The sequence below is a fragment of the Oncorhynchus gorbuscha genome, linkage group LG04 (assembly GCF_021184085.1).
Source record: "Oncorhynchus gorbuscha isolate QuinsamMale2020 ecotype Even-year linkage group LG04, OgorEven_v1.0, whole genome shotgun sequence".
Lineage (NCBI taxonomy): Eukaryota > Metazoa > Chordata > Actinopteri > Salmoniformes > Salmonidae > Oncorhynchus > Oncorhynchus gorbuscha.
In genome coordinates this window covers 11593784-11665872 of record NC_060176.1, presented here as the reverse complement: position 1 = coordinate 11665872, position 72089 = coordinate 11593784, and the positions used below count along the sequence as shown (strand labels likewise).

Sequence of the window (72089 nt, the reverse complement as noted above, 5' to 3'; positions counted from 1 at the left end):
AGCTACTCCCTTTGCAACAAGATGGCTGCATGGTGCTTTGTTTTCATCGCAATTTAATTTCCATTACATTTATATTATGTTTGGGATATTTCAGTAGTTTTGATACATCCACATACTAGTACTCCATTAAGGGGGATGTGGTCTTAATTAAAGAAAAAAAAGGTAATTACTAATGGTGGTTTTTATTACCTACCTAGAATGAGCTCTAGAGACCATAATAAGGGCTACAGCCTATCAGATCTGCGCCAGCCGACACCTACATATCGGTTGTTTTGTCGGTGTCTGAGGTGGAACTTCTTTAGAGCTGTCAAGTCGACAAAGCGGCTCCTTGCGTCAGTTTATCGTGGACAAAACCAACCAACTAACTTCATAATCCCACTTTATAATTAGAAGTTCATGCAGCCGCGTTACAAGTTCAAACACTCGAATGCGTGATGTTTTATTGCCTGATAGGCTATGATTCCACCCATCCAAATTAACATTAAATAATGCATTAGCATATACATTCTATTGGCGTTTTGAACGCCAAGGTAAACGGGGATACTAAGGAAGGGAGTGATTTGTGACACAACAGCAGCCACTCACTTATTTGTCAGTTCAAAACGTAGTGACACCTCCAACAACAGTTGTCATGCAGATGTCAGCCATCGCGGGTTTACACTAGATTTGATTGAAACGAGGTCTAAGTTATAGTGAAATCAGTTAAACCACAAGAACTATAACCACTGGATTTTATTTAATCAAATGCTAATCAATTGTTGTCTTAGAGATCTGTCATGTCGAGAGTAACTTCACACTGAAAACCTTGTATTTCATTCTGAACGTTCTTTCCATCAGGATTCAACGTCAATCACTTAGACATTGCTCCACGCTATGCCAGTATCCTTATGGGCATATCCAATGGTGTGGGCACCCTGTCTGGCATGGTATGCCCATTGATCGTAGGTGCCATGACCAAAAACAAGGTAAGACATTCTGTTACCCTTGGAAAGTCCATAAAACATTATGGTTAAACGTAGATTCATTATCGGATAGAACTACAATTCTCTGTGACTTTGTATAAAACACTTTATATTCCATCTGTCCACATGAAGACTCGAGAAGAGTGGCAGTGGGTGTTCCTCATCGCTGCTCTGGTTCACTACGGGGGAGTCATCTTCTATGGCATCTTTGCCTCTGGAGAGAAGCAGCCGTGGGCCGACCCAGAGCTGACCAGCGATGAGAAGTGTGGCTTCATCGATGAGGATGAGCTGGCAGAGGAGACGGGCGACATCACCCAGAGTTACGGTGCCCTGGGCGGCGGTCCGGCCAAAACGTATGGTGCCACTACGCAGAACGGGGGCTGGGCTGACAGCTGGGATAAGAAGGAGGAGTTTGTCCAGGAAGAGGCAGAGGGAGGGCCGTATGGCTACAGGCAGGACCAGGACTACTCCTAGAGACAGCAGACACAATGACCATCAAACGGTAAACTTATTTTGTATTGTTTACCAGTTTAGACGAAACAAGTCAAAAACCAAACAAAAAAGATAACAATCCATTGTTGTATGTTTGCACAAATTCAAATCATTATTTCAAAATATAAAATTAGTTCAAAACAGGATTTTATTGTGCAAATAAAAATATTACTATAGAGATGTAACACATATCAAATTGGCAGATCTATTTGTAAACGTAATATGCATATAAATTATAGATATATTTATTTGGAGTGCAATTGTGTGTAAGTGTGAACCATTTCCACCTCATCAATCTGAGCTTCTTCATTCTGGAGAAGCCTGTTATGTACGATCAGACAAGATTTAACTGGCTTCCTGGATCATCATGCCTAACTGGTTCCTATTACAACTCCTCATGAGCCAGCCATTGCAGTGTAAAAGAAACATGTCACTGTAAAAAAGGGGACTTAACCAGGAATGAGACTGTATGTCTTAGGTTGTACAGTATCTCTTCTGAATGCACTGAAAGTAGTGTGTCCTTTTAATGCACAATGTCATTTTCTTTTCTTATTATTATTTGTTTGTAAAACTGTGTCTTTAACACAAAAAGGCATAAAAATACAATAAAGTTTTGAAGAACGACATAACACTTTCGCCAGCTGATGTAAAAGTCTTAAGATGCATGAAAGAAAAAAAATGACGAAGCGTTGCGTGTTTACTGTGCCATTTTGAGAGCTTGGGACTGTACAGTTCTATCTGCATTTTCTTTCAAAATGGAGTTAGTAACATAGCCTTGTTCTGTTCAATGTTCTCTACCTATATACCCCAATTCAAGTTGAGTTAAGTTCAAAAGAATACAAGATAAAAATAGCTGACACCATTCAAACCAATGAGGGTTTGGAACTTTGAAGCCAATTATCTCAGAATCATCTTCTTGCAGATAGAACCTTATAGTCCCAAGCTCTCTATTTCATGCCTATAACAATGTTACATCTGTTGTTAAAAGTGTACGTTTGGAGGTTACAAACATTCATAACTCAGTTATGTAATTATTATGAACATTGTCAGTTTTATTGTCTGGTCAATTCAAATCATTTCAAGGCATTTCAATGAGCTTTGTTGTTGTTTAAAGGTAAATGTTTGTCTGAGGTGACTAAAGAAAAATAACTATGATGTATAAGAGCACATGGACAATATAACCAAATGCTGCCCGGCACTATCAAGGGCCTGTGCAATGCAGAGAAAGACCAGCCAGCCGATCCAGAAGTAGCCAATCAGTATATCTACTGTACAGACAGTCCGTCAGCAGGAGATATGTTTTGCTAATGAAAAGGAAACATTTTTAGACTGGGATAGTGACCCAGATAGACAATGTTGTTAAATAAAACTATACCTTACCAGTCCAGGAGGACAATTAGCCAAGTTGGGGATTGAGATTCATATTACATATACTTGTAAAAACATTGGAGCATTACTGAATAAAAAACATGACAGTATAGCTGTTACTGCCTATGTCACATTGAACGTTTACCATTCCTTAAAGAGTAGGTAGACAATCAAAAGAGCAGCAAGACATGATTTAGCCAGTGTGTATAGAGTGGGAATGACCAGTGTAGAGATACTGGGTTCCAGTCAATGATTTATATATACACTAGATGACTGACAGGGGCCTTGTTTAGAAACCGCCGTGCCTCCATCTTGGCACTCCCCAACATTGTAAATAAATATTTTGGAAGCTATAAAAATGCATTTATTAATGTACACATTTGTTTTTGCCATGTTTATTCTATTACAGAAACTGAATGCATACTGTTAAATGATATTATGTGAGCTAAACATTCCAAAAAATACATGTAAAATGTTTTCCTTAAAAGTACAAGTTACTGTCCCATTACAAAAAACAACAACACTTAAATACATGTAATTTTGTCCTATAAACATTTAATTGTAATACTATAGAATTCCATTAATTCCAATGGAGGACTGCTCCTACTGGGAAGTGCCAATATGGCTGACCGGTGGCTTCAAAGCCTTTCATTGGCCAGTAGATAGCATCAGCAATCCAGGGTTTATATACATCATTGGTTTCAGTAGTATGTCAGGGACCTAAACCTGCTTTTCACTGTCTGTCTGTGGAGACCAAAAGTCAGCACTTCGCAATGTATTTATGGAAATGTATTTATGCATGGAACAAAGCCGTAGTCTGAATGTTCTTACTTTTTATTTCTTTCACAAAATGTATTTTGTCTCTCAAACTGTTACTAATGTGTCAATTTCTTTGCACAATTTACCAAAGGTAACGTGTCAAGCTGGGTTTGAACAGGAGGGCTATATACTAAAGGAATTGCTGGACATTGCAGTGAAGGCCTCTGTAGGCCTCTCCAGGTGGCGCTAACCATACTCAGTGTACAAAGCAATAAATCCATGGTAACAGTTGTTGTCAACCATTGAAAAATGTAAAACACTAGCATATGTAACTAGAGCGTTACTTTTACGTTTCAAGTCGTGTTTATTGTGATATCAAATATAGAAAAGAACAAACACAAGTACTTGTAAAAATATAAAACCTATGTAGTTAGAGTCCTCCACACAGCTCTTTGACATGCTGATAATGCAGGGAGTTTGTGAGGGGACTGCTCACCAGAAGAGAATGATACCCTGGGCCAGTCCTGTGACATGGATGATGTCCTTCTCCATATCTCTATGGTTCCACTCCTGTTGGTGTCTGCGCATCCGTTGTTCTGTACAGTTTCCAGTGGTCGTTTTGGAGGGTGTGCTATTGTTCAGTTTTTTCTCTCTCTCTAAACCCTGTTGGTTTGATTGATGTGTGTTCTGTCAGTGGCTGGACCCCTATTGCCCCCTTAACCATCTGTCTCTAACCACCTAAACCCCTTTCATTGTTGCAATATTCAATGAAGTGAAGATTGTCTGTAAAGGTGATCTAACATTTACAGAAATGGTAGATGTATAACATGAAGTAACGGTACCTTTTCCTGTTTTGTGCCTCTGAGTGAAGTTACAGTGTGATTCTATGGCTTATTTTGCTGTGTCAATGGAGAGATTTGTTGATGTCAAAATGAAATGCTCTATATATCCATTTGATAAAAAAACAAATGAACAAAACATAACTTGTGTCTGTATTTGTGTGAACACATCCACAATCGTACAGCTCAATCAGTGATGTCTGTATAGGCAGATGAAGAAGCCTGGCTTTAAGTCCAATTGCTGTATTTATGATTCCAAGGGGAAAAGTGCCTAATGTGTCTGACTACTAACATTGGTATAATGGTCCTTCAGAGTTACAAGCTTGGACAAGAGCACCCTCTCTCCCAGAAAATGTGCTTTGTGGTATACCTTGCATGATGTCTGCGCACGACCAGAGTCCGTCTTGCACTAAGCTTACAGGACATGGTGACCCCTCTCTACCAAAGGACCCTTCCTCCCTCTCTATTCTCCTTCTTTGACTTGTAGTGAAATCAATGGACCAGTCCCTCGTGCTCAGCCGAACCTATTGACTGTTCTAACCTCTTAATGGAGATGGGAGGGAGGAGCAGCACTTACAGGGCTATTTGGAAGAACTGCTCGATTCAGAGAGACCCTTGGGACTGAAGCCCCTCATGGAGGGAGACCCACAACACTCTTTATGAAACAGGCCCGGGAAATATTTACTCATGTTTGCAACATTCAGCACTAAACTGGGACACCGAGTTTATATATATATATTTTTTACAGATTGTTAAATCGATAGATTGAGTGATTGTTAAAAGGTTGCTGTGAAGACCAGCATGATTTCTAAGAGTGGTTGCTTAGAAGGCACAGATGAATTGTTGAGGGCTTCTCCTCTTGCATTCACTGCTAATTGATACCAACAGTCAGTAAAAAGATGACCTTCAATTCAAATAAGTATTGGCAGAAACTGAAAGGTTACAGTCTCTGTTAGAATTCCCTGTGTCTCAGCATATGTCTGGGCATTAACAGAGAATCCTGTCACCCTGTCATGCCAATTGAATTAGCTACCTTCCATTCGCCAACTAATTTCCAACTGAAGAGATGGCTAACTCCCTATTCAACTTTATTAACTGTGATTAATTCATTACATGTCCCTTCCCTTAAACACTACAAAGGTAAAACTATGTGTTAGCATTCTGCTATTGTCCTGGCTTTGTTTACATTTAGTAGATAAACTCATTCCAAATAGAATAGGCCTGGGCCTCCAGAATGGAGCAGCGGTCTAAGGCCCTGCACTACAGACCCAGGTTCAATCCCGGGCTCGATCACAATCCAGGTTAGGGGAGGGTTTGGCCAGGGTGCTTTACTTGGCTGATCACGCTCTTGTGACTCCTTGTGGCAGGCCAGATGCCCGCAGGCTGACCTCAGTCGTCAGTTGAACAGTGTTTCCTCTGACTTGACACATTGGTGTAGCTGACTTCCGGGTTGAACAGGCAGGTGTTAAGAAGCACGGCTTGGCGGGTCATGTTTCGGAAGACGCATGACTCAACTTTCACCTCCCGAGCACATTGGGGAGTTGCAGTGATGAGACAAGCTCAAAATTGTGGAGAAAAAGGGGGTAATTTTTACATTTTTATAATCAACAAAATAAATTTCCCTATAGTTCGGTAGCTGTCAATACGTAGTTCTGTCACATTTTCAAGCTGCCACCAAACTGCCACCTTTAAATCAAATATATCTTCAGCTGCAACTCAATAGCATTTAACACCCGATGAAAGGTACCAGTACACAGGGACAGGACTAGAGAGCCCTGGAGAAAACCAAACTGCGACCTTTAAATCAAATATATCTTCAGCTGCTGCTCAACAGCATTTAACACCCGATGAAAGGTACCAGTACACAGGGACAGGACTAGAGAGCCCTGGAGAAAACCAAACTGCGACCTTTAAATCAAATATATCTTCAGCTGCTGCTCAACAGCATTCAACACCCGATGAAAGGTACCAGTACAGAGGGACAGGACTAGAGAGTTTTTTCTACACTAGTGACGTCGTATTTCCTTGTTTCTCTGCTAAACAGCAGGATGTTTGCAGAAGTCATGGGGGCGGAGCTCCTTTGCTGATTGATGGCACCTGGATCAGCAGAGGATAAACAATCAAGGGGGAGGGAGCGTGTAGACACAGACACCCTGCAATTACACCATGAGCCATGTCCTGGCTCAGCCCATTGCTTTCATTAATTTGACAGGCTCGATAAATGTGTCACCAGCCCCTTAAATTATATTTTCTCCCAGCCAACCAGCCAGAACGGTCACGGTTCTCATCTCATAGCAAACAGGGGAACTGACCCATAACCCTCTGTGTGACCATCAACCCATCTATTATAACTACAGTGTCTATCCCTATTCTGTCCTATATGAGTATTAAGGCAAGAGAGCAAAATGGAAGTGTCTATGTAAGTGTGTGTGTGTGTGTGTGTGTGTGTGTGTGTGTGTGTGTGTGTGTGTGTGTGTGTGTGTGTGTGTGTGTGTGTGTGTGTGTGTGTGTGTGTGTGTGTGTGTGTGTGTGTGTGTGTGTGTGTGTGTGTGTGTGTGTGTGTGTGTGTGTGTGTGTGTGTGTGTGTATTTACATGTATGCATTATGCAAGTGTGTGTGTGTGGTGTTAGTGCATATCAGAGGGTGTAGTTACATAACAGAGTGTATGTCCATATGCTCAGTGGTTTAAAGATGACTGCTCATCTGTGGGTGGGGGGCAGGTGATATAGCGACCCCGGGGGACCATGAGGGGAGGCTATGTGATGCCAAAATCACTCTTTGATGACTGGGGCAGCACTGGGGCCCATGAGACCCTCTGGGCTTTATAAATAACACCCTGTTCTCCACATACAGCCTCCAAGATACATGGAGGAGCTACTGAAATCATTGTCCCAGGACACAACACCCCCAGAGACGATAATGTGAAGCACACCTATCGTGCATTTCAGCATCTCTGTGCATAAAACACCGAACGAATGAATGAACTGTCGGTTGTAAAGCGCAATGAAGAGTACAACCCACATAGCCCAACCCCCTCTCCAATAGACCACTGCTACAGATTTCATCTATAATTTGGAGGTTTCATTACATTGGTGCAATAACACACGAAGCTAGCGACTGATTTTTTATTGAATGAACTCTGTCGTTTGGATTACAGACTGGAACAATAGAATGTAGAATCTTATTAGTGTAATGTCCCGGTTTCCTCTAGCATCCCTAGACGAGAAATATGATTCCACTCTCATATCGCATGTCCTCTCCCCAGCCATCTTCAGTCATGAAAAGCCACGGGACTTTTTCACAGTGTTACATGAATGATTATAGTAAGACAGGATGTGTATTTGGCAGGGGAGAGGCCTGGATTGGCTGGGTGAGAACCCGCCTCTGACTCTGGCAACGTGATAGAGAGTGGAGGGGATTGGCACGTGTTGCTGAATTGCATCACCCCAGCTGGTAGGTGTTGGCCCCCCCTCGTCTGTGTGAGATATGAGATGCGCGTCACAGGTAAGAAACAGAGGGAAAGTCTCTGGGGCGTGGCACGATAATGGTTAGAGGGCTGAAGACATACGCACTCCGCTTCGCCTAGCTTCCTCTCAGGTCAAACTGTACAAGACCTACCTACACAAGCACAAACACAAGCATACAAACAAACACATGCACACACACACGCACGCAGACAAATGGACAGGTGCTCTCCTCTCTCTGCTCAAAGAACTGACCTCTGTGCTTAGTTTTCCATTAGTAATATTGTTGCACACAATACTGTCTCTCGTACTGTTTTCAGAATGTCAGTGAACGCAATCTTCAAAGGATATGCCAGTGTTTGTAGTGCAGCCCTGCATCTAGAGTAGCATCAAAGGAGATGTTTACAGGATAGAATAGAACATAGAAGGGAAATGTTTATCAAGAGGAAAGGTAAAAGTGAGAATGAATATGAATATGTCGCACTATATTCTCATAAGAGGATTCAAGGACATGGGTTCGGCGTTAGAAGCATTCATTTTTCAGAATGAGACACAGCGGGTTTGGGAATATGGATTTTGGGATGTTTTTCAGTGTGAGAGATGATCCTGACTTATAAATGAAATCACATTCAAATGCACCACAAAATAAAAAGGAGAGGATGCATCGGACGATTAGAAAATGAAAATATTTTTCTACGATAACATCTGAAAAGCATTCAAAATCTATAAAAGGCAAATGCTTCCTACATCCTTGCATTATTCATGCCAAGGAAATTACCATGTGGTAGCATGTTACAGAAGACGGGATGGAAGACAAAAACCTGCATGTACAACCAATGCATGTCAGAAAAGCACCAAAGTCTCTGAGTGATGGAGATAGCATAATGATCTGTTTCAGCACTGGACAGCTCCACTGCCACCAGCCTGCCCAAAAAAATGCCAACTGAGGAATGGAAGGGAAAAAACAGATGTGTGTAGGGGATGGAGAATGACAAGGAAAGTAGACGGAGTAGAAAGTGTGAGACATGGGAAGGGGGGTTTCAATTGATGGAGCTTAGGCACGTGTGTGTAGGGGGGGGTCTACTGCCAAGAGTTTCTCATTCAGCCCTGCATGCCTCTCAGCCTCTCAGTAGCTCTTCACCAGATGGGAGGTAGGGAGGGGTGGAGGGTCGTGAGGGTAGGGGGGCTCTCCTGAACCCCAAGCATTAGGCCTCCCTTTGTCCTCTTGGCTGTCACCGATGGCAGCGCAGTGGGGTAACACAGGCAGGCACATTGCAAATCTCATTAAAAAGTGAGAGGAGTGGCTGAAGGAGGCTTTAGGAGGCTTTCTAATAACAATACATGGGGAAAGCTTGCATATTGGATTCAATCACAAACATCTGCCCCCACTGTAACTCACTCTATCTACAAAAGGTCTTCAATAACCTCAGATACTTTAAGGACATTTGTTATGAAACGAAGAAAGCATCACAATGTTATAGACATTTTACAAAACTGCCGTATTTTACCATGACAAACACAAAACAAGACTGTCTGTGACTTGTGTTACACATCACCAGCATTGTAAGTCAACCAGTTGTACAGGGCCACATAGAATTATCTTCTCTTCCTTTCAAACAAATGTTTTTACTTCTCAACCAACCAACACAACCACCCACACTCACAAATACTGCCCTCCTCCCTGTCCCTGGTCCCCTCCGCCTACCCTAGTCCCTTCCTCCACTTTCTCCCTCTATGCTTTATTGATTTCGTGTTGTCACCACACCTCTCTATCGGATTTCATTAGTCACAGTGAGGTGACACATCAGGTGGAGGGATCTCAGAGAAGGAAGAGGACAACACAGGAGTGACAGTATCACAGTCTCCCATCTTGTTCAGTGTTAAGATGGAGCACAATGTCGTACTTAGGGACTGAATGGTTATATTATACTGTATGATATTGTTTCCACAAACTTGACTGAGTGATGATTTCCAATGTTGTGTGTATGTCTCTGTAAGTGCAGTTGGTCCTCTTTTGAACACTGCTCATTCGTGACGTCACTGACCCTGTAATTGACCGTTTAACACAGTGAATGGGAGATTCAACAACCCTGTCATTTCACTCATTGTAAGATTACACACACACACACACACCAATTGGCCTATCATCTAAACCCTATCAATGTTACAGCCACTCGGATAACCAGATGGATGGCTAGCTCTTTCCTCCTGGCAGATACACTATGTGTTGCCAAAGGATTTGAATTGTCTTCTGTCTTTTCAGCTTCATGATTCCATCTTTCTTGCATTTCTAATGTGAGCGTTTCGGTGCTTTCCAATTTTCACTGGGAGATTCAGTGAGTTTTCTGATCTATGTTCATTAATTTCTTCTGGATTTATATCCAATTTTGTTTGTCTCTCTTCCTCTGTCCTCGGTTTTGAACTCTCTTTCATCTCTCGCTCACTTTCCTTTTTCTGTGTCCTGCTTTTAATGAGCATGGTGTTCACTGCTGGGGCGTACGGTCCCTTTAAGAGCGGGAGGTGTGAGCGCAGACACCTTGTGATGAGTGAGAGGGAACAAACCATAGAAAATGAACACATACAAGGGGAGGCACACGAGAGACAGTGCCTTGACATTTACGGAATAAAGAAATAAGTGCAGTCTGATTCTCTCATAGATAAAGACAGAAAACCCCACAATATAGCATCTTGACACCAAGGCAGAACTATAGAAATCAGCACAGAGTTTGCTAGATAAAGAAGGTGTCAGAGCATAATGTATTGAGTGGGGGACAGAATCAGAAAAGGGTCAAGATGAATGTCAAAATGAGTCAGATTGATATAACATGATAACGTATGACCACTGTCGCTGGATTTCTCTGATTATGTCCATTCCCTGTTCATCTGCCCCCCCCCACCTCTGTTTGTCACTGCATGGTGACTCAGACACTGCAGAACTGCTAGGTCTTACATGGTATGAAATTAGTCACACTGCAACCGGACATTATCTAGTTCTCTTTCTCACACACACACGCACGCACGCACGCACGCACGCACGCACGCACGCACGCACGCACGCACGCACGCACGCACGCACGCACGCACGCACGCACGCACACACACACACACACACACACACACACACACACACACACACACACACACACACACACACACACACACACACACACACACACACACACACACACACACCAAGCATTTAACCTCAGTACTCACTACCAACCTTCCCCTGCAGCTGGCCCGCAAACAGCCTGGTACGGAGAGTGAGCTGGTGTACTTATCAAAGAAACTCCATTACCAGACTGTGCTCCTCCAATGTACCTAGACACCTGAATAAATACACAAACTGATTTTAATGATGCTCTCTTCACACTGCCTTGACCACACATCACACAGGATGAATGCCCAGACTGGCTGAGGCTGTCAATCCACACGCCTCCCCTCAGAGACATCCTGCTCTCTCTCTGTCTCTTTCTCCATTTCTCTCTCTCAAATTGAAAGTCAGCACTGCATGGTTGGTATGTCAGCTGTGAAAAACCGCACAGTCTTTTAAAAGTATTTTCTTTAGTTTAGAATGGCTTCAGCAAGTCAGTCAAGCACAGGCCTTCTATTGAAAATAAAGTGCCTACTGACAACAGACAGAATGTGACCATGAAAGGAAAACTGTTCTGCATATATAGGCCTGAGAAGAATGCTTGACACTCATTGTCATTTAGCTTTCAGTGACATTATGAGCACTCTGGGACAGTTGATGTTGCTTTAACAGCTTTGTGCACAAGCTCTTCAAAGTGCCCTCGCAAATTGATTACTTCAAACATGCACGCTGTTCTCACAGACCTAATGCTTAAGTGTCTTGTTACTGTTGCAGATAAAATCATGTCCCCTGAACGGGTATTGGCAGACATGTCTGTGCTGTTTAGAGAGAAAATGATGGTGGGAGGGGAGATCTAGGGAGGAGAGACAGGAAGGAGGCAGGAGTGGGGAGCAAGGAGGGGGAAGAAGGAGGGATGGGAGAGGGAGAAAGAGCTGGAAATAAGGAGGAGGGAGGAGGGAGGAGGTGTGGTTAGGAAAAGCCTGTTTAGTCCATCTGACTGCTCCCTGAGCAGCGATGCAGCGCCCACATGAAAGTGGGTTGTGTCATATGTGGCTGGCTGTGGCACGACGCCACGTCACACGACCCCTGAAATCTAGCCAACGAGTAGGCCGTCTGGGAGCCAGAAACACAGGGGACCACAGACAACAGACGGAGAGATGGCAGGAGGAGAGGGAAAGAAAGAGGAAGAGAGTGAGAGAGTGACCGAGTGAGTGAGTGAGTGAGAGAGAGAGACAGAGAAACATAGTAAATGGTATGACACAGTGCGAATAATTGAAATTAGGAGTGAGAAATGTATTGAAACAGAAGGCTGTGGCACAGCATACATGCAGTATATGTGTTCCCTTCCCGATTGACTAAGGACAGAAAACAAAGCACATAATAAGGGCGGACAAAAGGGGACTGGGAAGATGCAGAGCAGTCAGTGTTAGTTTGATGTAAAACCAAGTGAATATGTGCCGGTGTCTTTAACGGACCACAACAATACAGGTCTTTCTCTACTTTGTGAGGGAGTCTAGATTTAAACTCAAACCCTGACTCTGTGAGACTCAGTGAGGGTCTGTGTCCCTGTGTGTTGGGATGCTCATCACAAACCCTGACTCAGAGAGGGTCTGTGTCCCTATGTGTTGGGATGCTCATCAGAGCTCCTGGCTCAGAGAGGGTCTGTGTCCCTGTGTGTTGGGATGCTCATCACAAACCCTGACTCAGAGAGGGTCTGTGTCCCTGTGTGTTGGGATGCTCATCAGAGCTCCTGGCTCAGAGAGGGTCTGTGTCCCTGTGTGTTGGGATGCTCATCAGAACTCCTGACTCAGTGTACCTGTGTGTGTCTGTATTAGCTATGGAAGTGCACATCCAGCACATGACTAGGTGTGTATGTGTGCATGTAGAATATTTGTGTGTCCTTGTCTAGTTCTCTTTTTCTATACACCTTTTGTCCATCTTTTCAAAGCTGAGATAGGTTGTCATGGAGACCGGGGCACTTGTGGAAAAGGAAACAGGCAGAAGGGAGAAATCTAGTTGTCATCAGATACTCTGAGATTGTGTGGTCGAGGAGAGAGAGAAAATGAGAGTGAGAGTGAGAGTGAGAGAGTGAGAGCAGGAAGACTGCAACAGCGACAGAGAGTGGTGAAACCACAGGCACAGCTGAAATCCTGCTATCCTTTCTCTGCGCAGGCCAAGTGGCGTAAATGTAGATAAGAGGACAAGTTGAAACCATATGCACATGCACACAAACACCAGTCCTGAGAAGGCTTGGCTGGGACCTTCCCTGGAGCCTGTGGTTGTGTCTGCTCGTCATGACCAGGTTGCCTCCAACATGTTTAAACAGGCTTCCATCATCGGTCATAACTCAGGGACCAGGTGTCTAATCCTTCACCTGACGACAGGGGTTAAGAGACTGAGGAGTGATAATACAGCCATCACAAGCACTCCATCACATGATAATTACATTTCAGTGGCACTCCATTGCTTCCGCGCTCTAAGGATAATCTTGTTAAAACCGAGTGGTCGGCATCCCAGTGACAGAGAGAACAGGCAGCCTCTCTCATACAAAGGCTCATGGAGCAGCCAATGTCTGTCTGAATGAATGAATGAATTTATGCTCAATGTGGAGGAGTAAAGCTTTTGTTGAGTAACCTTGGTGCTGGGGAGCAACAGTCATGCAGCGGTTGGTCCACTCATCTTTTTATCCTTGTATATTTGTGCTGAAAGTCTGGTTAATTTCTGATGAAGAATATACTGAAAAAGGAAAAGCTGAAATGTAACTTGAATTAGATGTGTTGGTTGTATTATAATGTAATGAAATCTAATATTCCACTTGAACGCTACAATGGATAAATGTATTGGAAAGAAATTGCTTAAAATGATTCACCAATATACTTCAATACATCCCCTTTTGTCAGGAAAGGATAATCCAAGCAGAACTGTTTGTATCCTACACAGCATATCATATGATGCTGTCCCTCTAGACATTCTCCTCCCTTTCTCTTGACTAGTATGCTGAGCTGTCTACTAAGTAAGTAACTATATCTCCCCCTGGCGGCTGGTTTAAACACTACAGGATTATGAACATACTATTTACTGTATCTAAAATATCTTACAGATGCTATCGTGAAGAACATATTGTTATATTTGTGCAGAGCTTAATGACTCAATCACCAAAATAATGCCACTGGATAGTTTAGCTTGTCAAATTCCGATCCCTATTGAAATATTTCTCATTTCCAGTCCAAGGCTACCGCTCTCATTTTCCATGTAAGATCAGCATTATACTGTGACAAAGCAGACAGCCAGTGTAATTACTTTACAACTGTACCCTGCAGCTACTGACCTGCCGCCCTGGCAGCCCAGGCTCCAGTAATATCAGGTTCATTTGTCTGGCAGGACTGACACATTATCCGTTAGACATTTTTATGAACATCTCACACCCATTCCTTTGCTGTCTTCGAGTTTGATTGAATTTTCCAGCTCTGGTTAATTAAGAAGAGGACAGCAAGCTGATTAAAAATGAATAAGTTCCTTTGAGAGTCAGAGTGAAAAATAATAAAGTACTTCTTAATTTTTTCTACAACGGCAGACAGAAAATACTTTCTGACTGGCATTTAATATGGCTTTTCCATTGATTGTGTTCAGTATTTAGTGTGTGAAACATTACTAACAAGTTCAGGGGTCCAGTCATCATACACAGGGTGATCTGGAACTACATGCTCAAACAAAAATGTATGATTATTAAAACATATTAATACATTGCACATTTAACTTCTATGGTAAAAATGTTATTACTTGAGCGCAGAATATACCCCGGAAAAGGAGATCTGTCCATTCTAATTTGACAGAGTGATGAAACATTGGTCTATACATAATAGGTGTGAACCCATCTGATGGTGCACGGGTTCTCTTGACCCTGGGGACCAATTTGAGTGGTGCACAGCATAAGGGTTTACTGGATTTCCATCACCCCCCTACACCATATTTGGGGAGACACTAATGGTTCTGGTTGTCTTGGCAACATGTGATGCCATCTGTCAGGGTCCTGCTCAATGATCCATGTAGTGTATCTGAAACATTGTTTTTAAGACCGTCTCTGTTCGGCCTCAGCCATTGTAAAAACAGAGAACCATGAGCTTGTGTTTTGAACAGGGTAGTTTCACTTCCAATAAATGATCCTATAACAACACATCTGAAGCACAAATACTGTAGTAAACATATTACATATTCATCATATTATTTGGGGCGGCAGCGTAGCCTAGTGGTTAGAGCGTTGTACTAACAACCGGAAGGTTGCGAGTTCAAACCCCCGAGCTGACAAGGTACAAATCTGTCGTTCTGCCCCTGAACAGGCAGTTAACCCACTGTTCCCAGGCCGTCATTGAAAATAAGAATATGTTCTTAACTGACTTGCCTGGTTAAATAAAGGTAAAATAAAAAATAAATAAACAGAAGAAAATTGAATTTACTTTGAAGGATTTCACATCGGACATTTTGTCAAAACACATTTTGGAATCCACAATGAACACATGCTGTTTAAAAAAGTGTATTATAGAACATATTTTCTACTGTATAATACAGTAGCAGTACAATGAAAGAACAACAGCAGCCTTCCTGTTCAAGCCTAGTTCCAGACGTTCTACTGTTAATGAATGCTTCTGAGTCATTGTTAAATGGGTTTAACATGCCTTTAACACATTGGCAGGATGGCCAACACACACACACACACACACACACACACACACACACACACACACACACACACACACACACACACACACACACACACACACACACACACACACACACACACACACACACACACACACACACACACACACACACACACACACACACACACACACAGAGAGAGATTGATTCCTCAGTTCACATGAGACGAGTTCCAACTTCAATCTGTCCATCATGAGGGCAGCTTCTTCAAATCTCCCTCAAAAGCAATCCTTCAGATAAACATTTGTTTATGTAAATATGTTTGCTCTCTCTCTCTCTCTCTCTCTCTCTCTCTCTCTCTCTCTCTCTCTCTCTCTCTCTCTCTCTCTCTCTCTCTCTCTCTCTCTCTCATTAACAAGCACACACATACAGGAGTCTGATGGGCTGAATGTTAAGCAGTGCAAATTAGGGAATGGGCTAGTGGCAACTAGGAAGGACTGTGTCTGAGGGGGTTCATGGGCACAAGAGATCTGTCCCCTGGGAAGGAGTGGTGGATCAACCACACCTGTGACCCTATCCTCCTCCTCACAGGGGTTGGCATGTCAGAGCCTCAGCCACACTAGATGGATAGCTGCCCTTAAGCTGCATCCCCCCACCCCTCCCTCTCTTTGACAAAATGTGCAATTACTTCTGCCCCCCCCCTGCTTCAGCACCAATAAACAAGATATTAATGAGCCTGTAACAGGGGCGGGAGAGAGGATGTAATATAGTTGGTTTACCAGCTGATGTCGTCAGGAAACAGGGAGGTGGGAATAGTGGGAGAAAGGTTTGTACTGGGCTAGCATACAGTTGGTACACTCCATAATTGTCATTGGCTACAGACATACCTGTAATATAAATCAATAACTAAACTGTCAAGACTGCTTTATTTTGATGTGTAAACTGAGTTGAGAATTATGGATATACACAATATACACAATATACACAATATATACAAAAGTATGTGGACACCACTTCAAATTAGTGGATTCGGCTATTTCAGCCACACCTGTTGCTGACAGGTGTATAAAATTGAGCACATAGCCATGCAATCTCCATAGACAATCATAACAGTAGAATGGCCATACTGAAGAGCTCAATGACTTTCAAGGTGGCACCGTCATAGGATGCCAACTTTCCAACAAGTCAGTTCATCAAATGTCTGCCCTGCTTGAGCTGCCCCGGTCAACTGTAAGTGGAAATGTCTAAGAGCAACAACGGCTCAGCCGAGAAGTGGTAGGCCACACAAGCTCACAGAACAGGACTGCCGAGTGTTGAAGTGCGTAGCGTTGTCCTCGGTTGCAACACTCACTACCGAGTTCCAAACTGCCTCTGGAAGCAACGTCAGTACAAGAACTGTTCGTCGGGAGCTTCATGAAATGGTTTTCCATAGCCGAGCAGCTGTATATAAGCCTAAGATCACCATGCACAATGCTTGCCATCATTGAATCCTGGAGCAGTGGAAACCTGCTCTCTGGAGAGATGAATCTGATGGACGAATCTGGGTTTGGCGGATGCCAGGAGAACGCTACTTGCCCAAATGCATAGTGCCATAGTTCCAGTAAAGGGGAATCTTAACTCTACAGCATACAATGACATTCTAGACGATTCTGTGCTTCCAACTTTACATTTACATTACATTTAAGTCATTTAGCAGACGCTCTTATCCAGAGCGACTTACAAATTGGTGCATTCACCTTATGACATCCAGTGGAACAGCCACTTTACAAGAGTGCATCTAAATCTTTTAAGGGGGGGGGTAGAAGGATTACTTTATCCTATCCTAGGTATTCCTTAAAGAGGTGGGGTTTCAGGTGTCTCCGGAAGGTGGTGATTGACTCCGCTGTCCTGGCGTCGTGAGGGAGTTTGTTCCACCATTGGGGGGCCAGAGCAGCGAACAGTTTTGACTGGGCTGAGCGGGAACTGTACTTCCTCAGTGGTAGGGAGGCGAGCAGGCCAGAGGTGGATGAACGCAGTGCTCTTGTTTGGGTGTAGGGCCTGATCAGAGCCTGGAGGTACTGAGGTGCCGTTCCCCTCACAGCTCCGTAGGCAAGCACCATGGTCTTGTAGCGGATGCGAGCTTCAACTGGAAGCCAGTGGAGAGAGAGAGGAGCGGGGTGACGTGAGAGAACTTGGGAAGGTTGAACACCAGACGGGCTGTGGCGTTCTGGATGAGTTGTAGGGGTTTAATGGCACAGGCAGGGAGCCCAGCCAACAGCGAGTTGCAGTAATCCAGACGGGAGATGACAAGTGCCTGGATAAGGACCTGCGCCGCTTCCTGTGTGAGGCAGGGTCGTACTCTGCGGATGTTGTAGAGCATGAACCTACAGGAACGGGCCACTGCCTTGATGTTAGTTGAGAACGACAGGGTGTTGTCCAGGATCACGCCAAGGTTTGGGAGGAGGACACAATGGAGTTGTCAACCGTGATGGCGAGATCATGGAACGGGCAGTCCTTCCCCGGGAGGAAGAGCAGCTCCGTCTTGCCGAGGTTCAGCTTGAGGTGGTGATCCGTCATCCACACTGATATGTCTGCCAGACATGCAGAGATGCGATTCGCCACCTGGTCATCAGAAGGGGGAAAGGAGAAGATTAATTGTGTGTCGTCTGCATAGCAATGATAGGAGAGACCATGTGAGGTTATGACAGAGCCAAGTGACTTGGTGTATTGCGAGAATAGGAGAGGGCCTAGAACAGAGCCCCGGGGGACACCAGTGGTGAGAGCGCGTGGTGAGGAGACAGATTCTCGCCACGCCACCTGGTAGGAGCGTCCTGTCAGGTAGGACGCAATCCAAGCGTGGGCCGTGCCGGAGATGCCCAACTCGGAGAGGGTGGAGAGGAGGATCTGATGGTTCACAGTATCGAAGGCAGCCGATAGGTCTAGAAGGATAAGAGCAGAGGAGAGAGAGTTAGCTTTAGCAGTGCGGAGCGCCTCCGTGATACAGAGAAGAGCAGTCTCAGTTGAATGACTAGTCTTGAAACCTGACTGATTTGGATCAAGAAGGTCATTCTGAGAGAGATAGCGGGAGAGCTGGCCAAGGACGGCACGTTCAAGAGTTTTGGAGAGAAAAGAAAGAAGGGATACTGGTCTGTATTTGTTGACATCGGAGGGATCGAGTGTAGGTTTTTTCAGAAGGGGTGCAACTCTCGCTCTCTTGAAGACAGAAGGGACGTAGCCAGCAGTCAGGGATGAGTTGATGAGCGAGGTGAGGTAAGGGAGAAGGTCTCCGGAAATGGTCTGGAGAAGAGAGGAGGGGATGGGGTCAAGCGGGCAGGTTGTTGGGCGGCCGGCCGTCACAAGACGCGAGATTTCATCTGGAGAGAGAGGGGAGAAAGAGGACAGAGCACAGGGTAGGGCAGTGTGAGTAGAACCAGCGGTGTCGTTTGACTTAGCAAACGAGGATCGGATGTCGTCGACCTTCTTTTCAAAATGGTTGACGAAGTCATCTGCAGAGAGGGAGGAGGGGGGAGGAGAATTCAGGAGGGAGGAGAAGGTGGCAAAGAGCTTCCTAGGGTTAGAGGCAGATGCTTGGAATTTAGAGTGGTAGAAAGTGGCTTTAGCAGCAGAGACAGAAGAGGAAAATGTAGAGAGGAGGGAGTGAAAGGATGCCAGGTCCGCAGGGAGGCGAGTTTTCCTCCATTTCCGCTCGGCTGCCCGGAGCCCTGTTCTGTGAGCTCGCAATGAGTCGTCGAGCCACGGAGCGGGAGGGGAGGACCGAGCCGGCCTGGAGGATAGGGGGCATAGAGAGTCAAAGGATGCAGAAAGGGAGGAGAGGAGGGTTGAGGAGGCAGAATCAGGAGATAGGTTGGAGAAGGTTTGAGTAGAGGGAAGAGATGATAGGATGGAAGAGGAGAGAGTAGCGGGGGAGAGAGAGCGAAGGTTGGGACGGCGCGATACCATCCGAGTAGGGGCAGTGTGGGAGGTGTTGGATGAGAGCGAGAGGGAAAAGGATACAAGGTAGTGGTCGGAGACTTGGAGGGGAGTTGCAATGAGGTTAGTGGAAGAACAGCATCTAGTAAAGATGAGGTCGAGCGTATTGCCTGCCTTGTGAGTAGGAGGGGAAGGTGAGAGGGTGAGGTCAAAAGAGGAGAGGAGTGGAAAGAAGGAGGCAGAGAGGAATGAGTCAAAGGTAGACGTTGTGAGGTTAAAGTTGCCCAGAACTGTGAGAGGTGAGCCGTCCTCAGGAAAGGAGCTTATTAAGGCATCAAGCTCATTGATGAACTCTCCGAGGGAACCTGGAGGGCGATAAATGATAAGGATGTTAAGCTTGAAAGGGCTGGTAACTGTGATAGCATGGAATTCAAAAGAGGCGATAGACAGATGGGTAAGGGGAGAAAGAGAGAATGACCACTTGGGAGAGATGAGGATCCCGGTGCCACCACCCCGCTGACCAGAAGCTCTCGGGGTGTGCGAGAACACGTGGGCGGACGAAGAGAGAGCAGTAGGAGTAGCAGTGTTATCTGTGGTGATCCATGTTTCCGTCAGTGCCAAGAAGTCGAGGGACTGGAGGGAGGCATAGGCTGAGATGAACTCTGCCTTGTTGGCCGCAGATCGGCAGTTCCAGAGGCTACCGGAGACCTGGAACTCCACGTGGGTCGTGCGGCAACAGTTGTGGCAACAGTTTGGGGAAGGCCCTTTCCTGTTTCAGCATGACAATGTCACCATGCACAAAGGGAGGTCTATACAGAAATGGTTTGTCAGAAATTGCAGTCGGTGTGAAAGAACTTGACTGGACTGCACAGAGCCCTGACCTCAGCCCCATCGAACACCTTTGGGATGAATTGGAACTCCGACAGCGAGCCAGGCCTAATCGCCCAACATCAGTGCCCGACCTCAAGAATGCTCTTGTGGATGAATGATAGCAAGTCACCGCAGCAATGTTCCAACATCTAGTGGAAAGCCTTCCCAGAAGAGAAGAGGCTGTTATAGCAGGCTGTTATAGCAGCAAAACGGGGAGAAACTCCATATTAATGCCCATGACTTCGGCATGAGATGTTCGACAAGCAGACGTCCACATACTCATGGTCATGTAGTGTATGATCTCATCCCACTTGATGGTTAACAATGATAAACAGTGCCCTCTACCGATGCCATCTGAGTGCATTTCTCCCTGCTCTGCTGAAGAGTTGTTGGCTCCTCTCATACAGGAGTAATATATTTTGTTTAATTATTTGTAAATATTTGTTAATATGAATTATTGTATTTATTTATCAGGGGTGCTGCAGCACCCTCAGCACCCTTACTACCCGCTGCTATGTCCCTGAATCCTATGAGGCCATTTACAAAAAATGTAAAAATCACCATTCATCTGTAAAACACATAGGTAACACTGGATAGGGACTAAATGCCTTTGTTTCTTTTTTACAAAAAAATATATTTTTTAATCAATTTCCACTGTCCAAAATGTGTTGAATTACCTCTTCACTTAGGTAGCAGAGCTGCCACCCATATTGACATGTCAAGATACTGCCTGCACATAAAGTAGTCATAAAGACCACCCACACAAGTAACCCCTGCACGTTTTAATGGCAGATGGAGATGATTAAAGTCTCCGCGGGAAACTTGCTGGTGGAGGACTGACAAAACAGTGGTGCTGAGTGCTCAAAGCAAGAATGTCCAGTACTCACCACGAGACAGGGTAACATTAGCGATGACTAATGTAAGAGTTCTACATTATTTATAGTGGAATCCAGATACAAAATGATAGGAACTGTGACTAATACAAGTCTGCCTTTCCTCTTGTCCCAACGTTGTTGACAGCGGTAACACCTACAGCTTGTAAGATGACACCAGCAGCTTTCACAAGGCGCACAGGGGTGTTTCATTGAGGAGTGGCGGTAGCCTACGTTCTTATTGTACATTTTCCATTTAGCGGACCTGAGAAGATAACCTGTATGTGATGTTTGGTGCTGCTGTGCCGACATCCATACTTATTAAGTTATTAAGTCTCTTTGTTGATTCTTACTGGGGGGATTTATTGAACAGTTTTACTTACTCATTGACACTGTAAGTATTTACTTTATAAAGTATTATTCCTATGCAGAAAGTTGATGAAGATATTCTGAATATTTAATAATGAAGGTCATTGATGAGGATGGTGATGGTGATGGCTGTACATGATTAATAAATAGCCTGTGTTTTTTTGTTTAGTTTGACCACTATCTCCAGTAATTGTATTTTCTACTATTCACCACTAGGCCTACTAGAAAAAACAGTTATTGACTTTGTGACTTGGTATCTAAAAAGGGAAGCTATAGATAAAATGTATGTATTTTACAAAATGCATTAGTTTATCATTGAAATATCAGTGAAATAATGACGATTTCAAGCTGTATGTGATACATCCTAAGTAATAGATGGTAACCCAACAGCTGCATTGCCAAACCTTAATATTCATTTTGAACCTGAATATATAAAAAAACGATATAATATATTTTCATATATAAAAAAATATAATACATTTTTTTAACTTAATAAGTATGGATGTGCCTAAAATTGTACTCAATGAACAGCTTGTGCTGTGGTCACTGTTTATTTGATAAATGTCTCCTAAGAACCATCCATGCTAAAATTCCTTTTTTTCTGTTTGATTATAGTGGCCTACTAAAAAGAATGTCCAGTGGAATTCTAGAGTAAAGCCCCGTTGTTCAAGGTGTATAAACAGCAATGGGCAATTGACCTTACAATCCTATATGCCGGTCTGGGGTTTATTTAGTCTGGAACCAGCTGAGACAGAGCCATGTACCGGGCCTGGAGCCCAGCAAGATGTAGTCTACCTACCCTCCAACCAACCCTTTGAATATCTGTGTTCAGTAGGGTCGCATTACCCCAGTTAAACTGTTTTGATCTGAGACTTGATAATTGGGGACACCAGATCTCTGTTCAAATGCTGTTTCAGAATGGTGTAGCTTCCAGCAATGCTGTTGGACATCAAATTGAAATTGCCCATCTTTTTCTTCTCTAAACTGTTCATTCAAACTGTTTGGAAAACTGATATTTAGATCAGGGGAAGTCTCTGAAAGCATCTATAGACATGTGTTCATAGTTGCCACAAAAAGCCTGCTGGAACTAATTGACCACCGTCAATTAGTTCCACTTGACAGTAGTAAAGGGACTCTAAGTACGTACCACAACACAGTGACAAACACTGCTGTTGGCAATTGATTTGTGTCAGGACAAGCCGTTGTCAGTTTGAGGTCTTTTCTGCTCAAACTCTTGAAGCTTGAAAGGAGGTACTATAATTTCAAGATGAAAACATTCTCTCAGCCTGTTGAAAGGACACTTGTTTACCGGTGCCAGATGTGAGACAGCATCAGAGCTGTCAGACCCATCCCCATGACAGAGCCCAGGTTAGGGCCAGCTCGGGCAAAGGGAACAAGACCATCAATCAGTCTTGTCAATTTCAATTTGAATGGCCCACTTTTGCATTACAGGAACATACTAGACATTCTTAAATTTGATATTACCAGAAGAATTCTAAACTTTTTTCCTAAACTTTTCTTTCCGCAGCCCTGGCTTGTCCTGTAGTAGAGGTGTGAATGTGGCACCTGTGTGTTCTGTTAGAGCGTGAGGCTCCCAGCCCCGGGCCGGTCAGCCTGAAAAACAGTCACATACATGGCAGACATTCCTCCATCTACTCACCTACATTTGAATTTACAAAGCCACCCTACTAAAGTCACTATGACAAACAAAGAGGGACCGTGAGTCTACAAGATCATCAATCTGATCTGTCCATGGTTGAGGGCTTTGTTGGTACATTGACCTACTACTATTTCTATAGGTTGTGTGCTTGCTGCACCATCTAGCCATTCCTCCCCCTTCCTACCTGCCTGGATTCCACACAGCTCCCAGGTCTCCTAGGTGTCTCCCTTAAACTGGGGCTTGTGTTGAGCAAACTATGTAGGCCTTCCTGCCCACCTGAAAAAATACTACAGCCTACTATGGTATAAATACTGTAGTATTGACTGTAGTGTTTTAGCAGACTTTACAGTAGTATTCGTTGTAGTGTATGCTGTGGTATTTACAGTTAACTATAGTACAGTACATTCAGAAAGTATTCAGACCCCTTGACTCTTTCCACATTTTGTTACGTTACAGCCTAAAATTTATTAAATAGTTCCCCCCTCATTAATCTACACACAATACCGAATAATGACAAACCAAAAATTGTTTTTTAGAAATGAGCCACGCTGCACAGCTATTTTCAGGTCTCTCTAGAGATATTTGATTGGGTTCAAGTCCGGGCTCTGGCTGGGCTACTCAAGGACATTCAGAGACTTGTCCCTAAGCCATCCCTGCATTGTCTTGGCTGTTAGCAGTCGTTGTCCTGTTGGACGGTGAACTTTAGCCCCAGTCTGAGGTCATGAGCGCTCTGGAGCAGGATTTCATCTAGGATCTCTCTGTACTTTGCTCCATTTATCTTTCCCTCGATCCTGACTAGTCTTCAAGTCCCTGCCACTGAAAAACATCCCCACAGCATTATTCCGCCACCACCATACTTCACCGTAGGGATGGTGCCAGGTTTTCTCCAGATGTGACGCTTGGAATTCAGCCCAAAGAGTCTTGGTTTCATCAGACCAGAGAATCTAGTTTCTCATGGTCTGAAAGTCCTTTAGGTGCCTTTTGGCAAACTCCAAGCGGGCGGTCATGTGCCTTTTACTGAGGAGTGGCTTCCGTCTACCAATAAAGGCCTGATTGTTGGAGTGCTGCAGCGATGGTTGTCTTTCCTTCTCCACAGAGGAACTCTGGAGCTCTTTCAGAGTGACCATCAAGTTCTTAGTCACCTCCCTGACCAATGCCTTTCTCCCCCGATTGCTCAGTTTGGCTTGGCAGCCAGCTCTAGAAAGAGTCTTGGTAGTTCCAAACTTCTTCCATTTAAGAAGGATGGAGGCCACAGTGTTCCTTCGGACCTTCAATGCTGCAGACATTTTTTGGTACCCTTCCCCAGATCTGTGCGTCAACACAATCCTGTCTCGGAGCTCTACGGACATTTCCTTCGAACTCATGGCTTGGTTTTTGCTCTGACATGCACTGTCAACTTTGAAACCTTATGTAGACAGTTGTATGCCTTTACAAATCATGTCCAATCAATTTAATTTACCACAGGTTGACTCCAATCAAGTTGAAGGATGATCAATTGAAACAGGGTGCACCTGAGCTCAATTTCGAGTCTCATTGCAAAGGGTCTAAATACTTACATATATAAGGTATTTCTGTTGTTTTTAAGTATAAAAAACAGTTTTGCTTTGTCATTATGGAGTATTGTGTGTAGATTGATGTGGGGAAAAATGATTTCATCAATTTTAAAATAAGGTTGTAATTTAACAAAATGTGGAAAAAATCAAGGGGTCTGAATAATCTCTGAAATCACTGCATAAATACTGCAGTAAAAGAGAACTGTAATATGTACTATAGTAATTACTGTAGTGTTTTTGCGGATTGAAGTGTACTGTAGTATTTACTGTGATGTTTTTGAGGACATTACCATAGTATTTACTATAGTGTGTTTGTTTTATTATCTTTGACATAGAAGTGGAGGCTTTCTCCTTTTGGGAAACCTACTAGAGAAATACTGAACGGATAGTTCAGCGCTTATGCTCTTTTCTATAACTTGTAGGGAATACAGTATATGGTCTATACTTTTCATGTATGTTTCTCAATTATGGTTGGGACAAATTGTGATATAGGGAAGGTAATGGGCAGGGTATATGCAAAGTAAATACTGTAGTATTTACTATAGTATTCTATAGTATACTACAAAATTCTATAGTAAGTACTACGCATGATCGAGGGATACTACAGTGTGTAGTATAGTATTCTACAGTATACTACAGTTAATTATAGAATTCAATCGTAAACTAGTATTTTTTCATGTGGGTGCCTATGTGACAACATGACAGCTCCTTTGTCTATATTTGAAGACAATAGGACATTACCTTGAAATTATACTGTTTGTACATGTGTATCCTATCAACAAATGCTATTTTCAGTAGTTAGTGATGGATTCTGTGGGGGTTACATCCCTGTCAGCAGTCAGTATGTTTAACCTTCCAATAGTCTGTGACTTTAAACAGAACTCACATTTTCTTGGCAATTGAAATGAACATCTGAGGTTAAGATGTACATACCACAGAATCTAGGCATCTTATGGTAACACTCCACTCTAGAGTTTGTTGAAGATGACCAGTATATTTTCTTCTGTCTTTCACTGCAACCCCAGTGCATGTGTTCTTTTCTTACCCCTGCAGATTAACTGTGGGGATTACGGGAAGCCAAAGCATGTCTCTGCACGGGGTTGGCCTTTATGATGAATACTTGTCTGGAAAGAGGAGAAATGAGGCATAGAATAGTGCCAGGGGATTGGCTCTTGGCTTTAGATGTTTGTCTATTAAATCCATCCCTGACATCAGTTACACTAACAGTTATGACAAAAGGTTGGTGCGTGTGTGTTCATGTTTGTGGGAAGATTTGTGTGTATGTGGGCTCTGTGTGTGATCTATTGTGTCAGTACATGTATTTTGTATGTTTGTGTGGGTTATTATGTTGCTGTATGTGTATCATCCATGCTTTTGGTTTCCACACTGAAGACCATTACGAGTTACCTGTGCCAAAACCTCCTGCCCGGACCTCCACCAACTCCAGACATTTCCGCTCATGTGGGAGTATGGTGGACAGTCCTCCTACTGTGCTCTGTTGACTCTCAAGGCCCCCCCCCCCCCCGACCTGGCCCACGCTTGGCTCCTGTCTCAGCTGTATGCCTCTGTCCTGGCCCCTGCTCTGGGAGGAGGGTGTGGAGTGCTCCTAGCCCTGGTTAGGGTCAATGAGAGTGTTCCACACCATTCAATTTACTGTCAAATGAACTAGAGGCTAGAGCTTGTTTGAGTTGGGTTGAACTCTTGCTGTAGTAGGTTATTAAAACTTTCAACAGAATGGCTGTCCTGACATATACAACTAGAAATGTACAGAAAATATTGAAACACCAGAGGCTGACAGACAGGTCGATGCCCCTCTGACAAAGAGCTGATTTACAGATAGAAATGTCGCACCACAAATAAGCTCTCCAACTCCCTCCTTTGATGTGACATATTCAAATGTTGCAAATCTAGAAATGTGACAATACAAAATATTTTAAATATGAATTAAATACAACATTAACCGCTTCTTTTCCTCCTGTCCTGCAGGCAAAAGAGGAGGGAACCATGAACAGTCCGGTAGAAACAGAGGACGACCAATACAGTCCAATACATCACACTGGGCTCGGAATATGTTGCCTCCTCAGTCCCAAACAGCACCACGATGGGCCTGGTCTGGAGAGCCCACAGCAGTACACCAAATGGCTCCCCAGCCGCCACGAGGCCAGCCTGCTGCCCATGAGAGAGGACCTGGCTCTCTGGCTCAACATATTTCTAGGTAGGGTGACCGTCACATGATTTTTATGTTGTTACAAAGCACCTGTAACAAACTTGTAACCATCTTGCGGTTTGGGGCTTTTAAAACACTTTTAACAAGGAATGTGTCTGAACTATGACTAAGATAATGTGATGCAATGGTTTCGCTAGATTCTTGTGCAACATAGGCCTATTTTTGTCGTTTCTGAACATCAATACAAATGTCACCCAATGACATTCAGGTTATGCGAGGACATGAAATTGGATCATACTTTTTATATTGGATAAGGGGGATCTTGCTATTAATTGGTGTTCTGAACTGGAAAGGCACACATGAGCCTAAATCCTTGAAATACCCCTGCATGTCTGGTCACTGAAAGGAACCCTGTTAAGATTCCAAGGGAACAATATTGTTGGAAGGAAGTCAGGAAGGGCCTGAACATGTCACAGCCTGTGTGTGTCTGGGTCGGGGAGACGTCTAGATAATATCCATCACTCACACTTAGGGATCGACTTGCAACAATGCAAAGCCACGCATAAGTATTTTCTCGTTCGACAACCAGGAAGTTTGCATGAGAATGAAGTCGTTAATAATAAGGTCCCATTAATAAGGCAAATGTTTCAGTTTAATATGGCATAATAAAAATGCATTACTCCAGATCAACACCCTTATCATTATTCACAAATAATGCCAGAGCAGTATAGTACATCTGTCATCACAGTGAGGGATGACATATAACGCCCTACATGATAAGTATGTAGTCACTATATAGTCACTTTATAGTCACTTATCATGTACAGATCATTTTTTTGAAACAGGGTATAAGTAAATAAAACATTATTATTAGATGTAAAGCACACAGTGATGTAAGACAACTATTTGATGTCAAATGGGCTCCCCTCTCTGTGGCCTGTTTATCATGGTGTTGGTGACTGACGTTTCTCGCCACAGACTCTGGGGTCACGGCTGACAGCCTGATGGACAGGCTGGATAATGGGGTTCTGCTGTGCCAGCTGGCCGAGGAGCTACAGGAGAGGATGATCCAAGCCAGCAATGGCAAGGTAACATACAAACATACATGACCATAGACATCATACATTACATGATCCCAATTAAGAATATCGATCTTTCATCAACTTACTTATGCCATACAGATGTCTATATTTCAGTGGCTCAGTCTTTTTAAAACATTTATTTCACCGTTATTTAACCAGGTAGGCTAGTTGAGAACAAGTTCTCATTTGCAACTGCGACCTGGCCAAGATAAAGCAAAGCAGTTTGACACATACAACAACACAGATTTGCACATGGAATAAACAAACATACAAACAATAATACAGTAGGAAAATAGGCAATAAATATAGGCAATAAAATAGGCAATAAATAGGCCATGGTGGCAAAGTAATTACAATATAGCAAATAAACGCTGGAATGGTAGACTGAGACACTCTGCAATTGAGCCGTCTCTGATGTACGTTTGGTGTATTTTTGTATTATGATGAAACCTAGCCATCACTTGAAAGTAGACAATAAAGGACAGAATGTTTCACTGAGAGTCTCTGGTTTTGAAGTCACCATCTGTGGTTCTCCTCACCCCTTCTCTGCTGCTGCTACTGATACTGACTGAGAACTGCATAATGCAACGCTTCATTGTCATTCTTGAATTGTGTTTACTAGTAACTATTTCCTAAATTTATACCAAAATAACTCAATATTGTTTATAATCTTACACAGAATCTTCCCAAGTGCTGGCTGTTGGAGTTACATTCTATGGTTCACATCTGACTAGACATTTGGAGGGAATTTAATTAAAGGCCCAGTGCTGTCAAAATTATGTTTTACTGTTTTTAGTTTTTAAAATATTGTTCAACAGCTGATAAAACTATCGATGTAAAAAAGTGAAACATTTGATCAGTGTATTTCCTGATAGTTGCTGGTTGAAAATACAATCTACACAGGACACATCACCAGGCGGTTAATTAGTTAAAGGCCCAATGCAGTCAAAAACGTGATTTTCTTGTGTTTATATATATATATATATTTCCACACTATCAGATTGGAATAACACTGTGAAATTGTGAAAATTATGATAATGCCATTTTAGTGTAAGAGCTGTTTTAAAAGACTGCCTGACATTTCAGCCTGTTTTGGTGGGATGGAGTTTTGGCCTGCCTGGTATCATCACCAGGCGGTAAATTAGTTAATAGAGCAATAACAAAGAGAGTTCCAAAACGTCTCTGGCATTAACAGTTAGTTTTCAGTTTGCCCCTCCCCATTCAGACCACTCCCAGACAGTCCTAGCAAAATTCTTGCTTGAGAAATGTTTTTTTTTGCTAAAAAGCTATTTCTGTTTCTTTTGGAAACTGTTTATGGAAACTATTACAGTAAGGAACATAATTGTTATCCAGAAATTATTTGAAATTGATCTAAAAATGGCTGCATTGGGCCTTTAAGAAAATAATTGATGCTAAGAGGATAATGTAGTGGGATTGACCCCAAATTAGCTGTCATTAATAATTATAATGCACTAAGTATACCATGTTATACACTGAGTATTAAAAAAAAACATTTAGAACAGCTGCCCTTTCCATGACTCAGGTGAATCCAGGTGAAAGCTATGATCCCTTATTAATGTCACTTGTTAAATCCACTTCAATCAGTGTAGATGAAGGTGAGAAGGTGAGAAGACAGGATAAAGAAGGATTTTTAAACCTTGAAATAACTGAGACATGGATTGTGTGTGCCATTCAGAGAGTGAATGGGAAACACAAAAAATGTAAGTGCCTTTGATCGGGGTATGGTAGTAGGTGCCAGGCGCACCGGTTTGTGTCAAGAACTGCAACGCTGCTGGGTTTTTCATGCTCAACAGTTTCATGTGTCTATCAAGAATGGTCCACCAGCCTATGGACATTAAGACAACTTTACACAACTGTGGGAAACATTGGAATCAACATGGGCCAGCATCCCTGTGGAACGCTTTTGACACATTGTAGAGTTCACGTCCTGACAAATTGACGCTGTTCTGAGTGCAAAGGGGGGGGGGGGTGCAACTCAAAAGTAGGAAGGGGTCCTTAATGTTTGGTATACTCCATGTATTGAGCTGAATTAGAGTATTGACATTGACTTGGTGATTGTCCCTGGGTATTTTCCCCAGCCCTTCGTCCGCAGGGGGATTAATTGGCGAGCTGATGCTGCTTCTGGCTCTTTCTTTGCCCGGGACAACGCTGCCAACTTCCTCTACTGGTGTCGGAAGATTGGTGTGGATGAGACTTACCTGTTTGAGTCTGAAGGTTTGGGTGAGTGCCTACTTGTTTATTCATTTCCGTCTGGCACTGACAGGACACAAATCTGTCCTTAAACAGCAAATGTCCATCAAGTTGTCTGTCTAAGAGAGAATCTGTAAATCTCTGTCAGAGTCAACCAGATTAACTCATCAACACTGAAATGGTGTGGCTAATTGGCAACAGACCCTACAGTTAGATCATTAACACACTTCTGCCGATTCTAATCTGTTGTAAATCTGTGCTCAGGATGTGCAACGTCCAGAGACTTAGCAGAGATAATCTCATTGAGAAACAGTCCTCATACACTTCCCAAGATGTCTGGTTTTAAAACGTTCCCGACCCCCATCCCATCTCTACTCTCATCCATATACAGTGGGGCAAAAAACTAGTTAGTCAGCCACCAATTGTGCAAGTTCTTCCACTTAAAAAGATGAGAGGCCTTTCATCATGGGTACACTTCAACTATGACAGACAAAATTCATAAAAAAATCCAGAATCACATTGTAGGAGTTGCAGTTGCAAACTGTAGTCTGTCTTTTTTATGGCGGTTTTGGAGCAGTGGCTTCTTCCTTGCTGAGCGGCCTTTCAGTTTATGTCGATATGGGACTCGTTTTACATCTTCACAAGGTCCTTTTCGGTTGTTCTGGGATTGATTAGCACCTTTCGCACCAAAGGACGTTCATCTCTAGGAGACAGAAGGCGTCCCCTTCCTGAGCGGTATGACGGCTGTGTGGTCCCATGGTGTTTATGCTTGCGTACTATTGTTTGTACAGATGAACTTGGTACCTTCAGGTGTTTGGAAATTGCTCCCAAGGATCAACCAGACTTGTGGAGGTCTACAATTATTTGTCTGAGGTCTTGGCTGCTTTCTTTTGATTTCCCCATGATGTCAAGCAAAGAGACACTGAGTTTGAATGCAGGCCTTTAAATACATCCACAGGTAAACCTCCAATTGACTCCAATGATGTCAAATAGCCTATCAGAAGCTTCTGAAGCCATGACATCTTTTTCGGAAATATTCCAAGCTCTTTAAAGGCAGAGTCAACTTAGTGTAACTTCTGACCCACTGGAATTGTGATAGTGAAATAATCTGTCTGTAAACAATTGTTGGAAACATTACTTGTGTCAAGCACAAAGTAGATGTCCTAACCGACTTGCCAAAACTATAGTTTGTTAACAAGAAATGTGTGGAGTGGTTGAAAAACTAGTTTTAATGACTCCAACCTCAGTGTATGCAAACTTCTGACTTCAACTGTATATATACTCTATCATACCCTCTCATCAGACCATGGGAGGCCTCTGGCAGTAGTCTCTGGTTCCTTTCTTGTGCCTGTTCTGGATTAGTAGCCTGTCCCCTGTAGAAAACTGTGCTGTTTCCCGTTCAGTCCTCTTTTCTGTTCTGTAGAAGCATGGCCCCACTGGGAAAACACTCCAGTGTCACCTGTCTTTATCCCCCACTGACTCTCTAGCTTTTATCTGTGACTGTCACTATGAGAACACCAGCCATGCTTCCTCCCTAGCTGTAGAGGATTTAGCGAGTGGATGAGATGGTTTAAAGAGAATGAAAGAGACAGATGTTTAGGTGGAGCTGGAAAGCAGGTCAGCTCACAGTGCTACCTGACTCTGTACCTTGAAAATAGGGATTATATATTTTCTTCTGTGACTTAGATTGTCTTGTCTTAGGATCATGTATCACTCATTCACCTCTGTTTCTGTTTGATGCCTTCAGTACTGTGGAACATGGGAGATTAGTTATAGCATGTTGACCACATTTAGTGATATTAACTGTGTGCGGTATACCTATTCCACCTGGGCATGTTCCTGCATGGGCATGCATGACACTGAGAGAGCTAATGTGTAGGTTTCACTACCATACGCGTCAGTTTGCCCCCTAGTCTGACTAAACTAAACTGACTAAACTGGCTTGCTGGTGAATTTTCTCTCAGAATGATAGGACATGATGACTACTGTATTTTTCCATTTTTATGTTTGACACAGGAATTTTAAAGTCATTCATATTGTATATTTGCATACGTACATAATTGCTTAAATTTTTGTACGTCAATGTACAACTACATGTAAGTGTATACTGTGTATTTCTGGCATTATGTCTGCTCTACTCTATTCCTGCTTTCTCTCCTCCCTCTTCCCTGCTGCATCTCTGATCTCTGGTGTAGTGATGGATTTACAGAATAGAGCAATGACCAGAGCAAAGAGCAAAGGAACTTCATTGCCAATTTCAAAGATCAAAGGTTACCTATGGACACAGTCGGGAGGTGTGTCGAATGTGTTTCACATTTGAACTATAATACCATAACTTTTCCCAATTGTTTGTGTTTTGGTGGTGCATAATTTCCAGGGTAGGCTACTGAGAGAAGTTAAGTTCACTACTCAATATATCCATGATTCCTTTCCCTCCAAAACAAAACCACACCTTCTGTCCCTGTGAAATGAAATGACATGTTTAGAACAAGATATGTTTTGATAAGTATTTGAATCACTTTGAAGAACCTAACTTTGAAGACTACTGATGATTACAGGCATTGAGCGTGCTGTGTTAAGCCTGCATGCCCACGTTTTCTTTACCCACGTGTCTGGTGCCTGCAGGTATTTGAGTTCAGCTTAAAAGGTAGCTGGGCTGGAGAAAAGCATAACCCCTCCTGAGTCCTCACTGATTTTCACCCGTATTCAAAATGCTGCTCTTGTTTTCATTTTCCTCATAGAGAATGTCCTGTTATATCTTTGCAAGCATCTCTTTTGGCAGCTGAATGATACTCATTGTTAATGGGTAGCATGTGTGTGTGGTTCTTGAAATGTAAACACATTGGTTTGATCTCTATTCAACTTTGTCTGTCTGAATCCTCATATTCAAATAGCTTGGTGCAGGATGAAGGATGTTTTTGTGTGTCCTGACATTCTGACAGTCTGTGTGGTTTGTCATGGTTTACATTTACACATTTAGCTGCTGTTCATGTCATCAGGCTTTACACATAAAGATAATACATTAATATGACAGTATTTGTTTAGCCATGACATAAGTTGTGTGTGCTTTATGGGCAGTGCTCCACAAACAGCCTCGGGAGGTGTGTCTCTGTCTTATGGAGCTGGGAAGGATTTCAGCCAGGTGAGTTGTCATGACTCTGTGTACATCATTCACTCAGACTTGCACAACTGCGCTTTTCCCTGTTCATGGAATCTTTATTTACCAACCGTCTAACAGTCATGGTGTCTCACTGACTCGCTTTTAGGTATGGTGTGGAGCCCCCAGGGTTGGTGAAGCTGGAGAGAGAGATAGAGAGGGAGGAGGGAGGGTCTCTCACCCCATCGTCACCTCTGGCCTTCCCCTCACCCACAACTCTTCCCTTGATCTTACCGCTGCTCCGTGCACCTACACCCCCTGCTTCTGTAACCCCACCTCCCAGTCCAAGCCCACCCCCTTCCCCAGCCCCAATAGACCCTACACCTGCAACTTCCATCTCATCCTCGTCAACCACCACTAGCACAACTTCCACTCAAACCTCATCTGTTATCACTGTCACAACCTCCACTCAGACACCTCCCACAACACCAACCACAGATCCTATCTCAGCCCTGAGCCTTATAGAGACCCCGGTCTCCCCATCTCCACCACTGCCGTCACCTCCAACCCAAACCTCACCCTCCCCCTCACCTAAGTCCAAGGCGCGTTGTCCAAGCAAATCATCTGCTAAGAAGACTCCAAGCACATGCAACATGTTGGATGACATTGTAAGTACCTCCTCTCAAATAGGCCTAAAGTAACCATGAATTACCCATCAATATAAGAGAAGTACAGAAGCTAATCAGTGTCATCTTGCCCCACTGACTGTATCGTAGGAAAGATCTTAAGTAGACCTAATATAGCACACCAGACTTCCTCTCCAATTGTTTAGCAAACATTCTTAGCGGTGATAATGCTGGTAGGTATAGCCTACGGGAAGAAGGAGGTTATGTCTTTGCTTGCTTTATCTGAGAGATGTTTTGTGTTTCAGGTGAGAAACATTATCAGGGACACGCCATGCAGCTGCCCCACTAAGTTCCCTGTGGAGAAGCATCCTAAAGGATGCTACCGTGTCGGGGAGAAGATCCTCTATGTACGAGTATGTCAAAACCCCTTCCTTCTCCCTAATTGTAAGGGGTTAATAAACCTCAGGCAGTTGCGTGAAACCATGGAAGTAGATTATATTTATATTGTTCTATACAACAACCACATGAGGAAATATAAGGCATTTAATTAGTTGGTATTGACTTAATACCAACATATTACATTATTTGCATTTTCTTATGTGGTTGTTTTTTAATCAAGTGATATTTAAGAATGTTGATTGACATATATTCAGAATATTGAGCAATGAGGGCGTGTTTGCTGCAATAAGTGGGAATCTGTAGAGAAGGACTTGTTCCAGGCAAAGCCCCATGGGATACAGGGTTGCTTGGCAACAGTAGGCTGAGTTCTGATGGGAAAAAGGTATTATTAAAACATGCCCAGGTTTGTAATACTTGATTTGTCCTAATATGTATTGAATGTCTTACAAATAAATTATTGTATATTATTTTGTTTAACAAAAAGTGAAATCTTAGCTATAATGTCAAATGAACATTTATACTTGATTGAGTAAAATGTGCATTTTGCCTTTAGTTGCTCCATATCTAATATATTCTGAAATGGACTATTCAATTCCATAGTTAATTTATGAACAATTGGATGGGGTCGCACTCTATGGGCTCAATGAACCAGAAATGCACAAATTGCTTCCTCAGTGGAAGTGTTCCCGATATGGCCTTGACTGACACTGTAGCATCGTCTGTCTGCTGTCCACACTGAGCTGACAGACCAAACCGTATGTTGTTTCTCATCTTTTGGGGACAAATGGTCACCAACAGAAGACCGTTTTAATGCTCAGTTAATGTTATTGAAATCCATTGGCTTAGAATGTGTTACTCAATAACAGTATGTGATTTAGCTGTCTTTGTCAATAAGCTGACATGCTGAGTTGTACAACTGCACTCCTATTATTCTTCCCTGAGCAACAGACACCTTATTTTTACCAACCATTTAGATATAATGGCTGCCTTAGACTCATGGAACACCTGTTTCTCAGTAATAGTCAAATGTCTAACACGGGAAAACATGCCCTTACGCCACATCAAAGAAAATGGAGGTCATAAAAATGGAGAGCCAAGGGATGTTGTTGGTTTATGGGCAAGTTCAGTGAGGCTGTATGTTTAGGACGAACATTTACAAAATGGAGAAATCTGCGTACCCTGACGGTTTCATGGTCACGGTATTGTATCTTTCCTTTCTTTCATCCTTCAGTGTTTCTCGGCAACCAAGGTCATATGACTGGGGTTTGGTTGCATGTGAACCGCTTGTCTGTTGAAGCTCTGTAATTTTCCTGATATTCCAGATGCCCTCCCCTAAACACACTTTGACTTATTTTAGTCTTCTGTGGTCTCCTGAGAATAACTGCTAATTACAGATTTAATTACAGCAGCATGGACTTGTGCCAGGCTACGTTATCTTTTCACTTTAGATTGTCTGTGTGCCCAACATCTCCATCCTAACTGTTATTACTGTACAGCAGAGGTATTCAACTGTGGGTCTGCAGCCCATGTACCTCTGGGGGTCCGCAAAATATATTTTTAAATATAGTATATTTTATTTTATTATTTCAACGTTTTTAAGAATATTGCTAGCAACAACAGAATGAATACATTGTGAATAACAGAAAATATTATTATTGTCATCCATACCAGAAAAGAGGATATATTTTATTTCTAATGTCGCCTAAGGTATGATGGGGGTCCTTGGGTTGTCAGTTGCCTAGGAGGAGGTTCCTGGGTAAGAAAAGGTTGAAGACCCCTGTTGTACAGCACTACCTGCAGGATACACAGTCCTTTCTCTCAATCACTAAAAAACACACTTCTCTTCTCTGTATGAATAGAGCACTACAGTGCACTCCCCTGTAAAGATGTTACCTGTGAATGTGTGAAGTGATGCCCATTAACCAGGCCCTGATAACCCCTGTATGTCTGTCTGGCTGGCTGTCTGTATGAGTCCTGTGATGTTTGCTTGCCTTTTTAAAGAGCAGAATCTATTGATAACTAAAACCAAGTCATTAGTGGTGTGATTTAATCAGACAGCTCATTGAAGCCTGGCCTGGTATGACACCACCTCTCTCCACTGGAGATTTTTCAATCATGCAAGTCCTGGAGGGCTCCATGCAGCATTCTCAGCTGTTGAAGAAAGGAAGGCTTTTCTTCTCCAAGCTCAATTAAGCACCAGGCTTTATAGCAGGGATGGTAACTGTGTCTGGCACTGAAGAGAATGGAGACATTAAAACCTCTCACAATATCATCTCACTTCCATTACTTCCTATTTCCATCAGAACACATAGGAGCTTCGTTTGGTTTGCTTTATATTTTAGCAGTGGTCTGATAGCTATAAAAAGAAGACATATCTCCATTTGAGCAATCATTAAAGGTCTATGGGATCACCTAAAAGGAAAAAGCAGTTTAATTTATGAATAAGTAGGAGATGCTGGTTAGGTTATATTAAAGGCCCTGCCCTTTTTACATGTGACAAGATCCTCCCATAGAGTGAGATATATGTGAATTTCTACAATACAATTACTCCATCTCTCATGTAATGACCAATGCAATCACAATACATTTTCCTCAGAAGGGAATGGTTTAAGCATGGCCCCTAGTGGATGATGGGTGAAGGCCTCTTCCTCCATTAGCATTCTCATGAATCTTTCAACAACAAACGGGAGGAGAGAGAATCAATAGAGCTGCCAGGGAAGGAAGGCACAGGGGAATCCAACAGTCAGCTTATGGGCTGGAGTAAAGGCACACGTGTGGGGGGGCAGGGGCTGTTAGAATGAATCTGATTATATAGAAGAAGATGTCTGCCGCAGGGGGTTGTGTGCACAAATCCTGAGAAAGTCTACTTGCATAATTCCACTATGTGAATATCGAGTTTTGAGAGCCATAAAAGTCACAACGTATTTTGACTAGTGTTCTGTGTTGACTAGTGTTCTGTTACATACGCAATTAAATAAATACAGTAACCCAAATATATTTTCCTCATAGAGCTCTTGAAATGTATTGCTGTAGGCTATAAGACAAATCCTTAGCCTACCGTATTTTAGTCCACATTTGTATGGATAGCTGTAACCTAAGGTTGATGAGTGGGAAAAACATATAGGTGTTTCTCTCCACTGCTCCTGCTCCCCCTCCCTCCTTCTTACCCTTGTGTTCGTCTGTTATGTCGAACTTGACCCCGCTGTCAGCAATAACATTTTAATCTGCCGGTGGACAGCTGAGGCAGATCACGTCTCAGGGGCTTCTTGGGTTGGTAAATGGGACTACCAGGCATTGTCTGTGTGCACGTGGGTGCTTGTGTATGTGCGTGTGTGTATTCACTTACACCCCTCCACCGTCCATCTCGCCATTAGTATGCATAGTGGAGGACAGGAGGTGTATAGCAGGGGTGTAAATCTGCTTGTATTATCACATTCTTAATGGTTCCATAATGAAGGGGTTATGGGCGATAAGGAAGGAGGGGGTGGGCCGGTATTGACAGAAGGACGGCTGGCCAGGCAAGGCCTCTTGGGAATCTAGACGTCTGTGTGGAGCTACAGTTTTGTAAAGAGACAGCGATCTCTATTTTGCTGCTTTCATTTTCTTACAATCCGACTGTATTATTTGAGAGCTGTTGCCATGGTAGCGTCAGGTTCGTACCAGACCAGAGGGTGATGTGTAGAGGAAGGTGTCTATGCAGTATGTTGTCAGAGGGCTTGATTTAAAGAGTGCTGATATCTCAGAGTGTTTGCCTGCTATCACAGGTGTTCTAAGTGTAACTATGTACATGGTGACTTCACAACAACGTACTATTTATGAATGCTGTGTCCTCTGTGTGCACGCCCGTGCGTGCATGTCTGTGGATTAGTCCACTGCATGTACTCAGCTGGTGTTTCATTTGGCTTAATGAGATTTTGACAAATCTGTCTCTTTCTATGGATCAGAGATCATTTGACTTTCATGAGGGCTGTTACACAGGCAGAAGGAAATGGTCAATATTTGATTAGAAGGGTATCTTCTCTTCTTCTCGGGGGTCATACAAAGAGAAGTTTCAGTCTGGGGAGTGGATCATAACATTTTCCAAGGTTACTATGCCTTGGCCTACTTGAAATCAGACGTAGGTGAAGGGGGATTCAAAACCAAGCTAGGTACTGAGCAACAAACAAGGACATTTGTTGTGGTTGAATTGGTTAAGTTGCTCAAATGGAATAGCAGTCATGGGTTTCATTGTACCTGCTGTTTCTGACTATCCCCTCCATCTTGTTCTTCCTGCAGATGCTGAATGAGCGTCATGTGATGGTGCGCATCGGGGGAGGCTGGGAGACCTTGGGATGTTACCTGCTGAAGCATGACCCCTGCCGGAGTCCACCGGTCACCCCGGTCAGGACCTGTTGGGCCAAAGGGAAGTCCCCCAACATGAAGGACCTCTTACCACTGTCACCAGACAGCTACATGGTGGTGGGGGCACACTCCAGTGCCAAGAAATAAAACAGGAATCTGTTCAACCATAATAGATAACTGACACCACAACCTAGCAATGAAGCTTCCTGTTTATGCTGAGCATATGATGTTTTTTTTCTGGGGATTTATTTGAATGAAAGCTATTGCCTAGTGACCAGCGGGGTGTGGGTGTGTGTGTATGTGTGTGTAGATTTATCTTTGGTGAAGTTGGGTTTAGTGGTTCACATGTATGTAGAAAGGTATATTTTATCATCTAAAGGAATTCAACAAAATACCTGGTATGGTGTTATTTTGGGGCAGCAGGTAGCCTAGTGGTTAGAGCGTTCGGACAGTAACCGAAAAGTTGCTAGATTGAATCCCTGAGCTGACAAGCTAAACATCTGTCGTTCTGCCTGAACAAGGCAGTTATTAATGACCCACTGTTCCTAGGCCGTCATTGTAAATAAGAATTTGTTCTTAACTGACTTGCCTAGTTAAATAAAAAAATTTAAAAAATGTAAGATTAGTTTGAAAAAGTGATCTTACCTGTAAAAATCAATCCTGTAGTCTTTAAAAGAGTTGATTCAGAATGGCTAGTATAGCTGAGAGGTAATGGCATTCAGAATTGTATTTTACTACATTGGATAAGGGCTCATCTGAAGACTATCCAGTCATTTCTCTATAAGAATTGGTTTATTGTATTATAAAATATTTTTGTTAGAACCCTGAGAGAAGACGATATAGGGATCAGTTATGAAATGTTTATTTTTCATTATTTTATGTATATTTTGGAATGTACTCTGATTGAATATCATGTAATGACATCACATGGGCATGAAAAAGGGCACAAATGTGAACTATCAATTTATCTGTAGTCAGATGTTCGATGGTTAGCTATTACCTTGCAGCCTTGACTCTTTCTCAGTTGCTGGAATTAACACGACTGAGGACACAGACAGAAAATACACAACTTTCCTCTAGGTGGCACTGTGTCATAAGCAATAGATGGTACAAGTAACACTTAGCCCAGGGTTTCTTAGCCTCTATGGCTGAATTTAGACATGCACCACAATTATGATAGTTTTTTTGACCAATCAAATCAGCCTTAAGATGATCTAATTTGAAAAGACCTGTGATTGGTCAAAAGACCTTTTGGTGGAAAAGAAGATCAGAATTGGGCTGCCTGTCTAAATGCAGCCTAATATTATTACAGGGAATTCATCCACTGAGGTCCACTTAAAGTAAGTCTAGCATTTGGACTAAATCAGTCAGCTCACTAACTGACAGATGTCGGCAACATCCGTGTGATTGTTTTTAAAACCTCATAAATGCTGTATTTAGTTTGGAGAATGAATATGTGCTACATACTGATGAAAGACAAACTGAGATGGATGATGGTGCTTTTTTTATTGTCAAATCATGGCATTCATGTAATTCCTCTGAAAAATGTGCCACATGTCCAACCAAACCTTTACTGCAGTGGTTGCAAGAACCATAATAGCCTATTTGATTATACTCTCTATGAGTGTGAAATAGTGTACATGTAAGCCCAGATGGGCAGTACACAGGAAGAGGTTTACCTAAGCTCAGTGTTTTTCTGTTGTGACATAAGATGACATAGACATCTAAAATACATGAAATATACAGACACATTTGACTTCAGAATAGTATATGAATTACATTTTATTTCAGTAAAATAAATTAGATTTAAAAAATGGACACAAGTTTGAATACATTAAAAGAAATGAACCATAATGATCTCATGCGAGACTACAATGTCTTTTGATCGTCTTTCTCCATCCTCGTGGATTGAACCAGTATAAATGACATGTAGAAAATCATAGCAGTGCTACTTAAAGAGGTGCCACTTGAAATTGTGGCATTTGTACACAGTGTCCCACATTGCTCACACTGAACACTTTCCAGTTCCTCATGAAACACTAGAAGTCCCAATAAGAGAACTATTTTGCAGTCACTTTTGCATACAAGTTGTATATTGTGCTTACCCCTTCTCTCATTATTTTTTACATGGCCATTTGACCACTTTTTCAGAAATCTTGCTCTGCTATCCATATTTTTCTCTATCAACCGGATTAGCAACAAAACCTTTATCATTATTCAAACAACGCAATTGCAATACTTGTATTGTTTATTGTAGCAATTATCCATGCATTCAATACCATTGGCCAATTTAGAGATCTAAGGGACAAAACCTGTACATGTGTGTTGATATAAACTGGAGGAGAAGACTGTGGATGAGCTCAGAATGGCAGCAGAACACCACCAATATCCACAGCTCTTTTACAAGTCTGAGGTGGTGCTACATGTAGTAACAATGTTTGTATGTTTCACTTTGTAGTCACTTTGAGGCAATGTTTTTTTATCTACAGTCAAACACTAATTCACTGGAAAGGTTATAGCTCATCACCTCACCTCATAACACTGCTGAAAAAGTGTCACAATGAGTGTGCTTTTTTAAAACATAGGTAACAAAACGGTGTTCCTTGAGTACTCTGTACTCACAAAATACATCAATTCCATCTTACCTGTAATTCCATCTTAATTAATGTGTAGTGCTAGCCTCCGAAGCCTGTCTGAACCCAGACCTGCCACAAATAACATGGCCTGAGTTTCATCCCAGACCCTTTATGTAATACACAAGTGTGCTTGTATCATTATTACACCTCTCAAGTCCTGCAAGAACTGGGTACTTACAGAGTACATTAATCAAATGTTACCCAAATGAGGGCCTTTTGACCTCTCCTGATCTCTATGAATTGCGAAGGGGACTCAGAAAACTGCAAAGGGCCAGTATGCCTGGGGCAAAAGTGGCACTGAAATTAGAAATGGTGAGCTCCCTCAATTCATTCGGCCCACTTGCAGGAAAGTGTTCGACTCAAAAGGGATCCTTCATACTAAAGTGATGCAGTTGATGCTTTAACAGGACATCATGTTGTCTGCATACAAGCTGCCACATTATTGGTCTTGTCTCCAAGAGACCTGAGCTGATTCCTAGTTTCCCCCTACTGAGGAAGAATACAGAGAACAGCTATGTGCATCAAACGTGAGGAGAAAAGGATTGATAGACAGGAAAAAACAACATACCAGTGGTGTTACTGATGTAAACATGACATTGACTTTTCACAGCCCTACTGCTCTCTCAATGTAAATCTCAACATGACCCATTTTCACTGACAGAAGAATATTAACAGAAATGTTGTGTTGAATAAGACATGGATTCAATGATAAACTTTAACAGAAGCTTTGGGAATCAATGCTGTGCAAATACCTGCATTTTGCAGCAATTCACACAAAACAAATCACTCAATGCATTGATACTTGCTACAATGTGTTGTGCTATGTGAAGGTTTTTGTGACAGAATACATTAAATGCAAGTTCAACACTGGTATCTGCAGTTCAATTCCTGCCAAATCCAAGACGGCAGGTATTGTCACTTATAACTGTAAATTACCGTCTGTCATTGTTTCTAAGTTTGAATGTGTTACCAGAAGGTTACATTTTTATTAATTGAACCACATCCTTCAACATACAATATTGACTGATCCTTAAAGGTCCAATGCAGACGTTTTTATTTCAATATCAAATCATTTCTGGGTAATAATCAAGTACCTTACTGTGATTGTTTTCAATTAAAACATCTTCAAACAGCTCTTACGCTAAAATGGCATTGTCAGTATTATTCCAACCTCATAGTGTGGAAATATATATAAAACACAGACAAATCACATGTTTGACTGCACTGGACCTTTAACTGCCTCTGCTACTCTCAAACAGTACTTAATGTGCCTTGCAATCACTCTTATTCTTCTAATCATGAAGCATACAATTTATTCCAGCAAACAACATCACTGAAGACCCAAATTGCCATTGTTACCTCGAAACAAACAGAAACATTTTTTCTTATTCAAGAGTTACTTTATACAAACAATGACCTGAATCTACGTAGAGATGCATTTGTACATACTGAATCATAGAAGCGTTGAAAGATTTGCTCTTCAAAATTGTATCTTGCTGTTCCACCCCTGCCATTTCCAGTTTGTGCTCTTGGTCCTCTGCTGCATGAAGCAGGTTTTAGGCTTAAACTGTAAAGTCCTTCCTAGGGATAATGCTTGACATCAGTCAGCTGATTCAAAACAATGGACAGTTTATGCCAGCATAATTTTTTGTTGCGAACAATAACAAACACAGTACAGACCACCCGACTAAAAGAGGAATGATGACAGGATGCTCTGCCACATGTTCTTGTTTGTTGGTTTGTTCCATTTAGAGATGCTTGTTGTTTCTTTCTAAGCTCTTGGACTGTGTTCTTTGTTGTGTGTGTTAAAAGAGAGCACCATTTTAAGACAATTCCTCTTGGGAAAAACAAACAGACAAACAGTCGCCTTTTGGCTTCCATAGAGTTAGTAGTCAAACGTTTAACAACAAAAAGGTCTTGCCATGTCCCAAAGTATTCTGGGGGCCATTGCTCTGTGTGTCCTAGATGTACAGTAAAGAGTACAGTTTGGTGTGGTTTGTCTTTGCTCTGTTCTCCCATGTACAATTTCTCTGGTACACTCATGATTCAGACAGATGACAGGGAAGGGGGATGAGGTGAGATGGTGGTTGGACAAAAACGTTGGATGAAGTTGGATGGGTGTTGCTTATTTGTGTGCTCCGTGGGCCAGTCACACAGTCCCATCACACGGTTCCATTCTCCTGCCTGGGCTTGTGGACGGTTGTACGGGAGGGGGTGCTTAAGGATGGGGCCAGGGTGCACAGGAAACCAGCCAGCAGAGTGAGGCCTAAGCCCCCCCAGGCACAGAACATGGACCAGCCGTAGCCATGGCTAATATCCTCTGGGAGGCCATACATGTAGCGTGGGTAACGCGACAGCTCAAAGTTGATGCCCGCCACACACGTACACAGGGAGATGATACAACACGTTCCTGAGGGAGGACAAGGAGACAAACGGAAATGTACGGGATTCACAGCAACTTCAATGAACTATATACAGTATTATGTCATTCCTATGTTGGTAGGCCTCGTGGGTCAGCCAGACAATAAATGGTAACATCTTCACATTCACAGTCATGAGTTTCTTGTACATCTTATTACAGTATATAAACCTATGTGTTCACACATATAGCTCTCTCTCACACACAAGCGCATATAACCACAACTACTGTAGTCTACACAATGCATCAAACAAAGACATCTCCAATTACTCAAGCAAACAGCAAAATGACACACACACGCACGCACGCACGCACGCACGCACGCACGCACGCACGCACGCACGCACGCACGCACACACACACACACACACACACACACACACACACACACACACACACACACACCAAACAGAGAGAGGAGCCAGCTCTTACCTCCCATGAGAAAGAGTAGTCCAGCTACATACTGCATTAGGTCATGCTGCTGACAGCAGCCCAGCACTCCGATAATCCAGCCAAACAGGATGATAGACACGGCCATGCCCACAAAGCCAGCCGTCATCCTGCGTAGATCTGCACCAACAGACACACACCTCCGTCATTTTGGTGGACAAAGAACAGTGGAGATCAGAGCAGGATCTGCCAGTGGGATCTATAGCATGCACATCGCAGAAATGCAATGTCTGCACAATCATATTCACGGCATTTTGATACACTGAAATATTCCTGACACAAATAGAGCCATACACCCTTACAAATCCCTGTCACTTCATGGAAACATGTAATCTTCCTTATCTTTTTGAAGGATATCAAAACTAGAGAGGGCGACAGGGAGGGGTGAACAGCGATAACAAGAAGATGAAATTTCTCTCAATGGCCACCACTTTAAATGTATTTGATCCTGAGATACCAGTTAGAGAGAAATAGAACTAGAGAGATAGACAGAGAGAGAGAAAATGATTAAACCCAGGGAGAGTCCAGACATACTGTACAGCCAGTAAGACAGCCATTAGACAGCCATTAGACAGACAGACAGACAGACAGACAGACAGACAGACAGACAGACAGACAGACAGACAGACAGACAGACAGACAGACAGACAGACAGACAGACAGACAGACAGACAGACAGACAGACAGACAGACAGACAGACAGACAGACAGACAGACAGACAGACAGACAGACAGACAGACAGACAGACAGACAGACAGACAGACAGACAGACAGACAGACAGACAGACAGACAGACAGACAGACAGACAGACAGACAGACAGGCTCAGACTTACGGAGTGCATGCCACTCATCCTGACGGATGGTCTTGGTGATGTTGATGGGTAAATTGCGCGGAAGGATGGAGGAAGAGTAGTGATACTTGACTGGGATGCACCGCTGAATCAAACCTGAAGAAAATAGTTTATGATTATGATAGAAACACAGTCTTGATAAGACCTTGATAAAACAGGCTGCTTTGCAGACAATAAGCTCAACCGCACTGAATATAGTGACTCAGCTAAACATGTAGACACTATAGTAGTTCTAAAAGAGGAAAATTGTTTTCAGTCCTTTGTGTCACTGTGAATGATGTCATCATGCAATATCCTCAGTGTGCCTCAACGTGAGAGACAGCTAGCTGTGATTCAGAGCAGAAACAGCATCCGGCATCATTCATGTAGATCAGCCTCCAATTATCTCTCCGTGCGAGGTGGGTATCCAGACCAATTATAACAACAGGAAAAGACAAATCTTGCAATACTGTTTCATCATATCACTGCGATGAGATAGACCACCTATGTATGCTCAAATGACATATGATTATTGCAAAGATCTTCACATATTCCTGTATGTTGTGTACTGTAATCACTGTGGTTGATTTACCAACAGTTACTTGTTAGATCAGGGAGAAGGGAGATGTATGCTGGAATATGTTTATGACGTGGTTTTGTAAGTGTGGAAGAAGACCCCTGTCATGAATCCTAGTCAGTCACATTGAATGGTTCTGGCATAAACAAGAGAAAGAATCAAAAAAGAAAAGATGAACTAGTGTGAATGTTCAAAAAAGGGTTTTAACAAGGATTTCATATTGAGTTCACTCAGTTCAGAGTACAGAAATACATCATTCATTGTTCTCATGTTCGTTGGGGAAGCACAATACATCCAGATGAGCGGTGAGACATTTATGTCCCATGACTACTGATGCAAAATCTAACATTGTGTGATCTCAAGCCCAAGAACAATGGATGGAGACCAATTTACTAAGCACTTGCTCAGTAGCAGATCTGACTACCTACTCGCTAATATTATTTGATACGTTTTAGGTCAAAGGCAGCAAAAACAAGTCATCAAATGTGAGAACCCAATGTTGAGGCAGGGATATCACCAACACATTGTTATTGGCCTACCAAATGTGATAGAGTTGTCAAAAGTCACAGTGTGAAGATCCACTCTTAGAACACCTGAACTTCAGCTGCAAACATTCAACTATGTGGAAGCAAAGGAAGTAAAAAGTACTGTATGCAGGCTAAAACATGGAGCCAGCAGTTCACAGCCTCATATGGAACTATAGCAGCCTGAGAGAGGAAATAGACATTTCTGCATTGGGGTCCATGTCCCAGTTACAGAGGAGAATCTATAGTATTGGCCAGATTAATCACTTTCAATGTGCTCTGGTCTCATAGTGTGGTGGTAGCCAGATCTGTCATTTGTTTTCATGCCATAGATGTAGCATTGAATCACAAACATATCTGGCTAGTGGCTACCCCCTGGTCCCACCAGGTTACTTATATCAGTATTACTGTGATGGTGGTATACAGACCTACTAACTTCACTATAGAGACACTTTGAGGTTTGAGTTGTGAGGTGTCTGCAGATGCAGACTAACTCATCATTCTGATAAACAAGGGAGCAGCTAGAGAGAATATCATGTTGTCCAGTGGGCCTATGTGTCTCAATACAATTCAACCTGAGGATGTAGTGGATTTTGTTGTCGATTTATGATATCCTACAGATTACCTTATTCTATCAAAGAAAGCAGCTCGCTTTCCCACAATTCTGACAACAGTAACTGTTTACCTCGTTCCACCAATTCGGTGCCTTTTGAGAAGTTTAACTTTATGACATTTTTTTTGTTGGTTTCGCCTCATTTTAACATTCTGTTATTGGTTTCGCCTCATTTTAACATTCTGTTATAAAGACCACATGTTCAACTGAATTTTTTTTCCATCTCAAGTTAAATTAAAAAAATGACTATAGTAAGTGCCAAATAAAATAACAGGGTTGACCTTAAAAGGGTTGAAGTCAGCTGTAAATCCACTTATGACATGGGGAATGGAAGATTGTTGTGTGAAACAGAATGACAATTAAATGCAATCTTCACCCCCAAAAATACATTGTTAAAACATTTCTAGGGTTACGTGTTGTGCTCGACCCGATCAGTTTCCCACCACAAAACAGGCAAAAAAAAGATAACCAACTCACCTGCTTTTACACTATGGTTTTACTATAGATGTTGGTTGATTAACAAAACCGATGCATGCGCAACTATGGGGCATAAACAGACAGGGTTGGCTTAGATTGTTGACAACATGAAAACTGTATTTCCTCTCCCATGTTTATTGAAAACAAATACATTTGCACAATGAGCACTTAGTTGTTGTCTCTCAAATACATCGTTACAGTTGTTGGTTAGCTAGCTAGCAAATTTGAGCCATATTAGCATAGACATGACATTAGTCAAAACAAGGCATGGTATCAAGAACAAGATACAACTAGTTGAAACGAGCCACATACGATTCCCCACATTGCAGCTTGTCATTGTTCTTAGTTGGCCATCCAGAATAACAACACATATTTCTGCCCCATTGAATCGCGAGCATCGTTTTCGTGACGTTGTCAGCTAACCCATCTATTAGGTGTTCAGTGTTTCTTTAGAAAAATGAATAGTTTCCCCATATTAAAAAAAAGAGCTCAGTTCACGTTTTGGGGTTAAGTGGGTTCAAATCTTCCTAGAAGTCACTGAGGGTGCATAGAGTGACATGTCAAAATTCTGAATATTGGCACCACAGTCTTTATTCTTGTTACAAATGTAAATATTTATTGAATTCTCCATTTCATTTAATATAACAGGCTTTTGAAATTCAACATTGGTGCACAATTTCTACTTAAAATATCAAAAGGATGCAAAAGGAACTTCATTTTCTTGGAACAACCCATGAACATGTATGTTTTCACTGTCCTCTAGGCCTACTCTGGACAGTTCGAATCTGATTGAATACACAAGGAAGAAATCATGGTAAACAAACACGCTATAATGTGTGGGAAATTCTCCAAAATATTCAGTGTCCTGGATTTCCTTAAACGAAGGTACTGTGTTTCTGCTAAAATTGATGCTGTTGTTCTCTCGTTATTCGTCAGAATCTCCGAGTAGTCAGGCATGAACGCCTCATGGCATTGCACACAAAGCTCTGCTGTTATGTATCGGACGAGGCCGTTCTGCGAGAGTTCCATGCACTGTGATTTTCTCTCCTGCAGCTCAAAATTCCCACGAACCAGGATGTTTATCAATAATTCAGTCGTTGGTCTTCTCTCGATCTCCCCCGTGGCAGTCGACGCATCACCCATAACACATTATCTACTATTTTAACGTAACAGATGCCAAATGCACTCATCAAAATTGAGCATTCCAAATAGCACCTGAGACAAAAACCCGTTTCGCTTTTACAAGGGAAGAACCCCCTTCCTCCGCCATAGCGTGCTGCTGCTAGGCGAACGGGCTGGGCGCAAAGCCTGAAAATAAATTCAGCACCATGGACAGCGTTGTACACACAAAGCGTAAAAAAATACGCAGGTTTCACGTCTTCGGCGTCACGTATACAACTGGCATTCCCATTTAAATTATTTACTGATTATTTATTTGCTACTGAAGTTTACAATGATGAACAAAAGCCCCTCTTGTAAAATATTATTATGGCAACGGCCCTACAGTGACAGTTACGAGCATCAGTTAATCCCATGCCAAGTGTATCAATAAAATCATGTTAAACTTGGATCTGAGCATCATGCTTACACTCAGTGAGCTGCATCAGTACCACATCACACCAGGGCCTGATGTAGGCTATTAGCTGTAGCATCCTTACCTTTATATATGAGATCCTCTGTCTCCAGGTCAAATCCATCTCGATGACACTTTCTCCAGAGCCCAGAGATGGTTGAATTGAACTGGCGACTGCAGTGGGACTCCATAGCTGATGCTGCAGCCTGAAAGTGACGTTTTTCCCTAATAAGAGGCTGAGCTCCTGCACTTGGACTGTTACCTTTCCTTTCAATGCCCTTTGGGGGCATCTGGAGGGGGAGATTGCTATTTGAGATATAGATGTACCCCGGGTCGTTTCTCTTGTTGGCGTAGTTTTTACACCTTTCTCGGTGTCTCCGCGCATCTGTCTCATACCAATAGTCGGTGCAGATTGCCATGGCTAGCAACCCCAACGCACAGAACGCTAAGAACAGCCCACTGCTGGTTAAAATTTTCATGGCGGCCATCTTCCCCACTCGATGAAGAGCCCAGACAGTCGCGAGAAGAATCCTCGGCTGCCGTGATGGTACCCCGTGTCAAAAATCCCGACGGCGCTCACAGCCTCATGGAGCTCTTGACAGCAAACATGATGGACGCCCGGTTCTCTTGGGCTAGATGCTGTCTATTGTTGTCCTGCGTCCCGGCAGATGTGATGATTTTTCCACCATCTGTTTTGGTATTGGAAAGAGGAGAGGTGGATGGATGGCGACCAATGCTGCGAGGAGTGGGTAGTGATGCAATGCACTCTCTCTCCTCTCGGGTTTCAGTAGGATGGGAAGAAACTAAGCACTGGCAATAGATCTCCAGCAGGTTGTTCAATAATAATAATAATCATAATAATAATACAAGGGGTATATATGTATGATTGATTAAATTTGAATACATTGTGTTAATATACGAATTCTATCATATGTATTATTAGTAGTATTATTGTTATTATTTGGGACATTGTGATCTGCTACAACTGTAAGGTCCTGACACAGTTGTTTTACTATCATATTAAGTATATATATTGGGCCATGTTTTATGTATCATGAAGAAACATGCACATGGACCACATGCTGGATCAAAACCTATTTGTAACCCAACTTATTTCATTATACAAGCCTTTTCTGTGCACAGTTGACAAACGCACTGAGACAGGTGTGAGCTGAAATTCAATTGAACCCACCAGAGCAATGATTGGTGACTTTGTTTACAGACTACCACAATCCAGGTTTGATTGAATTGAGCCCACAGCCTTTCAATATAGTGAACGTTTCAATGTATAAAACAACATGTAGACACAATGACTAAAGGATTCCCAAGGCCTACATTAGTGCTCTCCAACCCTGTTCCTGGAGAGCTGTAGGTTTCCACTCCAACCCTAATCTAGCACACCTGATTCTAAGAATTATCTGCTTGATAAACTAAACCAGGTTAGTCACAACTGGGATTGGAGTAAAAACCAACAGCAGGGTAGCTCTCCAGGAACAAGGTTGGAGACCCCTGGGCTACATGATAACAACATCAATGTTTAAGATGAATCAAACTGTATCCCTCCTTTACTCAGGCTCAGCTGATCCAAAAACACTGCTAATGTACATCAAAGAAACGTTTTACACAACTTTGGAGAGACATTCAATCAGTACTTCAGCACTGTTATGCTATATCCACTTAGGGATAGGTTTTATCATTTACAATAAAACACAATAAGGTTATACAAATATTAATAAAATGTTATTACTTGAATAATTACATTTTTAATAGAGTAATTACATTGTTTTTACACAAGTATAAGAGCAATTTAGTGTAAAGTGTCACCAATGAAGTTTGGGGACATATTCAAATCAAATCAAATCAAATGTATGTATATAGCCCTTCGTACATCTGCTGATATCTCAAAGTGCTGTAAAGAAACCCAGCCTAAAACCCCAAACAGCAAGCAATGCAGGTGTAGAAGCACAGTGGCTAGGAAAAACTCCCTAGAAAGGCCAAAACCTAGGAAGAAACCTAGAGAGGAACCAGGCTATGTGGGGTGGCCAGTCCTCTTCTGGCTGTGCCGGGTGGAGATTATAACAGAACATGGCCAAGATGTTAAAATGTTCATAAATGACCAGCATGGTCGTATAATAATAAGGCAGAACAATTGAAACTGGAGCAGCAGCACGGCCAGGTGGACTGGGGACAGCAAGGAGTCATCATGTCAGGTAGTCCTGGGGCATGGTCCTAGGGCTCAGGTCCTCCGAGAGAGAGAAAGAAAGAGAAAATTAGAGAGAGCATATGTGGGGTGGCCAGTCCTCTTCTGGCTGTGCCGGGTGGAGATTATAACAGAACATGGCCAAGATGTTCAAATGCTCATAAATGACCAGCATGGTCGAATAATAATAAGGCAGAACAGTTGAAACTGGAGCAGCAGCACGGCCAGGTGGACTGGGAACAGCAAGGAGTTATCATGTCAGGTAGTCCTGAGGCATGGTCCTAGGGCTCAGGTCCTCCGAGAGAGAGAAAGAAAGAGAGAAGGAGAGAATTAGAGAATGCACACTTAGATTCACACAGGACACCAAATAGGACAGGAGAAGTACTCCAGATATAACAAACTGACCCTAGCTCTCCGACACATAAACTACTGCAGCATAAATACTGGAGGCTGAGACAGGAGGGGTCAGGAGACACTGTGGCCCCATCCGAGGACACCCCCGGACAGGGCCAAACAGGAAGGATATAACCCCACCCACTTTGCCAAAGCACAGCCCCCACACCACTAGAGGGATATCTTCAAACACCAACTTACCATCCTGAGACGAGGCTGAGTATAGCCCACAAAGATCTCCGCCATGGCACAACCCAAGGGGGGGGGGGGCGCCAACGCAGACAAGATGACCACATCAGTGAATCAACCCACTCAGGTGACGCACCCCTTCCAGGGACGGCATGAGAGAGCTCCAGTAAAGCCAGTGACTCAGCCCCTGTAATAGGGTTAGAGGCAGAGAATCCCAGTGGAAAGAGGGGAACCGGCCAGGCAGAGACAGCAAGGGTGGTTCGTTGCTCCAGAGCCTTTCCGTTCACCCTCCCACTCCTGGGCCAGACTACACTCAATCATATGACCCACTGAAGAGATGAGTCTTCAGTAAAGACTTAAAGGTTGAGACCGAGTTTGCGTCTCTGACATGGGTAGGCAGACCGTTCCATAAAAATGGAGCTCTATAGGAGAAAGCCCTGCCTCCAGCTGTTTGTTTAGAAATTCTAGGGACAATTAGGAGGCCTGCGTCTTGTGACCATAGCGTACATGTAGGTATGTATGGCAGGACCAAATCAGAGAGATAGGTAGGAGCAAGCCCATGTAATGCTTTGTAGGTTAGCAGTAAAACCTTGAAATCAGCCCTCGCTTTGACAGGAAGCCAGTGTAGAGAGGCTAGCACTGGAGTAATATGATCAAATGTTTTGGTTCTAGTCAGGATTCTTGCAGCCGTATTTAGCACCAACTGAAGTTTATTTAGTGCTTTATCCGGGTAGCCGGAAAGTAGAGCATTGCAGTAGTCTAACCTAGAAGTGACAAGCATGGATACATTTTTCTGCATCATTTTTGGACAGAAAGTTTCTGATTTTTGCAATGTTACGTAGATGGGAAAAAGCTGTCCTTGAAATGGTCTTGATATGTTCTTCAAAAGAGAGATCAGGGTCCAGAGGAACGTCGAGGTCCTTCACAGTTTTATTTGAGACGACTGTCCAACCATTAAGATTAATTGTCAGATTCAACAGAAGATCTCTTTGTTTCTTGGGACCTAGAACAAGCATCTCTGTTTTGTCCGAGTTTAAAAGTAGAAAGTTTTCAGCCATCCACTTCCTTATGTCTGAAACACAGGCTTCTAGCAAGGGCAATTTTGGGGCTTCACCATGTTTCATTGAAATGTACAGCTGTGTGTCATCCGCATAGCAGTGAAAGTTAACATTATGTTTTCGAATAACATCCCCAAGAGGTAAAATATATAGTGAAAACAATAGTGGTCCTAAAACGGAACCTTGAGGAACACCGAAATTTACAGTTGATTTGTCAGAGGACAAACCATTCACAGAGACAAACTGATATCTTTCCAACAGATAAGATCTAAACCAGGCCAGAACTTGTCCGTGTAGACCAATTTGGATATTCCTATTCAAAATTGTGCATATGGGTCTCAATTGTTCATCTGAGGTATAAAGGGAGGTAAAGACAGCAATAGAAATCGGCACTTTGTTCAATAATGCTAATAGTGCAACAATAGATGTCCTTGAAAGACTTTACATGCATTGCTCATGCATTCATTTTCTCTGGGTATACTATGTGCAATACGTGATCCCTTTACATACAACAAGATATCTAACATTTACATTGAACAAATGATACATAAACCTTGTTCGAAATGTGCCAGACTTGAGTTTGGAGGTCTGCTGATCTTGAACTGGACTTGTCTTTCCTAGGACCTAGAGGGATCAAGATCTATCTATCTCCTGTTAGATATGTTGTGCAATGTTTCGATAGATGATCAGAGAGGCAATTTATGTTCGAGGTCAACGGTGTTAAGTTCATGGATTTTCTTGCTTTGCAGTATAGGTTGTCATTCATGTCTTGTTTATACCTGGCACTAACCTTTGTCCTGGTCTTGTCCGCATTCTACACATGGAATTAAAATGTCATATCTGTCCACTGTGTCTGCATTGTGACTAGATGTCTTGGTCCCTTCCCAAATGTAACTTATTTGACAGAATTTCTTTCAAAATAGTGTTTGTTTATTTTAAGACACAAATACATGCCATAAGTAGTAAATGGTGCCACATGTCAATGATTTTAGAAGGTCTGAAACTGATGATTTAAAAATGGTTTCACTGTCCAGATCCATCAACATTTGTAAGATATCCAGATACTATGGGAGAATCTCAAATGCATCCTCTCTACTCGCCTCTTCCTAAAAACCCATTGGAGGATGTCAGAGGGGAGGGACCTCTGGCTTTCTCATCCAATGGGTTTTAAGAAGGCAAGGCGAAAGCATGTGAGGAGTATTCAATTGAGATTCTCCCAATGTTTGCCTGACTACCTCCGGAGGTGGTCAGGAAGATCTGATCACAACCAGATCACAGTGCGTCTTGTAATCGTCTACACCTGTCTGAAGATGTGGGCACAATCGGAATGTGGACAGGATCAGGATAAATGGTGCATGTTAGAACCAGGTATGAACAGAGCTTCAGTGTCTTAACTCACAGGAAGGCTCCCACAGACAGTAGGCTTCTCACAGGACTAAGGAAGGTAATCTGCAGGGGAGTCGTTATGGCAACGGGCTCTTATCAAGAGTGAACAAACAATCAATACCCCCCTCCTCTGGCTCCCATTACATTTTAAGCCCGGACTCTTTGCTGCAGAACATGTGCTTACAGAAAATGTCTATGTTTAGTGTGGAATTTTGTTTTGATTACATAACATATCGATGCATAATCTCCATATCGCCAAAGCTTTCACTTACCATAACTTGTGAGCATGCAAATACCAAGGGTGAATACAGTGCCATTAGAAAGTATTCACACCCTTTGACGTTTTCCACATTTTGTTGTGTTACAGACTGAATTAAACACTTATTAAATTGAGGTTTTGTGTCACTGATGTACATACAATACCCCATAATGTGAAAGTGCAATAAAACATTAAAAAAAAACATTTACAAATGATTTAAAAATGAAAATCTGAAATGTCTTGGGTCAATAACTATTCAACCATTTTATGGCAAGCCTAAATAAGTTCAGGAGTAAACATGTGCTTAACAAGTCAAATAAACTGCATGGACTCTGCGCAATAATAGGGTGGGCGGGGTGCAGACATTACATATCCCTTTGAGCATGATGCAGTTATTAACACTTATAATGGTGTATCATTACATCCAGTCAGTACAAAGATACAGGCACCCTTCCCAACTCAGTTGCCGAAGAGGAAGGAAACCATTCAGGGATTTCACCATGGGGCTAATGGTGATTTTTTAAAAGTTTAATGACTGTGACAGGAGTTAATGGAGGAGGATGGATCAACAACATTGTACTTTAGTTACAACACAAATCATATTTTCCATAACAATTAAGCTCCAATTAAGCTCCAATTATAATTAAAGGAGTTCCAAATATCTGTCTGAGTGTCTCAGCAAAATTAGCATTGTATACAATTAAAAAAATACACCATATTTTTGTTTGAATATACATCAATGTAACAGATTAACCCTACACAAAAAGCGAATGTGTGTGTGTGATGAAAATCGTAACAGAATTTGACAAAAACATTGCACCATGTTACTTTCTGAAATACTTCAATAAATACTAGGCAGTACAAGCAGATACAGAAACCAATAAGATACAATAAATATAAATTAGCCTGAAAGAGGAAAACAAATAAAAAGCAACACATGAGCATACAATTTGAAGAATGTAAGGAAATGTGTACACATTTTAGTATGGTAAAGCCATGTGAGATTAAGTTTATACAGTATGCATGAGCTGCTCATATGTGTCTGATAAGACCTGTTTGAGTATGTGCATACATGGAATAAAACAGAATGAGACAGTGTCTGCCCATTATGGTCTGATGCTCTCAGATTGTCCAGTCACTTCCATGAAAGCTTCAACAAGCTTTCTTTGGCTCTCCTGCCATTTCAGAATGTCTGTCTCTGGGTTTAGCACATTAGTGTCCACACAGACAGTAGTCAGAGATCAGCAGACAAGGTGAACACAGTTGGTCTAGAGTCCTGATAGAAAAGCAAGTATTATGATTCAAGGTGCCGTTCTGATTGCCAGATCGCTTCCATGTTGATGATAGGATGTTTTGGCACTAGGTGGAGTATTAAAAATAGTTCCATGAAGAAAAAATAAAAAGGCAATGGAATCAAATCTGAGGACTTAAAACTGTATAGAAAGGGGGATTGTTTCCCAGTCCAGTGAATGTTGCGGTGATGGTTTCAATTATATTTTGGTAATGCAGGCTTGTCTTTTGAGCTCAATCCACTACGGCAGACAAGACGGCCATGACGGCAATGCCACAGCACAGGAGCAGGATCTGCAACAGGGAGTGTCTGGAAAAAATGATTCTTATTATTTTTTGCTTCAGTGTCTGCCCATTCATTTTCATATTAGTGTAACACTTTTTCCCCCTCTGCATATTTAGTCTCTTAGTGGGTATTTGCATGGTGGTCAGTGGCTGTCCAGACTGACCAGTGTACATACCCGAGGCTAGTCTCCTCCAGAAGGTCAGGCACCACGTTGACCAGGGCAATGTACAGGAAGCCTCCCGAGGAGAATGGTAAGATCCACGCTGTTGCATTTTCTACACAGGATAAAGTGGAATGAATGAGACATTTCGTTTGGCTTCATAATTAAAAAAACGTTTCATGCTGCTTGGAGGCTAAAGCACTGAAGGCTATGTGGTTCCTTGATAGCCTATACCAAGGGTGTGGACAGTTCGACATGGGCAGGAGCTCACCGGAGCAGAGTACCAGCACTTACTGGTCTACTGCTTTAGCTCTATAGAATATTAAATCAGAAGTATTGTGAATCTCTTGCACCTAGATATAAAACAGTACCGGCACCCAAAATAAGTACTGTTCCTTATTTCAGTCCAAGTCGAGCACTTGGTGTAGAGCTATAGTTTCAGTGCTCTACTACTGTTTTGTATATGGAGGATACTAGGTGGCTCACCTGTCCCTCTGGGAGACTGGGCACACAGGGCGAAACAGGCCCCCAGCACCCCTCCCAGGGCTGTGGATAGCTGCATGCGGGCGGCACTCCAGCGGTCAAACCCTGCACGCAGCAGGATGGCAAAGTCACCCACCTAGAGATGAGCAAACATGTAGTAAGCAATGTGTCACAGATTCACATATAAGCAATGTGTCACAGAGCCCATTTATGTAAGAAAAAAAATATGGGGATATCAACTAGAACTTATTCAATTCATGACTCAAAAAAAAAAAAGCTAATTTTGACAGTTTTCAATGGCATGATGTATGTTAAAATATATATTTTTTAAAAATAGGTCACACATCCCCTAAAAATAGCGAGTTTGAACTTACCTCATGGGGGATTTCATGGAGCAGGATGGCAAAGGTGGTGAGACACCCAACCTGTCAGGAAACACACATAACAGGTCTAAAAAATATATACTGTAAAAGACATGTTTCCGATTCTAAACTACTCAAACACTGGTAACGCCTCTCCTGTACTACATTACAGTGTGATACATGAATGTTTGTTTCATGGATCCAACTGAGCTTCTACTTTTATAAACACCATCACGCCTGCATATAGAAATATGAGTGCAGATAGAAACCAAAATAAGTGGGATGCCCATGTGTGTGAGCGATGTAGAGAAATCTAGCTAGTTTACTTCCTCTCTGGCAAACTCTCCCTTTGGCTCATGCTGTTAGACTTATGCCTCTCCAGCTGGACTTTCTCCCCCACAATCGTGGGTAATGTAATAATTTTTATATATCAGAAAATAGCGAGGTATGGTGTCCAATGTTCTGACTCAATGTTCTGTACTGTAATAATGACAATACCGTAATTAGTATTAAAAGCATAGAATTGTGTTGTTGAAACTAGTCTCTTAAGCAGGGGTGCAGTATCATGCCCATAGTGGACTGAGCTGAGAATAGTGAATGTTATGGCTAAGTGCAAGCTGATACAGATATCTACAAGTCTGCCAAGAGGTTTAGGTCCTATGCCAATCATGGTCACGAGATTGGCATGAGCCTCTCAAATGCCAAAATAGCCACCTTCCATAACATACTGTACGTAGTCTGTACTAAGTCGGCTCTATGTTGAAGTATTGTATGCATTTTTTATGACAAAGTTGCATTTTGTTGAAATGTTTGCATTGAAATTAGTAAGTGCTATTAGGTTTAAAACCCACACTTGGTGACTATTTAATATAGAGCACCTGGACAGACTGTTCTGCAGACTAACTCACCTTCCTGCTGACCAGGAAGCTCCCTGCCACAGCCAGGCCGTGGGTGAAGTTGTCAATGCAGTTGGCCAGCAGGTTCAGGTACCCACTCGTCTGCCAGATAGACACAGAACACACAGACACACAGAACACAGAACCAAGTCTGTACAGGTTAACATTCAAAGGATCCCACAGCTGACTCACGCTGAAGTCATATACATTAAGCTAAAGGGGTTACTTCGTACAGAGGATTTCATTTTGGTGGCTCTTAAGCAATGGAGACTTCCAGATTCTTCTCCCTTTTGTCATTTACAAATGGCTTGTTAAAATGAACAATATCCCGTCAGACAAACTTTACCCAACTTACCTTTATTTTTTTTGGCACTTGCTGCAAGCTGCTTTTTGTCTTGCAGGACGAGCTCCACATATCAGAATGGTGCCCATTGATGTGGGACAACGCCTCACTACTGGAGTCTGAGCTATGGGAGGTCTGAGGAGAAGGGCCAACAAAAAAACAAACATGTATTAGCCCAATCAGCAGGAAATTCCATAGCATGCAAAGGTTTACATAGTACACTACACATACACATTCCATTGAATCAACCCACAGTACTGCGTTTCTTTTATGTCACCCATAGCTTCTCTCCTCCAACCACTAACTGCACAGTACATCCTAAAATTCCTGTCACAGTCATCACATCTTCCACTGAATTTGCGTGCTTTGAACAAAAAAACAAACTCATTCTACCTCAGGGCTGACTTCCCTGTTCCTTCCTCATTTACAGTACGGCGGCATTTAATAGTCAAATTAAATGAGGGAAATATCCTGCTGTATTCTAAATGTGGCTGGGAAATATTTTCCATTTTTGTAACCGAACCACAAGCAAGAAGTCAAACTATAAATATCAATCTGTCTCCTAATGTGTGAGTGGGCTGGTTAATTAATCGGAGAGAGAGAGTTTGACACCAGGTGAGATCGTGATTCATGACCCATGTCTCTGAATTGAATAGTAGCGGCATCTTGATAGACATCGAAACATGCTTGATAAGACTCCATTTGTGGAATTAGCACTGATCTACCCTGAGTTTTACTATCCACCCCTGAACACACTCCTCTGGCCTCTCTGAAGGGGAGGAAGCAGCTGCTACATCTACATCTCTATAAATAGCTACAATGAATGAGCCCAGACATGGATGCCAATCTTCCTCCTCCTGAGCAAAAGAGAAGGAAGAGGAAAGTGGTACACACCTTTTGCGAGATGTATGGGGCACAAGGATAAGAAACAGAAATACCTGAAATTAAACTAAGAATTCTCTTGTATAACAGAACATTTTAGCATATGGGATCACAAATGCAGTATGATTAAAAGTGCTGGTTTTCATCCTTACCTTTCCATCAGCAACTTAGAGTTGACTATATCAGTGAAATAAAATGTATTAAAGGAAGCCTACAGACATTAAGGCCTTCAAAAGACTGCAGTTGTGTACCTCTGTTTTACATACTCCACAAGCAGCTCTCCCATATCTACAGAGCAGAGAACATCTCAACTCAACTAAATCCACACTGTCAGACAGGGAAAATGCACCACCCAAAACCACTCCATACCCCTATATGCCAAAACATCAAAAGAATGCCGAAGCTAATACTCTGCACTAATACCCTCTCCAAATCCCATATGAAAAAGGGTCTCACTGGTATTAGAGAAATGGAGGGGAGAGAGAGAGAGAATACAGCTTTGATCCCAAGCGTGTCTAGCAGATAGACACTCAGGGCTATGGCACAATGGGTCCCTGCATCAGTAACCACATTTCCATCCAGATTAAAGTTATACCGTATACAAAAAATAATAATAATGACAGCTGGGATGGAAACATGAAGTGTCGGTACAATTTCATTATTGCTTGTTCGACAAGGTGGGGATCTTTGTGTCGGTAAAATGAATTACTCAAATTGCGGTGGAAACAATTTCTTGAGTAATTGTTGATAGAATCACCATAATGTCGAGGTAAATTTGAAGTCACGCAATGCTATGTTGAATGGTCCTCCTACTACAATTAGAAAAAGCTTGCCCAGTTTATTAGGCTTCGGATGAAAGAAGTTATGATGAACTTCACAGGGTGGTGCACAGTCATGAGGCTAATGCTTGATGATTGGGAGTCCCATAGGGCGGTGCACAATTGGCCCAGCGTCGTCCGGGTTTGGCCGTCACTGTAAATAAGCATTTGTTCTTAACTGACATTCCATTCCTAGTTAAAGTTGTTTTTTTAGTCGGTACATGAAACTTTAGCACCAAAGTGGTTTCTATGTACACTGCATCACAGCCTTTTATCCACAACACAACCGTTTGACAGAAACAAACCTCTGGAGGGAAAATGTGAAAAATAAACTATTTTAAATGCATATTTTATAATATTCACATGAACATCTGTCACAAATTGGATGGAAACTTAGCTTATGACATTTGTTTGACTCACTTATTTTCCATTTGGACTCCAACTCCACTTATAAAGTTATAAACAAGACCATTCTGGGAGATTCCCATTCAGCCAGAATGTGTCATTACAGCACTGTTTATTCATTACCTTAAGATTGTTGAAGTTAAAATGCTAATGATTCATCACTGAAGAATAGAACAAAAACTGATTGTGGTTTATTCAGCCACAACATTATCAAACAAGATGATCTAATGTGCCTTGTTTAAGTTTAGATCAGAGTTATCCACTGAAGACCAGCTCAGAGCAAACAGAAAGCCCTAGATGGAGCCAACTGATCCACTAGCCACCCCACCGCATGGAAGAGCAGTGCCACTTTGGTACCAGTGAAGGGATTAAAGAGCATTGGTGCACTGGACACACCTAAACAAATATATGAGGGTTTCAGCAAAGAAGATGAGGTGTGTAATTACATGCCTGACATTCACCTTCTTTGGAAAGACATGCCCACTATCTTTAAATAATTTTGGGCTATTAAATAGTTGACTTCACTCTGTTGCGCTTCATTTCATGTAGACAACATGGATAATAAAACAGCATTTAACTACTCACAGGGACATGCTGGCTGTTACCAATGGAGTCCTCCTGGCTGTTATCATCTGGGAACATATTCTCCAGGAGAAGGAAGGACAGCATGCCCATGATAACCCATAGGCCCTGGGTCCTGTAGTGGAGCTGGCTCTCATCTGAACACAGGGAGGATGGAAGAGACATAAAAATGGAGCCTCTCTCACACTAACAGGGATGACAAACTAATTGGAAAACTCTCTAGGATTGCATTGTGACCCCCTTCCACATGGATCAGTGGAATGCAGGCATGGCTTAGGTTTGCTCATCATCACCACTGAGGATATCACAAGTCAGCAAAGCATTTTAAAGTGTATTTCTACATGACAACCAGAGGACCTCAAGTTAGGGAAACCTAATTCTGGGCCACATCAAGTTGCCAAACGTTGTAGATAGAAATACCATGAATAGAGCTGACATGATTCCTTACTATTTACATCAGTGTTTCTCAACTCCAGTACCCCCAACAGTAGACATTTTTGTTGTAGCCCCAGACAAGAACACCATATTCATATCGTCGAGGGTTTGATTATTAGTTAACAAGTTAAATCAGGTGTACTTTTCCAGAGTTACAATAAATAATATATGGTTGGGGTACTGGAGTTTGGAAACCGTGCTCTAGATGACAGAGACATGTCTGTTTACATATCATTACACAGGTGCACCTTGTGTTGGGACAATAAAAGGTCACTAAAATCAGTTGTCATAACAGTGCCACAGTCCAAGTTCAGGGAGTGTGCAATTGACATGTTGACAGCAGGAAAGTCCACCAGAGCTGTTGCCAGAGAATTTAATAATTTCACTACCATAAGCCAACACTCCAACATCATTTTAGAGAATGTGGCTGTATGTCCAAATGATCGCAACTGCAGAATACGTGTAAGCACAGCAGCACAGGACCTCCACATCCGGCTTCTTCACCTGCGGGATCGTCTGAGACTAGCCACCGGATGAAACTGTAGTTTTGCACAATTGTAGAATTTCTGCACAATCCATCTCAGGGAAGCTCATCTGCATGCTCGTTGTCCTCACAAAAGGTCTTGACCCGAGTGCAGCTTTCAGTCGTAACAGACTTCAATGGGAAAATGCTCACCTTCAGTGCCCCATGGTGGCGGTGGGGTTATGGTATGGGCAGCAATAAGCTACGGACAACTAACCCAATTACATTTTATCGATGGCAATTTAAATGTACAGAGATACCGTGATGAGATCCTGAGGCCCATTATCGTGCCATTCATCAGGTGCCATCACCTCATGTTTCAGCATAAAAAGGCACAGCCACATGTTGCAAGGACCTGTACACAATCCCTGGAAGCTGAACATGTCCCAATTCTTCCATGGCCTGCATACCCACCAGACATGTCACCCTTTAAGCATGTTTGGGATGCTCTGGATCAATGTTTACAACAGGGTGTTCCAGTTCCTGCCAATATCCAGCAACTTAGCACAGCCATTGAAGAGGAGTGGGACAACATTTCACAGGCCACAATCAACAGCCTGATCAAGTCTATGCGGAGGAGATGTGTCGCACTGCAATCGGTAAATGGTTAGCATCACACCAGATAGTAACTGGTTCTGACTCATTCCCTCAAACTTTTTTTTAAAGATAGATGTGACCAATAACTGCATATCTGTATTCCTAGTCATGTGAAATCTATAGATTATTATCATTTTAAATCAACTGTAACTCAGTAAAGTCTTTGAAAGTGTTGCATTTATATTTTAGTTTAGTTTATATGTTTGCACTAAAACTGCTTTGAAGAGTCATTGTAAAATGCTATATTTGACTATTTTTTTTAAATTGACGAGAATATCTGCACTTCCAACCTTCACTGTTTCAAAAAAATAAATGTGGTACCCTGGGAATGTTAGCTGTCATTCCCTGTCTGGCACTGTCAGCTTGAAAAGTGTCGAAATCAACTGTTTTCGCAAACAGCCTATCTTCACAATATTGCTGACATGTCAGAAAAGTGATATGCAAGCCTATGTACACACAGGAATTCCACTGGTCTGTGTGAAGGGTCAGAAAAGGTATACTGGTGGGGGGAAATAAGCACAGGCAATTTGAATGGGGATGTCTCCAGGAGGGATAAGGATGGGGATAGAAAGGGTGCCTGAGAGAAAGTTGACCCACCTGGGCTGCAGGAGTGGGAATGTGCCCAAGCCTCCGGGAGCAGGTGGAGGAAAACGTCACCCAAGAGACCACCAATGGCAAAGCTCAGAAGCTGCTTTAGCTTCCGACAGCCAGCTGGAAACACAGAGTGTAACAAGAGATGATAATTATGAAAAGTTTAGTTGAGGTAGGATGTATCATCTATGACATACAAAGTGCTGGTTCTTCCCTGTTTGAGCTAAAACATTTACAGGCTTCATTTAAAATAAACCTACGGAATAAGTGATTTTCTACTTTAGCTTTCAAATTAAGAGCCATTACATGTGTGTCCATTTAAACATTTTCATCTCTGCATGAAGTATGACGTAATAATGACTATGACTGAATTAAAGAAATAGGCCTACTGGGTAATTTCTATAGAAAAAATAGATCCAATATATTCAAACTTTTGAACGAACAGCTTCAGAGAATGCAATTGCCATTGCAATGATATTACAAGATGGCATTAGTGATTTGACTTATCTATCCTTACCAATACTAATAACCTTTCAGTGTTAATTGTGTTTTCTGAGATGTGTTGAAATGCAATACAGAGGCCTGGTTTTTCTTCTTTGAGAGTTTAGAATACAGCATGGCAATGAGGACACACCCAATTCAGCACCATTTCCATATTTGTCCATCTAGGCTTATGTCAGTGATAGCAGAGAAAGTAATTCTGTAGGTAACAAAAAAAAAATACTGATTTAACACAAACTTGTCCTAAGCCAAAAGCATAATCCAACAGTGCAAATGAATCAGTGAGATTTGACCATCATTTAACCGTTTTTAACACTATATGCACATAAATAGTACCAGTATCTCACATGGTTAAATACTCAAGGCAACAAGAAAGAAAAAATAAATCAGCAACACAGCTTTGGAGGTAGTGACTGTGGCCTCGATATAGGCTGAGTTTTAAAGGGTGTGGTCATGCAGAGTTCAAAACCACATGGTTCATCTCATTAGCAGCAGTTTCCTCACCAGGGAAAATAGAGGGGCTATTGCTCTACATTTAAATGGCTCTTTAGAAAAAACGATGCAGAACTATTTAAATATATTTTATTTTATGATAAATTTATGTCCAGCTCACAAGGGCCCCTTGATAATGTGAGGCATTTGCCTCTTCTGCCTAATGGTAAGTCACCCTGAGGTAGCCTACAGTGACTTTAATTACGCGTGTGGTGATCGAGGCCTATCCAGTGTGGCTCATTTTCAGAAGAAAGAGAAGGCCTACATTAGTCTGGCTAACAGCAAGGCTCACATATCAGTTTAGGTCACAACTTACCCACTGTCTTGAGGGCCTCTCCTGCCTCAATAGGAATAACAAGAAGGGGGAAAATTCCAGTCAGGCCTACAGCAACAGACCCAACCAGAGAGCAGAGCCAGACATCGGCATGTTCACTTGCAAAGAAGTCGGCTAAGGCCCGGAAGCCTAGGAGCTCATCTGGAAGCCCTGGGCCTGATCCAGCAGCTGTGGCTGTGGCATGAGCCATGGCTGCCTGGGACATCTTACCACTGGATACCCCTCTGGATGAGACGACCAGCAGGGCAACACCAGTGAACAGTGCAGCCAACGCCCAGCTGGGCCTACCACCTCCTGATTTCATCCGTCCCTCGTTCCAGAGAGCACCTGCAACCAACAAGGACAATGTTGCAAGATGGAGAAGTCATCATAGAATGTAGATAAGAATGCATGTTGTCTTAACTCAACATAGATGCTTTCTCAAACAAATTGTATGCACATTAACTGCCAAGCAGTTTGTATAGACATTTAAATGGGTGACGATAGATTCAAAATGGACAGGACAAAATGCATCCCTTGGTAGGGTAGTCATTCCACAAAAACAGATGGAAAAGGTGCTCCACGAGCAACTGCTTAGGTCTGCTAATATCTAAGAAAACGTGTCTAAGGGGCCCACAGCATTTTGACTTGAACTAAACCAAATATCTAAAAATATTATTATATTAACTTTATATGGTTGTGTGTGATACCCTGTCTACACGCCAGCGTCGCATTTTGAATGTGTCCATCAGAACGCTGTTCACCGTTGATGAAACTCACATTTAAGGGAGAAAGACAACACTAAAAAGTTGGAAGCTGTTGTGGAGACTTCGCAAACATGGCATGTAGGAACAAGTTAAATGCATGTTTACTTCAACGATAGATATAGGATGCTGATATCTTGTTGTATGATGTTCGCGCAGTAAAAGTTCTGACATAGCACAAGCAAATGTTGCACAAGTTCCGGAAAGGCCCAAACATTTTAACATTGATGAATTGTAACAATTTGTAGGCCAGCTAACATTAGTTAATGTACTCACTGTAGCAACTGCTGTATCTGCAGCGTTAGATATGTATGTATTTAGCTAGTTAGGTGAATTTTGTCTTTACTTTGCCAAAAAAACAGTAGCCTACCAGTTATATTTAATTCGCCCTGCTACTTGGAAAGTTCTGGCTGTCTACAAACAAACTCTATAACAAGCTTAACTAGTCAAGCCTAGCATTTCAAGCCTTGAAAGTTGAAGTCAACTAGTTTGGATTGCTATAATCACGCAGTCATATTAGAAGAAAAACTACATAAGTAATGTGACATAAGAAAAAAACAATATATTTTACCCTGTTGTGATTCCTGAAGTTCTTGCACCAGTGTGTCCCTGCCATCCAGCTCCGTGAGACAGGCTAGATAGAGCCGTTGTTCCACTCTCCAGCTGATGCTGCAGATAACTACTTGTTTGCTACAGCCAACATTCCTGCCACGGCTTCCACTTTTCCAGAGGAGCCACGTCACCGGAAGTGTATTTTTATTCCTGACAGCATGGCCCGGATTTGGATGAGAGGGAGGGATGAAATGTAGTTTAGGTTTATGGGGTCTATTCATCAGGGAAACCGTTTAAACGGGACGGACCTACCCAATAGAAACTCACTTTTGCCGTTTAGAGTAAACGGTTGCTGTTGCCAAACGTTTTGCAACAGACGAAACGTTACTTTTTTGTAATTGAGCTAGGCAAGTCAGAGGAAGAACGACAGATTTTTACCTTGTCAGCTCGGGGATTCGATCCGGCAACCTTTCAGTTACTGGCATAACGCGCTAACCACCCCAGATTTGGCATTTGCCTGCAATGCTTCTGTTTCATTTGTGAAAAGTTCACGATAGTAGAAGTACAATTAATGACTGAAAAAAAATCTAAAAGTACAAGTACTCATTTACAGTAACGAGAGTATATTTGTAATTAGTTACTTTACACCTCTGCCTTAAGTAGTAGCCTATAAGGTAATCTCAAAATATTGTATTTATTTATTTAACTAGGCAGTTAAGAACAAATTATTATTTATAATGACAGCCTACCCCGGGCCAAACTCGGACGATGTTGGACACCACCCTATGGGACTATCACTATCACTCCCTATCACTAAGTGATGGTTGTATGGGGACTTTGTTTATGGCTCTATCACTTCCTATGTGTCAAAGGAACTGAACCGAAAAGGAATGAAAGCATAAACAAAAGATATACAAAATATAGTTCTCACACAAAATCATCTAATTGGACTGTATTCTATATACGTCCAATGTTCTGGCAAAATGACTATCATGGAATTTTCTCTAATGCCATATCTAGGGTTTTCCTACTTGGTGTGTTGCTTAGGCACTATCCTAAGTTGATAACTATATGATAAGTTTACAGCTGTAAGGCACTAGTTTTGGGCAGTCTACAGGGATGACCTATGGACTTCTGGGAAGAAAACTGGTGAGTGCTGTAGAGTCAAAGGCCTAAAAGTAAATGTTCAACTTTAGTAAGGCTGGCATTTTGCTTGGTCCCTTAAGTGGTCCTAGCACAAATCCTAATTGGATGTTCCGTTATGCATGTGCGTTTATGCTTACACAAGCACGTATGTCAAGGGAAGAAAACCAAGTATCCTGGCAGATTACAACTTGTTCAGAATGCAAACGGAAAGGTCGGACCCTATGTACGAGTTGTCAGCGGTTGCGTTGTTATGAGAATGTCTGTAACCTTTCAACCAAATCTCCTGGTGTTTGTGCTTCAAAACTCTCAGTGGCTGTAGAGGCATGTCAGTCACCACCGCGTCCGCGTGTGGCAACCTCTTCAGTACCTGCGAACTGAGACGAGGATATCAGTCTGTGATGTCGCAAAGTGTTTCACCAGTGGGAGTCATCGGGTCAGTTGCTGGACTGACAACATTAGTGTCATTGTAAGGAATGACAATCCCTAAAAAACGGAAAGGGTATCATCGGAAGCAGAGTATACTCTGCGCATCAATGTTTTTCTTGTTGATATGGCCGCAGTGCTTGCGGAAGTGTCCGAAGGGCAAGAAGATTTCATCTCAACTACCATATTACATGACTGCAAGGAGGAGGGAAGTTGTTTATTCACAGAGACATCTGGCTCGAAATCATAAAAATAATGGTCAATCAGGTTGGCTGATGGAATGTGTCGAGATATCGTAATATTTCCTTGGATTGGATTCTGCCCCAAGAGTTTTTAAAACATCTTTTTCCCAAGGGGTGCTTTCGACAGATACCCCTCGTGAATGACTGCGTTGCAGCTAGCGTCAGGGGAAGACTGTGTGGTCAGTGGAGGAGGCACGGTGGCCTGTGACCATACCTGGTTGGTTTTCCAATCCATCAATGGGAGTAACCGATCCATCAAGTCTTTTCCAAGTAGCAGGGTTACAGTTTCGAGGTTGGTAACATATACAGGGTGAACGAGCGATACGTCCTTGAAGTGTAGTTTCAGCATGACTCTCAATGTGAGAGGCGAGGTAGTCTGAGTGACCCCTCGAAGTGTAGTGTCGCATCGTTCCACTTTTAACCAGCGTTTAGTTGGCTTCAAAGCCCTTTTAAGATCATCAAACAATGTTTGAGAGATGAGTGATATTGTCGCACCCAAATCAATTAGCGCATGACAAGTTAAGCGGGGACTGTTTCCAGGTATGGCCGTTTAGATTCGTGGTTAGTGGACATACTCCCCACAAAGTGGAGTGGTCATTCTCAACGACGTGATGTGCTATTTCTGTTCAAGGTGGAAGCAGATTGACTTTTCCGATTTTGAGTGGGCTTGGCTTTAACGAAGCGTTTGACCTTTTTCTTCGCAACCTTTGTATCAGAGTCTATAGACAAAGTTTCTTGATCAAGCGGGCCCTGGATAGGGTCTTGAATGACAGCGGGAGACATTTGAACTTTAACGTCCTTGCTTTGGGTGTTAATTCCTGCGGACCTGGTGTCCGGTAATTCCTCGTCTAGTCCTTGTGACTTATCTTTTACCATTTTCCCAAATTGTTCTCTCTTTAGTTCTTCCCGTAGTGGAACTTCTGGAGAACATTGGTCTACGCTTTGATCGTTCTTCAATCCTTTGTTACCGTTTTGCTCTGACATTTTTTGTGGGTTGGGGTGCAGGAACGTAGCGAACAGGTAGATTGTAGCGGTAGTCATGTTGATGGCGACGTACTTTACAGTTATTTTGACTGCGGAGGTTATTGGAATCATGGTTTCGTGGTAGAAACTGTTGTTTGCGTCATCTCTCAATGCTCCAATACCCGATAATGCACCCTCTGACTGGAGTGAGTGCTCCTGGTCAAACTTCACAACCGAGTGGTCAGGGCTCTTAGCGTTGTGAACTTTTGATGCCTAAAAAGCTGTGCTTGCAAGCTCTCTGAGTTGTAAGATAGGCAAGCCAACGTGGGCGGCAGTGACCAAGTAGGTAATGAAGGTAGGATACATGTTCGACAGGAACATTTGTTTAAATGGTAACAGGTCTTCCATGCCTGTTTCAGTGAGTAGGCCAAAGTAAGCAGAACGAAGCCTATGATAGTAAGCTTGTGGGTGTTCGTTCCGAGCTTGTTTGACTGTGTTAGCCAGTGAGCTATCGTGTTTGCGAGTCGTAGAACCACTGAATTCTACTTTCAAAGCTGTGGCAAGTTTAGCGTAGTCATTTAGCACGTGTTGCTGTTGTAGACGAATGAACCTTGTCACGTGTCTATTCGATGTTCACTTCAACAGGTAAACCCTGTCAGAAACCGTAGCGTTCGGGTAGCCATCCAACGCGTCCTCTATGTCAGCTATGAACTTCTCAGTATCGTTTGGCTGACCTAGAACGGGGTCAAAGGTGGGGAAATTCTTGATGAGTCTGTCAAGGTATTCCGTGCCAAGCGGGCGGAGAGGGTTGGCTTCATCCTGTGGAGAGATTGGGACCGAAAGGCCAAGAGGAGAAGCCAAGCCTTGTTGTTGTTGTTGGCCAAGAGGTGCAATTTTACTCAGTGCCAAATGGCCAAAAGGAGGAGACTGAGGGACACATGAGGGAGGCAAGGTCTGAAACCTATCGTCTTTACTCCTGTGAGTACAGGGCTCCGGTTGCTTGGATTGGTAGTCACGCTGTAGAGCGTGACCATTCTGGACTTCCTCCAGATGGTACAAAAGGGTGGTATTCTGCTGCATTGCAGAGTCCACTTGAGCGCTCAGAGCACTGTTTTTAGACATGTGAGTGTCACACTTGCTCCTTTCGGTCTCAAACTTATCTGTCATGGTTTGCAGATAGAGGTCTTGAGTATGGAGCGAGATATTTAGTGATAAGATTTCCTCAGCTTGCATAGAAATCAATATTTCCATCTTCATCACCTGAGTTCTCTCATTATTCATTTGGTCAGCGACTTCAATGAGTTCTGCTGATTTGTCATCCAACTTTGTCATTGTGTTCATTAACTGTTCGTACATTTACATTACATTTAAGTCATTTAGCAGACGCTCTTATCCAGAGCGACTTACAAATTGGTGCATTCACCTTATGACATCCAGTGGAACAACCACTTTACAATAGTGCATCTAAATATTTTAAGGGGGGGGGGGTGAGAAGGATTACTTTATCCTATCCTAGGTATTCCTTAAAGAGGTGAGGTTTCAGGTGTCTCCGGAAGGTGGTGATTGACTCCGCTGTCCTGGCGTCGTGAGGGAGTTTGTTCCACCATTGGGGAGCCAGAGCAGCGAACAGTTTTGACTGAGCTGAGCGGGAACTGTACTTCCTCAGTGGTAGGGAGGCGAGCAGGCCAGAGGTGGATGAACGCAGTGCCCTTATTTGGGTGTAGGGCCTGATCAGAGCCTGGAGGTACTGAGGTGCCGTTCCCCTCACAGCTCCGTAGGCAAGCACCATGGTCTTGTAGCGGATGCGAGCTTCAACTGGAAGCCAGTGGAGAGAGCGGAGGAGCGGGGTGACGTGAGAGAACTTGGGAAGGTTGAACACTAGACGGGCTGCGGCGTTCTGGATGAGTTGTAGGGGTTTAATGGCACAGGCAGGGAGCCCAGCCAACAGCGAGTTGCAGTAATCCAGACGGGAGATGACAAGTGCCTGGATTAGGACCTGCGCCGCTTCCTGTGTGAGGCAGGGTCGTACTCTGCGGATGTTGTAGAGCATGAACCTACAGGAACGGGCCACCGCCTTGATGTTAGTTGAGAACGACAGTTTGTTGTCCAGGATCACGCCAAGGTTCTTAGCGCTCTGGGAGGAGGACACAATGGAGTTGTCAACCGTGATGGCGAGATCATGGAATGGGCAGTCCTTCCCCGGGAGGAAGAGCAGCTCCGTCTTGCCGAAGTTCAGCTTGAGGTGGTGATCCGTCATCCACACTGATATGTCTGCCAGACATGCAGAGATGCGATTCGCCACCTGGTCATCAGAAGGGGGAAAGGAGAAGATTAATTGTGTGTCGTCTGCATAGCAATGATAGGAGAGACCATGTGAGGTTATGACAGAGCCAAGTGACTTGGTGTATAGCGAGAATAGGAGAGGGCCTAGAACAGAGCCCTGGGGGACACCAGTGGTGAGAGCGCGTGGTGAGGAGACAGATTCTCGCCACGCCACCTGGTAGGAGCGACCTGTCAGGTAGGACGCAATCCAAGCGTGGGCCGCGCCGGAGATGCCCAACTCGGAGAGGCTGGAGAGGAGGATCTGATGGTTCACAGTATCGAAGGCAGCCGATAGGTCTAGAAATTCGTTCCGATTCGTCTTTGGTCTGCAGCGTTTTGAGTGGAACCGTGTTACTCTGAGTAACGTTCAACAAAACTGCATGCATATTATCAAGTTGAGCGCGCCTGTTTGTAGATAACTCTTCAGATTTATCTAGTTTGGCGTGAACATCATCGTATTTAGTTTTGGCTAAATCGAGTTGTTCCTGTTACATATGATTTTGTTCCTGTAGAAAATGATTTTGTTGAAAAGCTTGTGCTTGTTCATCATCATATGTTTTTGCAATTACATTTAATTGTTCAGTTTTCAAGCGCAATTCCTTAACTAGCAGAATTTTCCCTTTTCTGCATTTGTCATTGGTTTCCCGGTTCTCTCCTTCTGTCCCTTTATGTTTCCCATTACCTGTTCATGCTTCAGCTGTGCACTGCGGTATTGGACAGATGCCAATCTTGGGTGGCAAGTCATTTTTTAAATGTATTTTATTTCACCTTTATTTAACCAGGTAGGCTAGTTGAGAACAAGTTCTCATTTACAACTGTGACCTGGCCAAGATAAAGCATAGCAGTGTGAACAGACAACACAGAGTTACACATGGAGTAAACAATTAACAAGTCAATAACACAGTAGAAAAAAAGGGGAGTCTATATACAATGTGTGCAAAAGGCATGAGGAGGTAGGCGAATAATTACAATTTTGCAGATTAACACTGGAGTGATAGATGGTCATGTACAGGTAGAGATATTGGTGTGCAAAAGAGCAGAAAAGTAAATAAATAAAAACAGTATGGGGATGAGGTAGGTAAAAATGGGTGGGCTATTTACCGATAGAATATGTACAGCTGCAGCGATCGGTTAGCTGCTCAGATAGCAGATGTTTGAAGTTGGTGAGGGAGATAGAAGTCTCCAACTTCAGCGATTTTTGCAATTCGTTCCAGTCACAGGCAGCAGAGAACTGGAACGAAAGGCGGCCAAATGAGGTGTTGGCTTTAGGGATGATCAGTGAGATACACCTGCTGGAGCACGTGCTACGGATGGGTGTTGCCATCGTGACCAGTGAACTGAG

At 42.7% G+C, this 72089-nt stretch overlaps 4 protein-coding genes across 5 annotated transcripts in view; 2 read left to right on the top strand and 2 right to left on the bottom strand.

Annotated features, from left to right (window-relative positions):
- The window catches only part of LOC124033662 (vesicular glutamate transporter 2.1-like), a 20313-nt gene extending 15764 nt beyond the window's left edge, over positions 1–4549 (top strand). The window contains exons 11-13 of one of the 2 annotated variants that reach the window (XM_046345818.1): positions 838–965; positions 1095–1464; positions 3733–4549. In XM_046345818.1, coding sequence (XP_046201774.1) covers positions 838–965; positions 1095–1436 — 470 coding nt within the window. In that variant the 3' untranslated portion in view covers positions 1437–1464; positions 3733–4549. Of the gene's footprint in view, positions 1–837; positions 966–1094 lie in introns of both variants that reach the window. The other variant, XM_046345817.1, reaches the window with a different exon arrangement.
- A 16958-nt stretch (positions 4550–21507) lies between these two features.
- Positions 21508–43139, top strand: LOC124033660 (growth arrest-specific protein 2-like). The gene is made up of 8 exons (XM_046345814.1): positions 21508–21679; positions 26854–27082; positions 28013–28122; positions 30216–30357; positions 33406–33469; positions 33594–34092; positions 34356–34463; positions 38725–43139. The coding sequence occupies exons 2-8, from the start codon at positions 26872–26874 to the stop codon at positions 38935–38937; spliced, it is 1347 nt and encodes a 448-aa protein (XP_046201770.1). The 5' UTR covers positions 21508–21679; positions 26854–26871; the 3' UTR covers positions 38938–43139.
- On the bottom strand, positions 40296–49636 carry LOC124033661 (transmembrane protein 178B-like). The gene is made up of 4 exons (XM_046345815.1): positions 48977–49636; positions 45131–45244; positions 44278–44415; positions 40296–43836 (listed from the first exon to the last, which is right to left on the bottom strand). Exons 1-4 carry the CDS (start codon positions 49377–49379, stop codon positions 43589–43591), a joined length of 903 nt encoding a protein of 300 aa, XP_046201771.1. The 5' UTR covers positions 49380–49636; the 3' UTR covers positions 40296–43588.
- Positions 49637–54972: 5336 nt separating this feature from the next.
- Positions 54973–65863, bottom strand: LOC124033659 (zinc transporter ZIP13-like). The gene is made up of 10 exons (XM_046345813.1): positions 65671–65863; positions 64339–64683; positions 63036–63149; positions 60887–61020; positions 58209–58331; positions 57866–57955; positions 56970–57020; positions 56599–56731; positions 56128–56227; positions 54973–55976 (listed from the first exon to the last, which is right to left on the bottom strand). Exons 2-10 carry the CDS (start codon positions 64658–64660, stop codon positions 55901–55903), a joined length of 1143 nt encoding a protein of 380 aa, XP_046201769.1. The 5' UTR covers positions 64661–64683; positions 65671–65863; the 3' UTR covers positions 54973–55900.
- Positions 65864–72089: the final 6226 nt, after the last annotated feature.

Coding starts and splice junctions, on each gene's coding strand:
- LOC124033660 (XM_046345814.1), top strand. CDS start 26,872: ATGAACAGTCCGGTAGAAACAGAGGACGACCAATACAGTCCAATACAT. Junction 33,470..33,593: donor CTGGGAAGGATTTCAGCCAG/GTGAGTTGTCAT, acceptor ACTCGCTTTTAG/GTATGGTGTGGAGCCCCCAG. Junction 34,093..34,355: donor GCAACATGTTGGATGACATT/GTAAGTACCTCC, acceptor TTTGTGTTTCAG/GTGAGAAACATTATCAGGGA.
- LOC124033661 (XM_046345815.1), bottom strand. CDS start 49,379: ATGGCCGCCATGAAAATTTTAACCAGCAGTGGGCTGTTCTTAGCGTTC. Junction 45,245..48,976: donor AGAGGATCTCATATATAAAG/GTAAGGATGCTA, acceptor TATTTTCTTCAG/GTTTGATTCAGCGGTGCATC. Junction 43,837..44,277: donor ACTACTCTTTCTCATGGGAG/GTAAGAGCTGGC, acceptor GTCCTCCCTCAG/GAACGTGTTGTATCATCTCC.
- LOC124033659 (XM_046345813.1), bottom strand. CDS start 64,660: ATGAAATCAGGAGGTGGTAGGCCCAGCTGGGCGTTGGCTGCACTGTTC. Junction 63,150..64,338: donor AGAGGCCCTCAAGACAGTGG/GTAAGTTGTGAC, acceptor CTGTGTTTCCAG/CTGGCTGTCGGAAGCTAAAG. Junction 57,956..58,208: donor AAGTGCCAAAAAAAATAAAG/GTAAGTTGGGTA, acceptor TCTATCTGGCAG/ACGAGTGGGTACCTGAACCT.